Here is a 60,022-nt window from a genome sequence, read left to right on the forward strand (position 1 = left end):
TTTCTTAATTAGTTCAACAACATGTGGGGTGTAGATTCAAAACTCTGACTATTTAATCAGAAAGATATATTCTTTAACTAGTTAAGCTATGCTCGTGTTAGCTTTTTATATCAATCATTATTGTGGTGAGGAACGAATCAACTTACCTTTAGAATGGTAAAAGATATACCTGAAATCTTGATTAAATTTGGAGACCGAAATTTTTGTTTTAAAAACCTATGCTTTTTGTTTTTCTTAAACTGGCTAAAATTTTTAAAATAACTTTTCAGACAAAACATATAAAATTGCTAACCAATTGAGGTCTTAAATTTAAAAACATTCGATACATTACACGTGCAATGCTCGTAAAATTTTCTATGTATTTTTTTTATTAACAAAATTTTCAATGTATTGAAAGGGGAGAGAATGTTAGAAAAATATTTTGGGACTATTATGCCCTTACTTTAATTTCTGCATTAACTTGATGTTTTAAACACATCTATACATTGATAAAGCATACCATTAACCTTAATTATTAATAAAAACATATATATTTGCTAATATTTGAAATAATAAATTTTAAGATAAAATATAAACCGCTGTAAAGATTTCAAATATCAATGTCGATTGAAATGTCGCTTAATTGACGGAAATATCGATGAAAATGTGGATATCGATGGATATTTATGAAAAAATCATTAAAAATAAAAATTTATAAAAAAAATTTAAACTAACAAAGAAGCATCTCATCATTTTAAAATAAGTTAAAAATTAAAATTATTAATATTATATTCACTTTAGTGATATTTTTGTTGAATCCATTGACAAATAAAAAATATCGATAGGAATGTTAACATGTCGATGAAAATCTATTATCAAGATCGTTATCAAGTGAAGTCTTAGATTTTAAAAACACATGTTAAATACATAGTGTAGTATTTTAAAAGAGCAAAAAATGACACAAATAACTTACTACTTAATTTGACATTTTATTTGAAAGAATGAGAAACGAAAAACAACATCGTAATCAAAATGAGTCGTTGTATATTCCAAACAAAAAAACTTTTTTAGATGTCAAGAAATCTTTTCTTTCTTTTTGAAATATTGTGCACTTTTATCATCTCCAAGTATCATATGCTTTGCTAGTGGTGGATTGCTCCTTTTCCTCTTGAAAAGTCACAATTCTTATTTCTTTATGTGATTAAGACCCATTTGTTTTGATTCATAAAACTTCAAGCTCTCCAAAGGCAGCCTAAAGGGAAATTAATTGGTTATTTGGAGATGATGAATGGATACTTTCCATGGTTGGGCCATAGATAATGTTGACACAAATACATCAAAGAAAGTTATCCAATCATTTTAGGACCACTCTCTTCTTTCTATTTTTTTTTCTTTTTTCATCTCTGTTTTCTTATAATATTCATTTTTTAACTAAAGACTCGTTTAGTAAGCTTCCTATTTCTTGCTTATGTTTCATCATTTTTTAATAAAGAAAAATAGAATTGGATGGCTCCAACACCCATGGATTCAAGAATGATAAAACAATATATTTATTTATGTTTTAGAACAAATTAGAAATAGAAACAAGAATCTTGTTTTTATTATTTCCAAAATTTTTATACAATTTTGAGAATGTTTCTAAAAGAATATTTTTGAGAATATTTTTATTTATGTTTTGGAACAAATTGGAAACAAAAATAAGAAACTTGTTTTTATTATTTCCAAAATTTTTATACAATTTTGAGAATGTTTCTAAAAAAGAACAAGAAAAACAAATAGATGTCAATGTTTAAATTTCTAAAATAAAATTAGAAACGAGAAACAAAAAACGTAAATGTTATCAAACCGACCTTAAAATGCTTTGTTTTGATTTCTTAGTATTTTAGATAAAAAAATTATGTTGTTAAAGCCTGGTTTGATTACTTTATGTGTGTCTATACATATATATATATATTAAGCATTTTTTAGAAACCTAGCCAGAATTTGTAAATTAAAAAAAAAACTTGTTTATGTTAAAATTTAACCAAGAGTTCCCAAAAAATTTGAAGTAAACCATGAAACATAAGTATACATTGTTTGCATGAACTTAATTAAATTTTCATATGGGAATTGAATAAAAATCTTGTGTGATATTATGTGGACTTGAATTTGAAGCCACATGGATTGAGCATGATATTAAACTTGAGAATGAAAGACAGATATTTGTTATATATATGCAATATAGAAATTTAACAACAAAGATAAAAATAAACATTCATGAGCACATGATAAAAAGACCTCGTTAATTTATTCTAACATACTTCAACATCTAAGATATCGATTATATTCCCTAAAATTAAACGTTTGACCGACCATCTCTACATTTGTAGGTTCAAATTACTACTTCCATATTTGTGGTGTGATATTTTTTTAAAAAAAATGGGTTGAAGAATGAAAAATAACATTCGAGAATATAACATTTTCAAAATTTAAAGACTAGAATGAAATAAATGTAAAGGTTTCAAAATGAAACTACTATTTATTTATTTTTTTTGAATAATTGAAAATATCATCTGTCCCTAAAGGATAGTTTGAGTCGTTTGGAGCTTCAAGGAATATCCTTGAGGTTATAGGTTTAGGTTTAGGTTCAAACCACAAGCAATACAATTCCATCAAACAATGACGCTTTGCATATGTATATGAGTAAAATAGAGGGCAGTCGACTTCTGGGTAATAAAAAAAAATTGAAAATACCATTTATTATTGTTGTTGGTTGGATGTATGATATAATAAGAATTTTCTCACATTATTATTCGATTTTCCCTTTATCAAATTAAAGAAAACCTGGCTAGTTGGTTGGGCAACTTGGCTTGATGGGCCAAGCTTCCCTTTGGACATTTATGTGTCTTGTACTCAACAAGATCCCAATTTGATTTTCTAACTTTTGTGGGGAAAAAGTTGAATTCAATGGAATTTGGACCATTTGACTCATTCTCTTAATCAATCACCTTTTCTTTTCAAAATGGTTTCTTCTTTTTTCCTTACAAGGAATAAGAATTCAATGGAAAGATGATATATATTTGAATAATTATTTTCTTTTAGTTTGTCCTATGTGTTTTTTTCCCTAAATGCAACTTTTTACATATGAGTAATATATGAACTATAATGGGTTGGGATAAATTTAATCTTTCCTCCTACATTCTTAATAACATAAATTTGTTAACAGCAGATGTATGACATTATAATCTATAAAAAGTGTATACCATCGATATTGTTGTAAGAGAAAGTGAAACATGTGCTAGGTATGACCGGTTCTTTTCACTCATCATTCAATTTCTATCTTAAATTTTTGTGTAGGGTCACACATGATAAACATTGTAGGGGAAAATAACTTAAATTTGAAGGTGTGTACTATCGCAACGATATGAGACAAGATAATGAAAGATCACTTTGGCATTTGAAAGCTCTTTAACCTCTCTGCAACGAGGGCGTTAATTTTGAAGAAAACGATTGAAGCTTGCTTCTTTTCAAGAGTTCGGTGAATGGTGATTAATAATCTACTTGGTAATAGATAGAATCTTCACTCATATAATAGAGACATTAATTTATACATTAAAATAGGGATAGGCATGTGAGTTTTTTTTTTCTTTTAATTTTTTTTATTTGAGATAGGATTTAAATGAGGATATGGAAAATTAGTAGATATACATTTTTCAAAACATGTGTAAAACAGAATTCAACTTCCATTAAACGTTTCTCGCAAAAGTGAACATAGTTCATCGGTAATTGAAATATACAAAAACAAGAAGCTTCTCTCATATACAGGTCTTATGAGCTCTGGCATGATTTTAGTTTATTTCAGTATTGTTATGCATTATTATATTTGTAGTTCTAAAATTTTCAAAATATTAGTCTTTTATTAATATTTCTTTTTGTCCAAGTTATTTATTTTTAAGAACACTTTTTAAATCTTGGACAAATTTTTTTAAAAAATATTCATTTTCGTTTTATGCTATGATTTTAAAAATGTTTTTATAATAGAAGTTTATGAGAAAAGAAACAGCTTATACTAATTTTATGCATGGCTTCAAAAAGAAGAAAACTACCATAAAATTGCTATAAAGGGCACTTTATATCATATTTACAATTAGTTCATGTATAAACTGTTGGGAAAATAAAAATACTAGATAGAATAGGTTAGCAAAAAAAAAAAAAAAACGTGTTCCCACTATAAGAGCTTATTTATTTTCTTATATAATCATTTTGTATGGATTTGTTTAGGATTCTAAAAACAATATTACAAAAAAAAACCATTTTTAAAAATATTCTAAACACCACACTCATTTTGAAAATAACGACTGTGCGTTAATATTTCAAATTGACCGCATGATCAAACAGACCGGGTACAAAACTTCCTATTTTGACACCATCTTAAAACCCAGCTAAATTACTAATAAATTCAAAAGCTTAAATTGATGAATTATGATAAATTTAATTTAGATCGATATCTATCTGGACAAGCATAAATAATGTTAGGTCAACCAATTGGATCCACCTGGAAATTCGAGCCTCAAAATTTTGCAGTCAAGCAACCAAGTTCTCTGACACAACACTCATAAAAGAAACTGAGAAAAATCCTTTGTTGATAGGATTCCATTTCCATGGCTTCAAAGCGTGTAAATGGGCAAACATTATCCATAGCAAATATTAATTTCCTTGCGAGGATGAAGACAAAGGGCTCAACTCAACAATACAATGGTTGAAATTTCACTGTGACATTTCATCAAACAGTTCAAATCCATCTTCCATTAACAAATTAAGGTTCTCGATTTCCAAGAGCTACAAAACAACTTTGTTTTGGTTTGGTTTGAAAGCAACCCAACTTGGAGAAATGCTATAAAAATTGAAAAAGCCTTTTTCTTTCTCAATTCAACCATGAATTAATGCTGTAATTTTAAACTTTGGAGATAAGATTTGTTCAAAATGAAAAGTTGTTTATAATTGTGTGGTCATCAATCACATAGTTACTAGCTCCTAGATAGTAGTCATATGTCAACAATTTGACAGCTTCACGAGTCGTTTCTGCTTCTCTCGAACGAGTCCTAAAACTTTATCATTTAGCTCAAATAATTTCTAGAAACAAACTCCTAGGAGGTGTTTGGGGTGTCCAGGTTCGGGTTTAAGTTAGGATGAGTTTTGTTTAAGATTTTGAGAACTCATTTGTTTGCTAGGTGAATTTGCTAAACTTGAGTTTGTTGCTAGTTTCAATAGTAACCCAAATAACCAAATCTAATTTCCGAGATTCAAACCGTAAAAAATAAATAAACTATCCCCCACCCCAAAAGTTTTAGCTGATGGGGTTGACTGAATTTAATTCATATATATATGAATTCTCAACCCTCGCATATGTTCAAATACAGGACCTTCCCACTTTGATATCGAACCCCTGCTCCAAACGCCCCTTAAACAAAACTCATCTAATGTTTTGAAGAAAAATCAAACACCCTTTTCATCCTTTTTGATAATGATTCTTTTTATCTTCTCTCCACACTTGTGGCTCAAAAGCAAAACCAGTCACACTCGCCGACACAGATTCTTCCAACTGGCTTCAACCCACAGCCCCTCTCGAATATATATATAAATCTCTCTCGTTTCTCCATAATCTCCACAAAAAAAGAAACCCCATCTCCCATTTTTGTCCATATCAATGGCTTCGAGCTCTCTGAAGCAGCAGCGGCCGGAGGCAACTTGGACGGCGAAGCAAAACAAGCTGTTCGAGAAGGCATTGGCTTTGTACGACAAAGAAACGCCGGAGAGATGGCAGAATATTGCCAACGCCGTCGGCGGCAAGTCCGCCGACGAAGTCAAACGTCACTACCAGATTCTCTTGGAAGATCTCCGGCGGATCGAGTCCGGCCGCGTTCCCATCCCCAATTACAGAGCCTCCGCCGTCGCCGCCGGCAATGCCGATGAGGAGTTGAGGTTAGTGAAGAATATGATGGAAGATTCAAAGATATTTAGCTCCACGATATTTTTATAAGTTCTTTTTTCTTGAAGATATTTTTATGCATGTTTTTTAGTTTTTCCCCCAAATTATAGATATGGTAGAAGGAATTTTTAGCAACTTATTATTTTATTTTTTTCAAGTTTAAGTAGGTGGGACTTGGGAGGAGATATAAACTTTTGACTTATTCAATGCAAATTATCTTTAAAAAATAATTAGAATCTTGTCTTCCTCACCATTAAATATTTGATAATTAAGTGAGATAAATGTAGAAATCGAGAATTTTTTTTAAAATAATTTGTTCTCGATTTTTCAACACAGTGAAGATAAGATTTGGGTTCTCAAAGAATCTAAAGTATTTTCTTTTTATCTTAACTATATTGTTTATTTAGAAATAGTTTTGGAAGTATTTCTAATCATTGTAGTTTGATGATATTTTTTCCATTTTTTTTTGGTACTAGTTGTTTTTTGATATGTTAAATATTCTTGGTTGGATTTTTACATTTTATTACTTAGTTTCGGTAATTTTGTATGTGAATAAATTTTATGACTAGACTTGAGTATTTTATGGTTGAGTTTGGATATACTAGTGTGACCTGATTTTGAGTCTTTTTTTTTTTTTTTAGTTACCTTGGGAACTATTTTATTATTATTTTTGAGGAGGTATGAAATTATTTACCATTTGTTCAAGTTTAAGATTTAATTAGATGAAGTTAGGTTGAAGGTAAAATTGATCGTTGGGTTATGTATTATAAGATAAAATGATGAATCTTTCTTAAAGATTTTAATCCTATCAAATTGAACATCAGAACTGAAATGAGCCTTAATTATTGTTCTCAAATTTGAGTAACAAAAAAAAACTCCCAAAATAAAACCACAAAATACATAAACCTATAACTCAAATGTCACAAAAAAAAAAAAACACCTACACAAAAATGTAAGATTCATCCAAACAAAACAAATACACAACATTTTAAAAGAGTGCCAACTTTTTGCCACTAGTTTAAGTTTAAGAATTCATTTTAATAAAATTAAATTCGACTCTCTCCCTCTTCTTCTCGAGCAATGCTGTGAATGCTGTGGGATTGTTATTCTCGTTCATTTGGATGAAAAAGAAACAACAGACTTTTTTCGGACTCTCCAAAATCATGCGTTCATCTTTGTGAAGATATTGAGATTTTAGGTTTGACTACGATATCTCTATAATTTTCCTTAACTTGAGTGCTTTCTTCCGACTTTTTTTTTCTGTACTCTGTATATTTCTCACGTACCTTTTTGAAGGAAAGGGTTTCAAATATTTTTTTTTTCTTTAAAAAAGAATAAGCTAAATGGGGTAGTTGAATGCTTTTTATTTTTTTTCCCCTTAATGTTCATTTGCTAATTTTCGTAGGCTGCTGAAGTATCTTAAGCTGCGATAAAGTTGCCTACCATTGCACTGTCATCTTTCAACCTCTCATTCATATTCCAAAGTTTATAAATGGTTGAACAAAAATGGCTCACTTGGCTGGTTGGATTCTCACATATACATATTTTGATGTTTATCTTTTAAATCAGAATTCTCTCAATAAAGTGTACAACGATCCATTTGATTATCATTTCATTTTTTATTTGTTTTAGAAAAGAATAAAATCTTTGATCTACTCAATATAATCATGATTTCTGGACTCTGTAATCTACTTCTCAAAAAATGTTAATTAAAATGAACACACGGTAAACGGCTAGTTTCTAATAGAATTTGTTTATTTTTAAAATATGATTGAAAATTCAGAAAGCTAAGGGTCCTTGAAAATTTACAAATAATACAGAAAAGTTATTCTAGCGGAGTGCTTCATTGGTCTAAAACGATTAGAGTAAATTACGGGTTTAAAACCCACTAATGACCACCTACGTACCTTAGGAATTTGTTCTTATATGCAGGGCCGTGTATTAATCTTTTTCTTCGTATATTAATGATGTATATAAGTAAAGTATATGATTTACCCTTTATATGATAAAGTATATTACTTATATACCATTTTTTATAACTGATATTACACAACATAAATTACATCTTTGATATATGAATCCACCCCGTTGTGCTATTTTTAGAAAATATTTTATCATATTACGAATCTGCAATTAATTAGACTAAATATATCATTATAGCAAAAGATGGTTTGCGGGAATTGACCATGTATATTCAGGATACAATTGTTAAAATGTTTGGATACATATTCTAATAATAAAATGTGGACTACAAATGTTAAAAAAAAAAAAGAAAAAGTGGACTACATAGTAACATAATTATATTATTAAGCTATTTAATCAACCAACTAAAGTGATCTATAATTTAATAGACCTACGAAATTTTCATTGAGTGTAGAGTGGGTGGATTTCCAATAAGTCTTACTACATAATGAAGTTTTTTTTTTTTTTTGAGCGGAAAAGCAATAAAGGAAACTAAATAGATGAAATCCCCAAATTACAATCTATCCAAATGGCGTTCTCTTTTTTTTTTTTTAAAGATATCGGAACCATTTCATTAGGTATGTGAGAAACATACAAAATAGGGGAGGCTAAATGAAAGCACTCCAATTTAGAGAAATGAAAGATATATCATGATTAAAAAAAAAACTTGGATTTGGATGACCAAGAGGAAGCTAAAACAATAATATCATCCCAAAAGATGATTGAAAGTCTTAGAGACAGATATGTGAAGGTTCTATTGTTCATTTCCAACCAAATTGACCATAATATATATAGAACCCACAGCGTTGCACGAGATCACGTTTTCCTTCTTCTGCAATGCCCGCCTCGCCAAAAAATGAGCAACCCATTTCCTTCTCGTTTTGTAAAATTGTAAGTTTCATGGAGCTGATTTGCTATACATTTCTTTGCCTTTTGAATAATCAACCGAACCTTTGATAAATCATCTTCATTGTGCGCATCTCGACTTGGACTGGAGAAATTCCCAGTATCCAGTGCTAGCTTCAGACCCTCCTCCACTGTTAAGGCTTCGACAACATCCACCGAGAAGGCATAATCCAGGTATTCCAGTATCCAGTGCACTTAATGAAGTTCTACGGAAGAGTCTATATGAAATGGAATAGAAGGGTTATCATGGTCTCCAATGCGCTAAACGTATCAGTTTTCCGCCTTCCTATTTGTCAGATAGAAACTTGAATTCTAGTGTGCTTAGATATTGAGGTACTGCTGAATTCGATTATATAGTATATAATGTGATTGGATACAAATTTGATTGTTCTTCTCCTATGTTGTTGATTCTAATAATTCGATAAGCATGATTCTCGAGTTAGTTTTGCTTTCGTTATCAATCCAACAAAAATCCAATTCATCAAATATTTAACACATTAATTAAAAAATAGGATTGAAATAAAAAGAAAAAAGTCACCAAAAAACAATGTTGGACCTTGAGATAGCTTAACTTTGAGGGCATCTAGTACACATTTATTCGTGGTGTGCTTTATTCCAATTCCCCTTTGTTCTTACAATGTTAAAACAAAGAAATCGGTTGTTTGGTCATATTCTCGTGGCTCAAAGGAATATTTCTATACAAATGGGTGTAGTTCTTTAGAAAGTACTTTTGAAATAAGGTAATTTGATGTTCTGAAAAAAAAAATAATTTGAAACAATAATATGAAGTTAATTTTCTCTCGGAAATGGCATAGTAAAAAGAGTCTTAGACCTTGTACTATCACCTAGCATGAGAATTTGGTTCAAGTCGTCCTCAGCAGGGGTAGCATTGCCCAACTCACGCAATAGAGTCTTAATTATAGGGATCTAGTTAAGCCACACGCCATCGATTCCAAAAAATTAAAATAGAAAAAACAATAATAAATAAATAATTTGAAGTTAATTAAAAAATGTATATCATATATAGTCTAAAAGAAACTATTTTCATATTTAGGTGTAAGATGTAAATCATCATATTTTATATGGACCACTCAATTAACAAAGATGAACTGATTTAAAAAAAAATTACTTCTTTAAGTTTTTAGAAATTAAGATAATCAATGTTTATTATGAAATTAATTAGTAATTTATCATTTAAGATTTAACAAGTGATATATCGTATTATAGTTATATCAATATTATTTGATGTTATATTGAGGTCATTCAATTATTTTAGACTAACCCTTTATTTCTTTCCTTTTTTTTTTAACAATATAATTCCTATTTGAGAAATATAATGCTACGAGTGGTAGATATATATTAGCTATAAAAAAGACGATTTTGTCCGCCCAGAGAAAGTCTGTTTTAATACATGTCGTCTCAAAGCCGAACCTTGGATTTGTGAACTTCTACAAAGAGCGCTTATTTCAATCCGAGCAAATATCCCACACAACAGAATCAAAAACATTGCTTCATAATACATTTCTTCCATTTATCCAAACACTCCTTTATATGTGTAACATTCAAAAACATCTCGCTAGAAATTCGAATCTACGACCTTATTCGTGCCTAAGTTGGCCTAAAATAATTTAAATTTATACCTCCTTTTTGTCTAATAAATTGGAGAGAAACCCTAGAGATCAACAATTTTCTACAATGGGGTACCTTATGATACAATCTTCCCAAGGACTGTTTGGAGATGGCTTGACATCCATGAGAGCCACCCACACTGCACTGTTGCATTTGAAACCACTCCCTAAAGCAATCTGCCAAACGCGGTGTCCCTTCAAAACCCTACCTTTGCACTCTGTGTACGCCAATTCGTACCATATGGAGCTTGAAGATGTGTTCCCAAACCTATGCAGTGTCATCCTCGACGCCTCGATGTCCACTGCTGAAAGCCGAAGCTTCTTCCCGAGCTCGTCGATCACCGCCCTCCCTCCGGAATGGATGCAGAAATGCTCCAACGCAACCTTGAAATCTGGAATGTAACCCTTCATCTTAGGGTTCAAGAGCTTCTTAGCGACGAACGTGGTGGTGAAGTGAAGTAGCTCGCGGAATGGAAGAACCAAAGGCCCAAGAGTTCTGATGTTTGTCCTTAGAGCGTTGCCCGCTGTGGCCACGACATCTTTGGATAGCGAGACGCCAGTGATCCCAACATCGTCTTCCTCCTGATATCAATGATAATTAAAGATATGTTTATGTCAATAATGTCAATTAATAAATAAGTAGTTTGTGCTTCTTAAATTAGCTATAAGTAAGACTCTTTGGTTATTTTTGTTTTCACGTTTACACTACCAAATGTCTGAATCCGATTGAAAATTAGCTTACTACGTAACCTTTAAATAGAAACACAATGAATGAAATTGACATTTTGAAATTAACAATAGAGTCCTGTTAAAGTTTAGAAAACAATTAAACATAAATTAAATTAGTATATGGACTAAATTAATCTAATAACTCTGAATATTTAACTAACTCATATGAACTTAATATTTATAGGATTCTATCTTAAAATCAATTGGAAAGAATATCCTACTTATATTATAAACTCTTATCAGATTACTTATCATGCCTCTCGAGATGGTACTTCTTTTGAGTTCACCGATCTTAGTCAGATTCCATTTTTGGACCGGATGGTCGTTTGATCTTTTGGTTTTTGATACTATATAAACATTCATGGGTTCCATCTCAAAATTAATTGTCAATGAGAGGAGTAGCCCACTTATATTATAAATCCTTGTTAGGCCCTAGACAAACTTATAATTTAACATAAATCTTATTATTAGTATTAATAATCTTTTTTATTTTTTTGATATCAAACCTTATAATTTAGGGATATATATTGATGGATATATGAGCAACGATCTTGCCTGATATATGCATTTGAATGCAGTGTCATTCGCCCCTTTGTGTGTCCTCACCAGATGAACTAGCTTGTACTTTGCACGCCACCGGTCGGAGTTCCGGTTGGAGAGAAGAACCGCGGCGCCACCGACACGAAACAAGCACAAGGGTATCAACATTTCCTTCTTGTTCCCGGGGTACCAATTACGCGTGATGTTCTCTGTGGTAACAACAATGGCGTAGCTGTCTTTGTGAACTTGGAGCATGTTCTTGGCTAGATCAATGGCTATCACTCCAGAACTGCACCCCATTCCACCCAAGTTAAAGCTCCTGATGTTGCTTTTCATCTTGTATTTGTTCACAATCGTGGAGGAAAGTGAAGGCAAAGGGCTGAAGGTTCCGCTGCTGACGACAAGGATACCGATGTCTTCGGGTTTGACGTTGATATTATTGGCGAATAAATTGTCTAAGGCACCGAATATCACAGTCTCGGCTTCTTCTCTCGCCGTCTTGAGCGTCGACTGGGGTGGAATACACATCATAGCTTCAGGAGCGGTCGTCTCTTCACAGATGCCTGACCGCCTGAGTATCTTGCTTTGAAACTCAAGCGACGTATCATCAAAGAAACCGGTCTGCTTCATGTGCTCCATAAACGTATCAGATGTAAACTTTAAACAGCGTGGCGGTGTCGATCGGTAGCAGGAGAAGTCGATGAGGTAGACGACGGATCGTTGACGGGTCATGGTGAAGAGAGTGAGTCCCAAAATAGCAACAAGGATAAGGAGATTGGGGTGAAGATGGAGAATGTCATATGAGCTCATATGGAAAGCCTCAAGAGTGACAAAAGCCATTAGAGGGATCAAACAAAGCTTGAGAAAGTGGGTTATGAAGTAGTGATAACCCAAAATTGTCACCTTTTGTAAGAAATTTGGGAGCTTTTGAAAGCCATTCACCATGGTGTTTGTGGTTGACTTGGAGCTCATGAATTGTATTTGAGATTAAGCTTATCAGCTTTAGATGGAATGAAAGAGCAAATTGATGTGTTATATATAGAGAATGGATGCTGAGTTTAGAAAGGGTTGATAAGTTCAAATGGGTTCAAGATAATCTCGAGACATTACTTACCTCTCGAAAGGGTTAGAAGTTTTAATTCTAGCTACCAAATTACTTGACCTCTTGAAAGGGTTAGTGGTTTTAATTTTAGCTACCACACTACCTACCCCAAAGGGTTAGAAGTTTTAATTCTAGCTACTACTCCCTTGTTAAACTCAAGAAAATTGAAAAAAAAAAAAGCATGGGAAATTTGTTTTTCAAAAAATTATTGTCTTAATTTCAAACTTTTCTCTCTATTTTACCTCATTTTAAACTTCAAAATTTGAGAATTTTTTTTTTCATTTCTAAAATTTTGGTCGTTCTCTAACTTAATTTATCTTTAATTTGGTTTATTTACTATAATTTATAAAAATTTTATAATCTTTCTCTAAATTCTTATTTTTCTCTAAATTTTTATTTTCCATATTTTTTAAGTTTTTTTCTCTATCTAAAATTTTTGTCTCAAACCCTCTAAAATTTCTCCCTCATCTTTTCTCCCTCTAAAACTTTGTCAAATTCTCTCTTTAAATTTCAAATATATATTTTTTTAAACTTCAAATATTAATCATATTACAAATCAATTTTAATTATATAAAAATCACTTAGAAGAATGCGTAACCAAACCCTAAAATAATTATATAAAAATCAAATTATCATTAAATCTCTTTGATTAAAATCACTCATTCTAAAATTATTCCCGAACTGACTAGAATATTGCCTCAAAATCAAATGAGATTTGATGGTTGGGATCCCTAAAAAGGAAAAAAAAAAGTTCTAACTCTTTTGAAATATTTTTTTTTTTTGGAAAAAGAGTAACTCTTTTAAAATATAAGTATTGGATAACTATTTCTGTTTTTGTTTTTCATTTTCAAAAAGGTTTCTAAAATTGTGTAGAAACTTTTGAACAAGTACAAACTCAAGTTTCTTGTTCTTTTCTATTTTTTTTTTCCAAGACATAAATAATATATTATGTTATCATTCTTAATTTATAAAATGTATAAATGAATATTAAAAATTAAATATTTTCCTTTAAACTTTGGACCATATTTTCCTTCATTGCCCTTAATTGCCCTTTTACTGCAAGTTTATGGCATCGTCTCTTCTACATTTTTCAGGTCCAAAGTGCGATTTCTTGCCAAGTCGATTTATTCATCACAGAAAACCTTAGCATTCCTCTCTCTAACCAGAAGTTTGTATATTATGGAGCAATGCTATAAGTGCTATTTTTTGGCATACTTGGTTAGAAAGAAATCACCGAACATTTACAGGTTTTTGGAAGACTACAACCAACATTTGGGAGGACATCAAAGTCACTGCTTCTCTTTGGTCTACAAAATCTAATCTTTTTTGTACTTACGATACATCTACTATATCTCTTAATTGAAATGCTTTTATATAGGCCTCCTTTTTTTTGTGTATGTTTCTCACATACATCAATGAAGTCTCTTTTTCCAAAAAATATTAAAAATTAAATATACCATAAAACATTTTGAATATTTAATTTTAATTAAAAAAATTTAGAAAATAAAAAATAAGAAATAGTTATCCACCACGATTGTCTTTATTTATATAAAAAAGGAGAAACATTAAAAAAACAAAAACAAATAAAAAAACAAAAAAGAAATAAAAATATTAACAAATGGTATAATTAAATTCGCAAAAAACTTCCACTACTTGCTGTTTTGGTGTTTCCCAGCAATCTCTCTATCACACTATTTAATGCTATTGATATTGATTGAACAATTTTTCTTTTATTGTATTGAAAAAATTTTATTTTCTGTCAATATATTGATTGAACCATTTTTCTTTATGTATATAAATTATATTCAAATTAATTATACATCCATTTATCCGTTGTTGATAACTAACTTAACTATATTATCGCTAACTTAAAGAATAGTAAAATTCTACGCCAAAAAGATTATGGATTTAAATGTTCATATCTTCCAACAAAAAAATAGTAGATTCAAATCTTCACCTTCACATGTTATTTTAACAAAAAGAAAAAAAAAACTTAGGTAACTTATCACAATATGAATATTTTAACCAAAAAAAAAGCTGACGTAACTTATCACAATATTCATATTAATTATACATCCATTTTTTATGTACTTAACACAAATATTATATTAGAAGTAAATAAAAAAGAGACCGGAGGAAGGCACTTCAATCAAGAGAGGTGGTATAGATGTTATAATTATAGAAAATATGATATTTACAAGACCAGGATGAGGTTGAGATATTGACGTCTTCCCATATATTATCACTCGATCTGGAGACGTTTGTGAAGGTTCGATTGTTCCTTTCCAACCAAACATTTCAAAGAAGGGAGCTAATAGCATTTGCACCATAGAGTATTTCTTCTACTGTTTCGAGGTTTAACAAGACTCTCTTTAGTTGAAGTGCGAGGAGAGTTCTTGAAAGTAACTAAGTAAAAGGCGCCATAGAGAAGCAGTATAAGGACAATATATCTATTTGTTATGTATGGAGCAATATGGTAGAAGATTCGACTGCATTCGGAAGGACAACCGAGACCATCGACAGACAGTGCCGACCCAAGGCACGGAGGCCGGCCCACCAAAGGACCGACCCCACCTCAGCGCTGACCCCTCCTCAGCCTTTGGTCGAGAAGGCCCTCGACGCTCTCCTTTTTCCCTCTCGGTCCCTGTTTCAAGTGTATGGCGTTCGGACCCCAGAATCGAGCCCTGTCCCCATTCCTCTACCGATGCTTGAGGCATCCCGTCCCAAAGCCCACGAATATCAAATCTAGGGTTGGCATCCTAAAAAACCCTAGGGGGCAAATCGACTATAAATAGGGAGGGGGTCACCCCTTGAAAGTAAGCAAGAACTACGCTTTCAAGTGTCTTACTTGTTTAGTGATCTCTCATCTTCTTAGGCATCGGAGCCAGTGTGATTAAAGTCACATCGGATTAGGATTTTGTTCGATTTTGCAGGTATTTGGTCCCGAAGTATTCGAGTTGGTGCGTAGAGCGGAGAGAACTGGTCTACCAGAATCCCAACATGAACGCTATTAATGTTGATCTCAACAAACTAAAATAAAAATGGAAAAACTACCTAACATCCAAACAAATTTACCCCTTTCAACCAATCGACACAACCATTTGGTCTTTTCTTTTTTGTTTTTTTCACTCATTTGAATCAATATGAGATAAAATAGATTTTCCAAGATCAATAACTACTAAAACTTGCACAAATAATTTATATTCCACACCATATAAATGATAAGGTATTTTTTTCCATACCTACAAGTACATAATAATTCTTTAAAGAAAAAAGTTCTAAAAAAAATCTTTAAAGAAAAAAAAAAGTATATAATAATAATAATTATTATTAGGTAAAAAGTGCCACGAGTTAGAAATCCATCGAGCCACTTGGGCTGGGTTGAGGAAAAAACCTAGAATGATCGAGCACACAGGCAATGGAGTTGAGTGCTCCTGAATGCCTATAGATGACAGCCGATGAGAGGGTAATGACACCTTGTATCCATACTGCGATACATTCTCAGGGGGCATTTAGGATGCTATCACAATCACTATTAACGAGAATAGTGGGAAAAGTAGAAGATGTCGGTGGTCCCCATAGACCCCTAACGCGACATATTACTTTCTTGTGGATGCCTCAAATGGAGGAGACCCCTTCTCGATCTGTCTCTCCCTCACTCTCTCTCCGAAAAAGAGCAAATGTAAGCCCCATTTTCCCTACAAAAATCCTTATAATGATCCTGCACATACTCTCAAGCAGACCTCACTCCCACGTGATTATTTACTTCTTACTCTTTCTACTCCATACTCATTTGGTCCCCTACTTGAGTTCTAACTTAAGCATCCGAGTTGCATTCAGTAGAGTATCACACCGATGTAAGATTTATACGTAGAAGTAACCAAAACTCGGAGATGAAGATGTACAATGTGATATCTGCATGGCACCTACGTGGAGATCATCAAAAAGTCGACATCAATACTCATAATAAAATTCATAGCAATGCCAAATATTAAAATGAACAGAAAAATTACACACTTTTCTATAGCCATAACTCCTACCCTTTTCAACGAAAAGGAAATGGCGGCATATGAACCATACAGGGGAAATTTTGAATTTGTTGTTTTCCGAGTATAATTTCCTTTTTTCTATATATTTATATTTATTTTTATTTTTGAGTAGAACATGGGAAGATAGAGATCTAATTCACAACCTCTCCAAGTAGGAGATATATACCAACTAAATTATGTTCGCTTTGATTTTTTTCTTATATCTCGATTCTATTAGTCCAACCTGTAAAGTGATATTACTTCATTTCTCCAATATATATTTTCATTTTACTACAAGCCAACCCGATAAGGTGATTGCATTAATTGGCTGACATAGACATCTAAGAAACTGCCCGACTATTAACCAATATTGACAGCCAGAAAAAAATTCCCTTTTTCGGACCAAAAAAAAAGAACGCCCACAAAAGTAATTAAAAAATGTCGGACCTCGTCGGGCACGTTGGGATTTAATAAAAGCGCCGGGCTATTGCATTATTACCTGAAAATATATATTATATATATATATATATATGGCCTAACAATTATACCTTTTTTTTTTCCGTGGAAACTACAAAGCTATTTTATGTATTTCTATTTTTTAGATTTTCAAATATAACAAAAAATTTTAACTTATCAATAGTATATTAAATACTCATATCAATAATATATCATACATTTATATTAGATGTCTATCACATACATACTATATAGACACTCATATCAGTAGTATATCAGAGTTATATTATATACATATATTAGTAGCGAGATATATTACAAATGTATATCATTTGGTAAAGTTGTTATTTATTGGACCTCCGTTTTTCTGTAAAAAAAAAGTGCTATATTTGAAAAAACTAAATGTCGTTGCTATTTTGCTAACTTTTGTAAATGTTTTTGACATATTGACAACGGTCCCCCGGTTTTTTTTTTTTTTGGGTACTTTTAGAACCTAAATTTCATTATTGAAACCTAAATATTCATTTAACACAAAACAATATGCTAAAAAAAACTATCCATTAAACTACAAATATTCTTATACAAAATTCTATTACATTTTTTCTTGCACCGTAGAAAGTATCAAAATACATGTAAAACAAACAAGTAATCCATGAGGCTTCGATTTTCTTCTACGTCAGAAATTTTACAAAATTAGTCTTCAAGATTACACAACTACACACCCTGAAAGCATACATATATAGATCAATTATATACTTCCTTTCCTTATTGCTTAGAAGCTTGCAATTTTATGTTCATTACAAGAATTCATCAAATAATGAGCAACAAATCACTAAGTTTTACTACGAAATGTTAAAAAAAAAAAAAAGATTTCAACTATAAGATATACTATGTTTTAAGAAATTTCAACATTTAGGACTGCATCAGAGAGCGACACATCATTATGTATCTCTATATTTTAACAACACATCAATACAACATTTGACCTTCCCTGACTCCTAGGTTTATTTGTTATCTTTAGGACAAATACTATTCAAAATTTCACAAGATTCATCCTCAATGATCAAATTCCAGTGCTGAATTCTTAGTCTTATAATATAAGTAAGATATGATATTATCTTAACATGCTTTTACCCGACAAACTTTTTCATAATATAAGTAATAGTTTCATGGCTAGACATTTAATATTATGATAGTACTTGAAATATAATAATGTAAGAAATGCAACCATTAAATGACAAAAAAGAGTTGGGGAAAAATGATCAAGTCGACTTGACGGGCCTTCTTCATGCAAAGACTTCAATTAATTACAAATAACTTGTTCCTATCCAAGACATCAAGTAACCACTGGAACGGAGAGCATAAGCTCTTGGTAAAAGACACCAGAACCATATCATTCAATAAGTACGTGAGAAACGTGTAAAGAGAAACAAAAGCGAGGTTAAATAAAAGTACTCAAATTGAGAGAAATGATAGAGATATCGTAATTACGAAAGATGTTGGATTTTGAGGTCCACGACAGCCGTAATCTCTTTCCATTGCAAACTCTTACTTATTATTGATTTTCATGGAGTTCTATCTCAAAATTGATTGGCTATGAGAGGAGTAGCCCGGATGCTCGTTTGAGCTTTTGGGCTCTGATACCATATTAATATTCATAGGGTTCCATCTCAAAACCGATTGACAATGAGAGAAGTAGCCTATGTCTATTATAAACCATTGTAAGGTCTCTTTTCTTTTCAATGTGGGATCCTTACAATTTCATCTCAAAACCAATTAGCAATAAGAGAAGTAGAGCTCAAACCCTTGTTAGGTCTCTTATCTTTTCAATGTGTAATCCTTAAAACCTACTGCCATTAAAAAATTAGCAACTAAGAGGGATGAATGTGTGTTGATGTCAAATTCTAACCTCCTAGTTGAATGAGTAGACCTATAAGGGAACATGATCGACCTATAAGGAAATATGACCAACCTATGATTAGGTGAGGTATGCAAAGGAAGACTGCACAAAGAAAGTAGACCCTCTAATGCTCAAGTCAGTCTCAATATGAGGTATTCACTCTCAAGACGAGCTATCAGAATTACATATACCTGCATAAGGAGTAGACTTCAATACTTATACGCATTTTGAAGTGGGCCTCACTTGTTATCCACCTTACATGTCGCGTGACTCCCAACATGAATTTAACGGTAAGGATGAGTTTGGTAGTTAAATAGCGGTTATGGGGTTGGTGATGTGGTATAGCTCGGCTTGGATTAGAACATGACCAATCTATATTCTTGGTAGAGCTATATTATTGGTTTAGCTATATCTTTTGCTGAGCTGTATCTTTGACCGATATATATATATATATATTCGTGGCAGAGTTATTACTCTTCGAAAAATGGTTCTGAGGCTTCATATACCTCAGCCTAAGATCAGCTCTTCTTATTGGTTCGTCAATTTTTGTCTCCCTAACAGAATACATAATGGAAGAGAGGGAAAAGTATAATAAATACTATTAAATTTTAGATGGTGGTATACATGTATTTAGTATAACAACATGTAGGGTTAGAGATTCGAATCCGCGACCTTTGGAGATATTTGCTTTATCTAGTTGACCTATTCTTAGGTAACAGATACACTTACTTACTAGTAAGCACCTACATATATTATTCAGTAAAGATAGTATAATAAAGACTATGTATTATAAAAAATAATAACTAAAGCAAACTTGTAAAGCTTGATAGTCAATGTTATAGGGAGAAAATCCAACGAAGCGAGAGAAGACCGAAGAAGAGCCAAGAGAAGGTACGAACCAGAAATGGGGTCGGTGTTCGGCGACCTAAGCTAGCTCCTCAGCCGACTAGCGGTCGGCGCTAAGACCTTTTCGATATCGAGCCGTTCTTGGCCCTCGATTGAGAACTCCAGAAGAACCGACTCGGCTGTGATGCCTGTCGGCCCGAATCCATCGCGTCCCCACTCTTGATTCGACTATGGACCCATAACAAGATACGTTGACCTAGATGACTAGATTTCCTAGATGTATCAGGATTCGAATTCCACAATCCGTAGAGGGATCGGAATTAAACTTCTATAAATAGGAAAGTAAACCAAACCTTAAAGGTATACCTAAATATCCTACTCTCACTACTCGATACTTACTCAAGCATGGGAGCTCGTGTGGCAAAAGCCACATCAATCTTAGTGCTGTTATGTTTTGCAGATCACGTTGATCACTTTAATTCTAGAAAATTGGTGCAAATTTTGCAGAATTTCAGGAGGTCAAATTTCTGCATCAACGGTCAATAAATTGTTAGTAAATTTCCTTAATAAATTTTTACTTTACGGCGTTGTAATCAAATGATATAGAAACGTCTTAAATTCATGCTCCTTTCAAAGCTTGACATAAATAGTTAATAAATTCATAAAAGATAATACAACACGATTTCTCATAAAATTTAGATAATTTAATCTAAATATAAATAAAGTTTTTTTTAGTACAAATACAAATTTTTTTTTTTAGAAGTAATACAAATAAAGTTAAAGGTTGAGAAAGAGCAAGTAAAATCATTTAGCCAAAAAAAAATATATATATATATAATAGATATATAATCATTGCTTATTTCTAGTGTTTGAGTAAGACCGATAAAAATCGTGAAAGTAGAAGATATAAGAAAGAGAAGATGGGAGAGGGAACAATGAGAGAAAACTTGAATATGATATATGATTTATAAGACATCTTTTGAAATATGTGTTATAATACTTTTTTCATATTCTAAATAAAAAGCTTTTGAAAACTTTTTTCAACTCGGGAAAAAACTATGATTTAGAAACTATTTTAAAAGTAGATTACAAAGCAAAAAATATTTACTTAATAATTATAAATTTTAAGAGGAGAAAAATTGACAAATAAAAATGTTACCAAACTTAGTTTATAATTTTTAGATAGAAAAGAAAAACCACTTATAACATTTGAGATTAGAATACATTTACGTATGCACAAGAGTTTCATCTTATAAAATTAAGTTAATGCATATATTCAAAATTTCAAATCAAGTTAAATGAGAATGCATGACAATATATAAAATCTTAGAATAAAAAATTATATTTCAATGCACATCCGGGTTCAAAATATCGCTGGACATGTCGACATCGACATAGGGGAAAAAGTCGATTTTCCCCCATGTCGAAATGTCGACAAAATGTCGACATGTCTTTTTTTTTTCTCTCTTCTTCTTTAAAGTAATTTTATTTTCATCCTCTTATTACTATGTCACTGCAGTAATTTCTCACAACCTCGATAATTGTAATCTTAGTATGTTTAAAGAAATATTCGAATTTTAATACGGTATAAAGTATAACTAATAAGATTTGAAATTTACTTTATTGATAATTTCTAATCCAATCTAGTCCTTACTTACACAATTGAACAATATATGTGAAATATTGACATATATAAAGATTGAAATAATCTTAGAATTTTTAAAAAATAAAATATTATTATGTACAAATAGTGGTGAAACATGAAGTAGAATAGGTAATTTAATTAATACCAAAAAGATGATCTCAGAGGATCTAATGCACTATCTTGATAACTTGGATATAAATTACAATAGTTCTCCCCAGTCATCCTAGACTGAAAGTTTTGAAGGTAGTTACTCAAATGAATAGAATATGAAGCACATATGGATCCCATTGGTAGATAATTTGGATAATGACACAATCACGAGGTTGAGGTGTTTGAAAATTGTGTAAATTTGATTGGAAAGTTGGATTGATGATTGGTTTGAAAATTGTGTAAATTTGGTTGGAAATTTGGATTGATGATTGATTTGAAAAATGTGTAAATTCAAATTTGAAAAGAGGAGTAGGTAAAAAGTAAATATGTACGATTTAATTAGAATTTAGAAATGTGTTTGGAAACAAAGTCGGTAATTATCTCATTTCTAAATGAATCCTATTATGAAAATCACTAAAGAAGTAGTCAAAAGTTTACGATTAAAGTTTACTTTACATATTCAATAATTTTCATCAATATTCATTAAAGGAAAAAATCTTTTTTCGATATTTCCATCGGCATGGACATTTTCATAAGTAAAATGATCATATTTTTACATTTAATGGTTAAAGGTAATCAATTATAGGCTAATTAGGTTACAATTCAAGTTTTATTTGTTAATTCAAAAATTTCCATCAATTTCCACAATTTTCATTATTTTTTCGAAATATCCATCGACATCGACATGTCCATATATCGATATGTCCGTAAAATCGGGACCTCGATATTTTCATCGATATCGACATCTTGAACATTGATGCACGTACATTTTAATTAATTATTTTATAATTTTAATAACTCTGGTCCCTTTATGCTCTGGCTTGTCTGGGTTTATGTGTATTGCATATTTTTAACTCATATTTCAAATAAATTAAATATTCAAATCATATTGTTGCTATTTGAAAGTGAAAAGACATCTGACACGAGTTGTTTGGGATAAAAATAATCTTATCAAGACCTCCTTAAAAAAACTCGGAAGATCGAAAAGTCCGACCTTCGAAAAAAACCTTATTTCTTGTAGTGATAACAAGTCAAAATTAATTGATTGAGTATCGAAGTGTTTTATAACTTGTGTAGAGTCTTCCTTACCAAATGGCATTCAAGTTCAGCCTCGTATGGTGGAAGTTGCGTCCCATACCTTCCATCTGGTCAAAAATAGGTGCCTTAACCGTTTAAGCTTTGACGGTTAAGGTACAAATTTAATTTATCATAAATTTGTAATTCATACATATTTTAATACCCACTTATTATGTAATAAATGTATTTCTCACACCCATTACTTAATTGAACCTACCTAATTAATTATAATTAAATATAGGGATAGTTTTGACAAAAATATTTAGTAAAATAAGCAAAATAACAACCACATTTAGTTTTTTTAAATATAACATTTTTTCAATAAAAACAGAGGTTCAATTTTAAAATTACAACTTACCCTGTAAAATATATCTGATATACATCTGTAATATATCTGTAATATATTTGACTTCTCATATATGCCTACGATATACTACTGATATAATAATGATATACAATTGATTTACTTTTGATATAATTATGATATCTACTGAACTTCTAATATGACTTACCACCGATATACGTATGATAATCATTGATTTACCATGTCGATACAACATTTATATATTTGTGATCTATACTTGATATGTCTCTAATTTACCATTGATATAAAATGATGTAGTATTGATATAATTTCTTATATATGATTATATGATTTACCACTAATATAACTTTTTTTTTTAAGAAAAAGATACCACTAATATAACTTTGATATATACTTAATATATGCTTCTAATTTACCATTGATATACCTTTGATATAACCATGATATGTACTAATATAATTATGATACTTGTGTGTTGATATAATACTATTATATCCATTTTTTTTCATATGAAGTAAAATATAAAATTATTGTATAAAAGATTTATGTGAATGCACGTCCAAGAAAAAAAAAGTTAGAAATCTAATATACTTTATAAATTTAAACAATTGATATTCCTTATATTTAGTATCTAATTAATATTAATATAAAATAAATAGTAGTGATATAGTAATCAACGTTGTTGATAATATTAGTATAGCAATCAACAAATTGCAATGATGAACTAGAATTTAAACAAATGATATACCACTAAAAAGTAAACATTTGATATACCTTATATTTAGTATATGAGTTGCAAATATATTTAGTATATCGTAAATTAGAGGTACATTAGATATATATATTAGAGGTATAATACATACATCTGATAATGTAAATCATGAGTACATCTGGTCATGTATATCAGGAGTACATCGGATGTATATCAGAAGTATATCAAAAGTACATCGAATGTATATCAGATATAGATTGGATGTACATAAGATACATATATACATTGAATTTATTTCAGATACAGATATACATTGAATATATATCAAATATCATAAGGGTAAAATTGGAATAATAAAAATTTCGAAAATAAATTCAAATATTTTTCTATATTTGAAATTTTGAAAAACCAATGACATTTTTGAAATATATGAATTATTTTTGCTACCCACTACAATTACCTCTGAATATATACTTCTAAATGAGGATTAATTCTATTTTAAATTTTAGAGAAGGTAATATACACATGAGCTTTATTTGAATTTGTCTATTTTTCCATAAAAATTAACTAATTAAGATTCTAAGAATGACAAATTCAAAAGTGACGTTTGTTGTGGAATAGATTCAAGCGCCCGATCGGACATTACATGATTACTTTATTTATCCAAATATATATCTCTAAAGTCATATAGACTCCAATAATATTGACAGCAATCTTCTTAAAAGTATTAGATATATATCTTACATGTTTCCGAACCCAAAAGTTAGAGAATCCAAATAATTATTTAATTAGATTAGATGATAGAGATGTGTATAAATGAGTTGAACCAAAAAGAGAAGAAAAAGAAAGAAAAAAAGGTACTATCTGACATGAATTAGACCATTTTTTTTAGTTTAATAGCATAACTCAACTGGTTTAAATATTTATCTCTAATTTTTAACTTTTTTGACGAAATATATGGTTTAAATATTTATCTCTAATTTTTAACTTTTTTGACGAAATATATATTTTAATCAGCCAAACTATGTTAACATTGGTACAAAGTAGATAAGTTTATTGGTCGGAAAAAGTAAAAATTTGAATAAGGTAGTCCAAGAGGTCACATAAATCATCAATTTACTAGCATTACATTTTATTATAAAAGACATTGATCAACAAAGTTGAGATGGTCGAGTTGGTCTAAGGTGCCAGATTAAGGTTCTGGTTGGAAAGGGTGTGGGATTTCTCAACATTTTAAAAAACATAATTAATGTTCATTAACCCCACAGGAAGTGAAATTGATTTCTTCAAATATTTTTCCTCCCAAAATCGGAAGTTAAATTAAAAGTTGAATACAATCAATAATATTAGATAACATGACAACAACACAGAATGATAAAATAAAAATATATATTATTCTTCCAAATTAGCAAATGGTTGTCTCTCTCCTCCTTTTATTTTTGAGCGAGCTCGATCAATTTAGCTTCATGTTTCTCATCCTGAGAAGATAAAAACAAAAAAAAAGGAACATTGCGGGTTAAAATATAAATTCAATAATATAAGCCTAAATGTGTATTTAAGTCCTTAACGGATAATTTTTCAATTTATTCTTTATTGATTAAAATTTTTAAGTTTGTTGTACCTTTTTCTATTAAAAAAAAAAAGAAATCAATTTGTTCCCCTCGTGTTAGATAATTTTTCAATTTAAACCATCAAGATAAGAAACAAAGAAGAAAAAAGGCAATCGAGAGGATAGAACCCAAAATTTCTATCAATTTTATAGAAAATGGGAGAAATATCTAAACTCCACCCATTCACCAAGTATTATAATTATACCATGTAGGTCTTTTTTTTTTTTTTCCCTCTGAAATCAATGCTGTATGACTTATTCTAATGCATCCCTATAATTGGGGTTCATTGCCTAGCCTTAAGAACATCATGTGACCGGTGTTAAGGATGCCACATTGATAAAAGAACAATCCTTACATAGGTTTATATAGACATGGGTTACTCCTCTCAATTGGTTTTGAGATGGAACCCATGAATATTAATATAGTATCAGAGCTTAAAACACCCAAACGAGCAACCGGTTCAAAAATGAGATCCCCAAGAAATATGTCAGGTAAGTTTATCATCAATCAAATTTAACATTTACCAACACTGAGAGAATAAATTAAAAAATGTTAATTGAAAAAATATCCGAACATTCCCATAATATAATGAGAAAGATGCTTTATATATATATATATATTTATTTATTTATTTATTTATTTATTTTGGGTGTGAAGGGCCAATGGTGAGGCATTAGGGGCAGCTTTAGTTTCAAAGAACAAGGAAATGAAAAGGGGTTGCCTTTGAAAAAGCTTACAAGAAGATGAGTTATTGTTTTTTTATGGAAACACGTAGCCATTGGTTTACAGAAGAATCCATGCCAAATGGGGGGCCTCTATTCACTGATAATGACATTCCTCTGCTCATATACATACAAACTGTATAAAGACATCACTTTGCTGCCTAGCTAGAGATCATCATCAAACCAATGGTTACAGCCTAGGGTTTCACTCCATACAAAAATTACTTTCATTGAGCACCCATTTGAACATTCAACTAAAACACTACAAAATATTTCTAACTATAGGACACAAATATGGTCAATTTCTAAGCATTTCTTTCATATCACTATCAACTTAATTATAGTCGCTACATCTACGAAAAGCTCAAACTTTAATGGAAATTAAGTTTGACTAAAAATATTAATATGAAGACTGGTTTTCCATGAATAAAACTTTAGATGGATGAATGAAGGATACGAGAATGCGTTAAATAATTAATAGCAACCGTTCTTTTTGTATATTTTTTTCATCATCAATCATTATATTACTATAGTTGTTACCTTCTGAAAGATCTGATAAGGTAATGAAGTCTTGCTTAACTTGAAATAAACTTAAAAATTATAGTAATTATAATAATTTAATATAATTATAAATTAAAGCTATTTAACGAGAGATAGAAATATGAGTTAGAAAGTTGACACCGTGTCATATAGAATGTTCAAGTAAAAATATCTTAATATGAAGGCTTATTTTTTTACTAGTAAAACTTAGAAGTATGAATGGGAGTATAGGAGAATGTATTAACTATATTGCAACCATTCTTTTTGTATATACCTCTTTTCGTCATCAGTCGTCATGTTACCATGGCTACCACCTCCCGAGGTCCGATAGGGGAAGGAAACTTGGCCCGACTCGATAAACTTAACATCCTCCACAAGAAGTTCATAATGCCTCTTAACTTCCTCTGCAGTTTTTCCACCGACAGCCTTTGCAACATTCAGCCATCGTTCGGGTGTATCTTGATCGTACACCGCCAAAGCCTTCTCAAAGGCCTTGTTTTGCTTTGCAGTCCATGCACTAGACCCATGAGACGACATTGAAGCCATTTATAAAAACTAGAAAAGTTAGGGCAAGATAAAACTAAAGGAAACTCCAATTGCTTTGAAGAAGTGAATAGAGAAGAGAAATGGACTAAAAAATTTGCAAGGGAAAAAGAATGATGTGTGTGCCAAAGAGTGGGCAGTGGGTGCTCTTTTATAAGCAAAAAAACCAGAGGGTTGGATTGGTGGGGCAATTTTCCAATAGGGCAAATATTGGGAAATCTTTTGCCTTTCAAAGAGCATTTCAATGATTTGTCTCCTTAGAAGCCATAAGATGTAGTGAGGACAAAAGATGCAACAACAATTGGAGAGGGAGAATCAGTATCTGCTATTCTAGAAGCACTAATATTCACACTTTAAAATCCTTTTTAAAGTATTTTTAATCTTTTTAGTATGGTATTTACTTAAATCCAGTTTTTGGTTCATTGATCTTGACCGAATTCCATTCGTATTAGGGTTTCATCTCAAAACCAATCGACAATAACAGAGGTAGTCCATATCTATTATAAACCATTGTTAGATCCCGTCTGTTTTCAAATGTGGGATCCTTAACAAGAAGTTGCACATATCTAGATCTATTATAAACCGTAATTAAGTCTCTTATCTTTTCAACGTGGAATCCTTAACAATATAAAACAATATGTTCTTGAGTGAAATTTATCTTTAAAAATTAAAATTAAAAATAATTTATGCATGAAAGATAAATAGGTTAAGTATCCCACATAAGAGAGAGAACCTAACATAGGTTTATAATAGACATGAGCTATTCTTCTCGTTTCCAATTGATTTTGAGATGGAACTCCATGAATATTAATAATTTAACTAAATGAAACCGATAAAATCTTTTTTAGGTGTTAAAAATCCAACATTGAAAATATAAGGTACCTAACAAAAGTTTACAATATACGTCCACATATCCAAGTTGGTTTTAAGATTCTTTTCTTAGAAAGAAAAAAAAAAGATAGAAATTGATCTTTTATTATTTTTTTTGAAGTAGAAATCGAATTAAGGATGCAATAGTGGGAATGTCACACAGCTACCACTATATTATACTTATGGGCCCATTTTATGATTGATTGAAGAATGCATTTTTGAAAGGTTGAATACAAAGAAAATAAATTAATGTTTGAGAAACTTTATAAAAGAACACGTTTGGTTGTAGTTTCCCATAATGTGTGTATATATATTTTTTTGAAATACCCCATAATGTATATTATTTTTTAATGTGAACTTTATAATCAGATTACTTTATATAATGACTAATGTGACATATGAAACTTCACTTCTTATACTTAATTTGAATTTTCTACCTTTCAACTTATAAGCCAATGTCCAAAATGACAAAGTTTATATAGAACTCTTTTTTTTTTTTTTTTTTGGACATTTTGTAAAAATCTCACTATAATATATGATATTGCAAAATTCGTCAAGGTTACATTCAAATTTTGATATGATTAAATTGAAGTTGTTATACCGATCTTTTAATATGATCTCTATAATGGTATTATATTTTCCACTCCTTAACTTAACGGATCTTTTAATATGATCTCTATAATGGTATTATATTTTGACTCATTAACTTGCGATAAGACTTTAATGGCTCCCTCTATTTTCGAAAAAAATTAATATAACATAACTAATTCAGAAGTAGTTAAGGATTCCACTGTAAAAAGATAAGAAAGCTAACAAAGGTTTATAATATGCATACACTACTCCTCAGTATGAATTTGTATTTATATAGAACTCCATGAATGTTAATATTGTATTAGAGCGCAACAAAACTCAAATGAGCATTCGGTCTAAAATTGGGATCCATAGATGAGCTACTCCTCTAGTTTTGATCTTAATAAGAGAGATTTTAACATTAAACTTCCAGAAAAAGTTAATATATATTACAATGTCTTAATTAACAATTAAACGTTAAGCTTTATGTTGTAACTTTGCAATTACTTACCAAATGAGAAAGGCTCATATAAAATAAAATTCGCCCAAGTGTGAGGAGGAAGCTTATGTCGGCCTCGTCCATGGGGGCTGGTTTTGGACCAAAAAGCACAAACCAAGAATCAATCCCCATTGATCGTACAATGCCTTTCACTAGTGCACTAATGTCCCTTTCTCTCTTTTTCCTTTCCTTTCATTTTTTCCTTTGTCAAGGTTATTAAAACCTAAGCCATTCTTTTAAAACATAATATATAATCTTAATATTTGATGTTCTTCTGTAACTTTCAAGGAAGTATGTATATAATGATCCAAAAATTTTAATAACTTCAACCCAAATCATATATGGGATTGGTTGATTCAAGTAAATTGAAAATATATGCATTGTTTCAATTGATTTCTTTGAAATTTTCTTAAAATTAAGGTTTCAAGAATCAAATCAGCTCAAATTTATGTCTCTAAGGGATTGTTTGGGTGGCTTAGGGCCTGAAGGAATAACTTTGAGATCTTGAGTTCAAACCACATGGGCCGGAGACAATGTGCATATCCTCCAAGTATAGGGGCATGAAGACCAAAGAGCCGCCATTTCCTAGGCACTACAAAAAATCAACTCAAATTTATTATCAATCAAGAGAATGTCTCTTTTTGCTCATATATCTAGCTATTCCATTCGATAATTAACTCTTAGAAAATATTTTATTGAGTATAATTCTTCCAAATATACAAATAGACACTAAGTTAAACTTACGTAATTTGAAAATAAGTAGACGATAGATGTTTAAGAGCTAATGACTTGTTACCATTTTGTTAGAACAAAATTTTGAATAAATGATTTGACAACAAAATATAGTAGATTTAAACGGTTGTCTCGTGAGATTAATCTAGATACCTACATGTTAGACCTAGACACTCACAGATATAAAAAAAAAATGAATAAATAGCTTAATAATTGGAACTAAAAACTAACTCAAATATTTATGAGTTGAGTTTGATCTATCCTTAGCTAGGACTATGTGGATTAAGATAAATTTTCAGAGTTGGATTCCATAAAAAACATTCCAAGCTTATAGGCCAACCCATGATTTCCCCCATGAACAAGATGACTCTCAAGTGGCTCACATATTTCCAACTTTTATGAGGGTTCATATCTTTTTATCCCGTTGGGTAACTAAGACATAATATCATTTCATTACAATACCATGATATATTGTAGATTTTAAAAAATAGCTTTTGTTATAGTGAGATAAAACTATACAATTAAAAGAAACAAACCAATTAAAGAAACGAGTTGCAGCCAACAATCCGAACTGAGGATGAGTTTTTCGAGTGACTAACCCTCGCAAGATCACGACCCTTTGTCCCAGCCATTGTAGCATATGTGTTGTCCAAGACATAAGGGGTGTATGATGACTTGACATCATCCTCGCCTTCCTCTGACTTATCACCAATATTTTGCTTAGAGTTCCCTTCTTTTATCAATGTGAGATCCTTAACAAAGAAACTCACCCCAAAAAGTTATTTGTAACTCCATTAATTCAAAATATGTTTAGTTGTCATTATATTAAACTTCACACATTTAAACTTTGTTACTTTGTTTACTTACAAATACCCAAACAATCCCAAATAATGTACACAAATAATACAAAAATGGCCATAGAGCCTCTAAATATATATCTTAGCCCTCTCCAAGTTTTTAGCCCATTTGGGGCAGACATTTAAGCCATTCATTAGAGTTTAAGATAAAGAATTGTACAATAAGACCTTAAACATTTTAGGCAAACAGAAAACCGAAATGAAATCATCATCATATACCAAGAATCTCTCTCTCTTTTTTCTTCTTCTTCTTCTTTTTTGGTATGAAGATGGAAAGAGAATCGAGATTGCCCACTTCGAATTTTTGTTGGGTTTGTAAGGAGTGCAAACAAAGTCCCATATTAGCTAAGGAAGTGAATGATCATAGGTATAGAAAAGAGAACAATTATCTCCATTGAAGTGAGGCCTTTTTGGTGAAATGAAAAGCAAAGTCGTGAGGGCTATGTCCAAAACGAACAATATCATACCATTGTGGAGATACTTCAGGTACCGTTTCCCATTATTACTATCGACATGTATTACAAAGTAACTTTTCATGTGATTTCAGTGCCTTTTTCATGAGATAAAATTGTAGATATTTGAAGTACTCGGAAAAAAAAATGTAGATATTTGAAGGATATGATTTAATAATGAAAAAACATTTTAGTTTTTCATTTTTTGCAAAAAGGAAATTGGAAAGTAAAAACTAGAACTTAGAGTTAAATTCATATCAAAATTATCAGGATAGTAATTTAATTATCTCTTACCTTATAATATTATGTAAAAGACAACCAAAAATAGGCAAAGCACGGAAAAAAAAAAGAAATTCAGGAGTAAAAAGACAGATATTCATACCTACCACAACAAAAGTTAATATGAATTAAAAAAAAAACAAGATATTTTAAACGAAACACGAATCCTTAAACCTGCCAACATGAGTTTGTAATTGACACATGCCTCTAATTAAGAGATCATCAGTTTGAATCTCCCACCCTCACTTATTATACTTGAAAAAAAAAACACGAATCCCAAATCATAAAATTAATTAATAAGTTTGAATTCAGAATATGGGAAGTCTTCAACTCAAAAGGCTAGTAAATAAAATATTCAAAAAAATAAATTTTTATCTTCTACTTGTTTTATAATATTATAGTTCTAAAGGGTTGTATTTTTTTATTCAATCTAAGAATTTTATAATTGATTATATTGACTAGGAACTTTTTGCATCATATATAAGATTGAGAGAATTCACCACATTTTCACATTATATTCTGTAAAGAAAACGACACAATTTCATAAGGTATAGGCTACACTAAATATCTGTTGGAATATATTATAGGCAAGCTAGGAGAAACAAAAGGCATCAGGATCATAAAAGTTGAGAGTTTATCCTGCCATGGCTTTAAGCTGCAACTTGCTCTTGGCCTGTCCCAAAGCCCATGGGCAATATGTACCTTTTTTAGTTCCTATTTGTTCGAGTATTTTTCAATTTAGTCTCTATAGTTTGAAAAGTTTTAATTTGGTTCCTTATGTTTTACATATATACCAATAGTCGAGTAAATTAAAAAAATGTTAAAACATAAGAGTCTAAATTATATCAATATTCATGGGGTTGCATCTCAAATCCATAAATGTTAATAAATTGAAACTTTTCCATCTCAAGGTTGTCCCTTGATATTTTTTATGTGAGGTCCTTAATATACCTCATCAAGATGGTGACTCTTTCGGGTTCACTAATCTCGATTGGATCTTATTTTTGGATCGGATGCTGATTAGAATTTATTGGAATCTGATACAATATCAATATTCGCATGAAGTTCAATCTCAAAACTAATTAGCAATAAGAGTAGCCCATGTTATCTTATAAATCTTGTTAGGTCCGATCCATTTGATATTTTTGATGTGGAATTCTTAACAATAGGGACCAACTAGATTGAAACAATTCTCCAGTATAATATTAGAGACTAAAATGTATATTTAGCCTTTACTTTTAACATAGAGCTCACATAATAACTTTTTGGGTCAAATTTAAGTCAACAATCAAACAAATTGGGATTGTAAAGATGGTTTTAGGTTTTATCATCGCTTCATGTTTCTTGTTTGCTCGTTTCTAATCTACCTATTAAGTGTAAACCATTACTTAAGTTAAAACATAAAATTAGTTAAAAAGAAGCTAGCTAAGTAGACTTTACTAAATTTAAGTTAAATAATAATCAAATGTTTGTGAAATCTTACTACTTTATAAGGTTTCTCAAACTCATCCTTAGCCAACTCTTATTAATTAAAATGTTTTTTTTTTCTAAAAAAAGAAAAACACTTTCCATTTGTCAAGTTGCACCAAAATTTGTCTAAGTTCATAGGATAACCACATGTCATGGCAATGGGATTCCCTAGTGATGATTAGCTGAAAATTACATATGGAAAATAAAGTTTTTGTAAGAATCTCTTTCAAAGGGAAGTTGATTGGGCTAAGGGTTTAGATTCTTTATGATTCCAATTCCACTCTCTATTTGAAGGTAACATATGTATCTTCAGAATCCTCCCTCCTACTTTAGGGACTATTCCTTCTTAGTGTGGTCCTCCAAAATTTTCTTCAAGTTGGAAGAAGAATGCTTATCTTTGACTTTCATTTTCTTAGTAGGTATGCTTTAAATCCTACTTAAAACTTTTCATGTACTTTGGTTGATAAACTATTTCAAAGATTTTGCCTCAATCCTTGAACTTTATTGCAAAAGAATAAAACATTTGTTTTTTCTTGATATATATGTTGTAAGATTTAACAGAAATTTAACATATGGATATATAGATATTTGAAATCATGTAAGACTAAATAAAATTAGGATATTTAGGTCCCATTTAATATTATAAACTTTTGTTACGTCCTTTATCTTTTTAACGTGAGATCTTTAACAAAACTACCTACACTTGCATTAATTTATTTAGTTTATCAAATTTTCAAAACAAAAATTTGAAAAATGTTGAACTGGCTCCGACGAACATTGGACACACAAGAGATCTACACACTGACATGGTGTTAAGGCCAACACACTTTGTGTCTAAGTCAGATAAAATGTAATTTATGTTAAGGATCCTATATTGAAAAGAGAAGGGTCCTTACAATGATTTATAATAAACATGGGCTACTCTTTTCATTACCAATTGGTTTTGAGACTGAACCCATGAATATTAATAACTTAGTAGAGAGTAGTAAAGTAGGGTTGCAGTACCTCTTACAACCCATCAGCTTTATTAACTTAGAACGTAAATAATAATTATTATCTTTTAAAAAGAAAAATGCATTTTCCAACCTCTCAAACAATTAAAGAACTAAAATATGATATTAAAAAGCTAAGAATGATAGGTAAAATAAGATTTAAACTTCAAACAATGTATGGAGATATTGGTAAAGAAAACGCCAAACCGACCAAGGTAGGCAGTCCAGGCCGCCGATGTCTTTATCTGGTCCTTCAATGGCTACAAAAAGAATAAAAAAGTTTCATACAAAACAGGATCTTTGAATAAGTAAAGCTTGAGAATTCAGAGAGCCAACTGTGGAAAAATATCCCTCTATATATTCTTCTTCTCAATTTGAGATGCAATATTCAGACACAAAATGCATGCCCAAACCCCTCTGTATGCAATATATTTATTGTGTCACAGAGAAGCTTTGCAGAGAATCCAAAGGCAAAGCCAATCTTATTTCTTTTTTTGTCTTTCTTACGTCGCGTGTTTGTATTTACATAGGTGTCGTTCGATAATCATTTCGTTTTCAGTTTTATATTTTTTTAAATAACTATGCTTGTTTCTATATAGTTTCTTTTTCATCTTTTTTTGAAATATATTTGAATTTTTAGCTAAATTTAAAAAACTAATACAAGTTTTTGGAAACTATATATATATTTTTTGTTTTCAAAATTTAGTCTAGATTTAGAAAATGGTAAGAGGAAAGTATATAACAAAACAAAGGAATAGGTGAAAGTAATGTTCAACTTGATCTCTTAATTAAAAACGAAATGGTTATCAAATGGGATTGTAATGTTTTGATTTTTCTTTTACAATTTAAAATTTTAATCTAAACATAATTCAACAAGTAAAATACTTAATGCATTCTCTTAAGTTGAAAGTTTGATCCTCACCTTGTTAAGGATAACGATACTCCAAGTACCTCACGTATCTTTACAATTATATGATATTGTTTGTTTTAGACATAATTCACGACTTTGTTTTTTGTTCTACCAAAAGACCTTTGAGATAATTGTCCTATTTTATATATCCATGATCATTTTCTTCTCTAATGACTTTTCTTTGTACTGGTTAACACACCCAAAAAAAATCCATTGCGTTGTTTTTTAATGCCATAGGGAGGAGAAGATGGCTTCTTGTATTATTATTTTGTGTCTGTTCTTATCCCCTGAACGAGGCATTTCTGAGATGATAAATACGTTTACTATTTCTGGATATCCTGGGATATATATATTGGACAAATGATACAGAGAATATAATCTTAGGGAAACAATTGAAGGAAAAGGGAAAAGAAGTACCACCCATTCAATATTTGAGGGTGGAGATTTAAAATCATATGATATTTTAATTAAAAATAGATATTTGAATTAGTTGAGTAATTAAGTCACGATATTTATGGATTGAAACAAAAAAATAAAAGGTTGTAAATTTAATCTCAACATAGTTTAGCTGATTAAAACAGTATATAAGTAATAAGTTTAAATCTTCAACTCTACAAGTTGGTTGGACTAAAGAATTTTTTTTTTTGAACTTTTCTCCAAAAGCAAGAGCTCGTTTGGTAACATTATTTTTGTTTCTGGTTTCTCGTTTCTCGTTTCTCGTTTCCAATTTCTTAATAAATTTAAGCGTTTTACAACTGACTATGTTTGTTGTTTCTCATTTTTTTTAGAACATTTTCAAAATTGTATAGAAATTTTGGAAACAACCAAAACAAGTTTCTTCTTTTCTGTTTCCATTTTCAATTTGTTCCAAAACCTAAATAAAAAGATTATTTTATCATACTTGAATTTATGGATGTCATGTAATTCGTTTTTCTTTATTAAAAATGAAAAAACAGAAACAAGAAACGAAAACGATACCAAATGCACGTTCTAACTTCTTACCTTGTTGGTTCTAATTATGTTGCTCAATTTTTTTTATTGAGTGTAATTCTCTCCTTTTCCTTTTTTTTTTTGTTTTGAAAACTTATTTTTTTCAATTGCTAAATGCTAACATAGATATCAAACTTCAAAATTACAGTAAAAAGAAACTTCAAACCAAATTAGGCAGAAAAGAAAATTAGCTCATTATTGGAAAGTTTGAGAAATCTAAATTCAGATGTATTTTTCTAATTGAGATAATGGTGGGCCAGCTTATTTCTAAGATAATTTGTTCATTCTTCAAGTGAAAGGAGCTTTTGCAAGTTAATTAATAGCTCTTCTCTTCAATAACTTTAGTAAACCTCTCCACATGATCAACTTTTGATACTAAATTTTAAGGGCATATTTGGGTCACTTTTACCATTTTCTAAAGTTACTTTATATTATTGTCAAACATTGAGAGCTTGTTTGAAAGTAATTTTGATAATGTCAAAATTACTTTTTGTCATTGAAAAAATGTCTACCTTTTTTTAAAAAAATAATGTTGACAATTATATCTATGAGCATATGGTATTAAATTTTTATCGACATGTTGATATTTCCATGTGTCCACGAGTTTGACATGTGGAGTAAATCAAAATTTCTATAGTATCACACAAAAAATCGACAAAATATGAAAATATCAACCAAAATATCACTATTATAGACATAAAATTAATATTATTAATTTTTAACTCATTTAGAAATGATGAAATGATTATTCGCTAATTTAAATAATTTTTATGAATTTTTATTTTTATAATCTTTTCAGAAATATCTATCAACCGGAACGATGTTTTATTGACATTTAAAACTTGGGATATGAGTAATTTTAGAAAATAGCAAATGTGATAATAATACTCGTCTTCCATATAACTTAAAAGGACACCTAACTCCTAGTTTTAGTCCCTAAAATTTTGAACAAATATTTAAGGCAAAGACTAGCTAAAAATATCTGAGTTGAGTTTTGCTTTGTTTTTTTTTTGTTTTTTTGTTTTTAATATTTTTTGTAATTCAAAGCTTGTGTTAAATTACTGAATCTTCTGTTATTTTCTTCTGACTTTTCCCCTTTATGTATAGAAAAGGGTTAGAATGTAGAATTTTGCTTCCCTCTTCAGAACTTTTCTTTACCTCTGTTCCGAAAAGATAAAAAAATCATATGAGAGCACTCCTATGTTGGTTGATAATACTGGAAGAGTTTGATGTAAATACCTCTAACAATGACGAGGGTAAGTCGAGTCGTGGTTGTCCTGGCTTATATTTCTTTTGTTAACTTAATCCAATACTACGTTGGTTGTGACTAACATGACTATAGTTCAGTTGTTAAAATATCTTTTTTCGTTTTTTTTAGCTTTTAGTTTAAACATATTTTTCTATAAAATATGTTTAATTAATTATGCATTTAGTTACCATTAAAGCTTTGAATAACAAATTTGTTTTGGTTGCACTCTGTTAAAGGTGATTATCATAATCCCAATTATATATTTTTTTTCTTACTGCCGATTCTTCGATTAATCACTTTGAAGTCACATTTTAGATAATCATCTTTCAATGTTTCTTAAACCAAAGAAAAAAAAACTTTAAGCCATCTGAAATTTTAATTAATTATTATTATCTTTTTACTTATTGTAGATTTTGTAGAGCACTTTTAGTGTCTAAAAAAAATTGAATAACTTTTACTTAAAAGACGTTCTGGTGAGTGGAGTAGACGTATGCTTGCAAAGCTATATCTATATTATCAAGTGAGGTGCAGTGTTAAAATATCTTTAAAATATTAAATTTATCGTATAATACTTTAGGTTCATTGGTAATTTAGTAGTAAGATTTCATAGCTATTAATTCCAATAATTTTTTTTTTGGATATTGACATTAATAGGTGTTATTTTTTGAATAAGATGTTGATCAAAGATTGGGAGGAAGGATATGTTTTCTTTGATGCCCTTAGATATAAATGACCCTCTCTCATGCCTCTATATTTCTCCCCTTAACTAAAAATACTTGATTTTTTTTTTAATCTAATGAATGGTTTTTGAGCTTCTAAAGTTAGAACAAAAATATTGTACGATTGATGGGTAGCTTTGGGGAGCATAGTAAATTCAAAAGATTCATAAATATGTTCTTACTTCATCTTCTTGCTAGACGAAATGTTTTTTATTTATTTTTAGTTTTTTGTTTTTATTAGTTGCTGTAGTGCAGTAGTTAACGAGCATCCAATCTAAAAAATGAGCATATGGGTTACTCATCTCATTACTAATTGGTTTTGTGATGAAACTCCATAAATATTAATATATTATTATAGACCAAAACACTCAAACGAGATTAATCAGTCAAAAAAGCTACGAAACACCCGTGAATATTAATATAAGATGCTGATGTGATATAATATTCTCTTAAAAGATATAAAAATGTAGATTTTGTTTGGTCTTAGACTCTGAAGAGCCAAATTCTGAGGCTTTTAACTGCAGCTTTAGTACACAAAGAACAAGAAGAAAATAGTACTTTTCAGAAAGCTTACCACAGGAGATGAGAAATTTTTGGATTTTTTCTTGGACATGTAGCCCTTAATTAGCTGACAGAATCCATGCCAAATGGGGGGCTATTCAGTGATAATGACACCCCTCCATGCTAGTATGCATACCAAGCTGAATAAAGGAAAAACTTATCTAGTAATCTTGGATACATATATATTACTCGCTAGGTTACAAAAAATATTCGTGAACTTTGCTAGTTGTTTATAAAAATATTCTTACTGTTTTAAAATTTTCAATACTAGATTGACCTTTTATATAAATGTTTTATAAATATCTTTTGAAAAAAACATCTTTTAGTATTTTAAATGGAAAGTCGACGAAACAGAATCTATAATTACGTAACCAATTGATGTGACAATTAATCTCTTAATTTTACCTTGAAAGTTTGTCAAGAGAATTTGTTCTTGTATCGTCTATGCAATTTTATCCTAATCCTCGACTCCTTTTTAAAACGATAGTTTCTTTCTGATTTTCTCTCTTTTCAAATTTAATCTAGGCAAGCTTCAACGTTAATTCTCACGTCATTCTAGATTCTGCCATATTAGCTTTGTGTTCAAAATATTAACGAATATTTGATCAAAAGGTATTTCTAAAATATTTATGAAAATTTATGGTAATAATTGAAAGATATTTTTTTAAACAAATAGTTATATGAGTATTTTTTGTAATTTAACTTTTATTATATTGTCAATCAGGTCAACATTATTTAATAATGATATGGGATCGGACCACAATTAAAGACATAATTAAAGACATTATTTATGAATGAAAATTTGTATGGTAAAAAAGGAAGTACTGCAACTTTCTAAAAGAAACGGATTCGTTTTTTATTACAATACTAAATATTAAAGTATTATAAATGTTTCCATATAATGGCATCAGCTTAAGATGAGGAGCCAATAGCATTGGTGAACGTAGATCAAACACGTGATCTTGAGATGTTCAGTTTTTCTCCCAAGTGAGATATCCCTGCCAGTACTAGCCTAATAGCACTAAGACAGAATTTGAATTAAAAATCAATCTCATACGACTCTGGTCCGATAGAATCATTAACTCTAATGTTTGTCATAAGTTTAAATAATTAAGTTTTAACAAAGGTAATTTTTCAAAATTGAAAAATTAAAGAAAAAACTTTTCAAAGAAGCCAAGATCCAAGGAAAATAAAAGTCTTGGATGGACTTGGATGGAAGAGTTAGAGTATCGTTTGTAAAAAACTTTTCAAAGAAGCCAACATCCAAGTCCATACTCTTTTGTAAAAATATATCATTATCAGTGCCTCTACTGGGTTATCCAAGCCTAAAAACTTTTTTTTTAACCAAATATTCGTTTGAGCGTTTTGGGCTCTAATACCATATTAATATTCACTGTTCAATCTCAAAATCAATTGGCAATTAGAGAAGTAGCACATTTATATCATAGACTTTCTTAAGGTTTCTTATCTTTTGAACGTGAGATTCTTAATATATACAAAATTAGACTCTTATTCAAAAGACCCATTTCTTTTTTAATTAATTTGAACTAAAACATACTTGAAGAAGTAGGAGATCCTCCCTATACTCTAGTAAAGCAAAAATTATTACCTCTTTTCATCATCAGTTATTGGCTTCTGGAGGGGAAAGAAACTTCACCAGACTCAATATTCTTAACATCCTCCACAAGAAGCTGGTAGTGCCTATTGACTTCCTCTTCAGTTTTGCCACCAATGGCATTTGCAACATTCAGCCATCGCTGAGGTGTGTCTTCATCATACACTGCCAAAGCCCTTTCAAACGCCTTGTTTTGCATTGCACTCCATGCACCATCCGACCCATGAGCAGACATTGAAGCCATTATTGATTAATGCTATATTTTGCCCATTCAAACCCTCGTGTTACGAACACACTGTCAAAATTTCACCTCAATCGGACTACGGATCGACCTCCGATCGTGCAAAAAACGTCACTGTACGGAATTGAATTTCTTTTCCTTTTTCTTTTCTATTTTTCTCTCCTCGATCTGCATAGATTTTCCCTCTATATATATATATAACCCTAAAACATTAATGGCCCATGGGCCTTAAAGTTGGGTTTTTCACTGAAAAATACCCAACATAACTCACTTATATTATAAATCCTTATTAGGTTTTTTATCTTTCAACGTAGGATCTTTAACCGTGAGATAGATGAGTTAGAGTGATTAGCAAGAAAGTTCAACTTTCTATATTTAGATCAACACCAGTGAGATTATTAAAAAAAAAAACCCCCTTATTTTACTTCTGTTATAAAATAATAGTAATAATATAGTCGTTCTATAGTATAGGGTTGTTTAATTTCATTCAATATCAGAAGAATATATATTGATGTATTGGAAGGAAACTTCTGCATTAGATATAATGATTGGAAGAATTCATCTCATTCACATTATATATATATTCTCTCTATACCAAGCTGGAAAATAAAACAACACACAACACAACTTGATGAGATCATATAAGCTACTCCAAATATCCATTGGAATATATGGTGTTGGGACAAAGCTAGAAAACAATGGCATCGGGATCAAAAAAGCGAGCTGGTCGGTTCTCCTGCATGGCTTTATGCTGCAACTTGAACTAGGGCAATCCCCAAAGTCTATGGGAATATTGTTGCATTCATTTCACTTAGAATAAAAAATAAAATAAAATACTTATTGGGAGCATACATATTCAGTACTTGGAGCGATAATAAGGTTACAAGACCCCGTGTCTTGTGGTATCATCTACCATGAAGTCTGTATTCAAATTTCTGTTTTGGGTGAGTTTAATACCAAAAACTCAAGTTTATAATATAAGTGGGTTATTTCTCCCGTAAAAAAAAAAAAAAAAATCTAGGCCTTAGACGGGCACAGATGCCTTATATCATAGGAGTAAAAAGCTGAAGAATTATATTCTAGATTTAAAAAGAAGTTAATAATAGGGGTTACAAACTTTAAAGACGTGTATAATTTCGATTGTTTAAATCAAGCTGAAAAGTCTCATAAAATATATGATTCTAGTGAAAATGAAGCTACTTTGTAAAAGAGAATTATTATTCCAACAACTACACTAAGCGTTCATTTGTTAATGTTTTTCATTTCTTGATTTTTTTCCTTTCATTTTTAAAAAAGAAAAGTATAATTGCATGGCCTCATAACAACCATGGATTTAAAAATGATAAAACAAAATTTTTATTATGTTGTAATAAATTGGAAATAAGAAAAAAAAACTTGTTTTTTTGTTATTTCCAAAATTTCTAAACAATACTTTTGTGAATATTTGTAAAAATGAGAAACAAGAATCATAAATGGCTGTCAAATACTTATATTTCTTTCTCTTTTTTGAAGAAAATATATATATCATTTCGTTAAAAATATGTCAGAAACATACCTATACAAATAATAAACCTATATAACCGCAATCCAGTTGAGATAAATGGTAAATATAGAATAATTACAAAAGAGTATGGACTTGGATGACCCAGTAGAGGCACTGATAATGATATCCCAGAGAGATACGCGGTACCTAGAAGCCTCAAAAAGTGACGATTGTTGCGTTCCAGCCAAATGTTCCATAGAAGCGATTTAAGTGCATTGCTCCAGAGGATATGGCGTTTGGTGTTGAGAGGCCAAGTGAGATACTCCTTAATAAAGGGATCTATAAATCTGGGAAAGGAGGTTTGTATTTCAAAGGTATGGAAGAGATGGTACCGGAGAGAATATGTAAATGGGGAATGAAGAAAAAGTTGGTCTACAGATTCTCCACTTTGATAGTAAAGGTCATATCTGTGTGGGCAAAGAGCCATGTTTAGGCTTTTCTGCTATGTTGAGGCCACGGTGAAGGAGACACCAGATAAAAAATTTACAGTTCTTCGAGAAAAGAAAGTGCCAAAAGTTCTAAAAAAAACGGAGGAAGCAAAAGGAGACCGATCAAGAAGGAGAATTTTCATGTCTTGTACAGAGAAAGCCCCACTTGGTGAATTGGCCCAACCACGTTGCAGTCCAATTTGTGATACCAAAAATAAAGATCCTTCCCGTTTCCAATCTTTCGGTTTCGTATGCCGAAAAAGTTGACCCAAAAATTTGATTATATGAAGCCAAGGGGCGTTGGAACTTTCATATTTGTAAATGTTTATGTTTTTTAATAAAACTGGAAACGAAAAATAAAAAAGCAGAACATTACCAAATGAGCTCTAATTAACCAAAATAAAATCGTTTTCTTGTGAAGTGATACCAAATGGTCACCGACCGAGATTGTTTCTTAATTTTTTTTTAATATCCACGTCTTTTTTTCCTTGACCATCATTGTTTCTTACTCTTTTTTATAGCGTCATTAATAGTCAAATTTGTTCTACTACATATTACATATACCACCCTTGTATTGAAATTTTCCTTCTATTTTGAAGGAGAAAATGAGCTTTCGTGTTAATTAATGATAGAAGGTTTAGAAATGAATCATGTTATGTGTTTTAATCTTCCCGTATGAAAAAAGAAAAGAAAAATTAGAATTTAATATCTTGAAGAAGATGGCTAAAAAGGAAGAAGAATATGAATACTGATACGATATGTTAGTAATAAGATTCATTAAAGATGAATGAATTAGATAGTCAATTTTAGGATGAATTGAGTGGGGAATTATAATTAAGTTGAAAAATCACTAAAATCAACTTTTGTAAGGAGTGTCCTTTCAAGACTTTGAACATTTACTTTCATTTGCTCATATTCTGTTCACATGTATGGTTATTTTTTAAAGAATTAATAACAACAACCAAAAAAAAAGGCCAACTTTGAGAGTCGAAATGGTTAAACATCACCAAATCAATAAATTTAATAATTTATCAATACGAATTTGAACAATGGTTATAGGACCTCGTACATCTTAAATAAATAAATAAAAAATCCTGGTTAAGGAGCATATCACAAAACATACCCAAAAGGAAGAAAACTAAATGAAATCACTCCAGTTTAGCGAGATGGTAGATACATAAGCATAAGATTTAGAAGACCCAGAGGAGATTGAGACTTTAATATATCTCCCCGAAGATGAGTAAAGATCTGGATCTATCCATAATGGAGCAATTAATCCTCTCATGTCAAATATTTCAAAGAATAGCACCAACTGCATTGTGCCAATGTTTCTGCTATGGGACCTAGCAGTAGTGACAAAGACCAATATTATGTCGCTATACTTGTTATTTTATTTTTTACTTTTTTGAAAGAGATCATCCATTAAGACGGGTACGTAAGGAACATACAAAAAGGAGGCTCAAACGAAAGCACTCCAGTTGAGAGAAATGGTAGAAATGGTAGCAATATCATAATTACAAAAAGAGAGATGATTTTGATACCGTAATTACAAAAAGAGGCTCAAACGGAAGCACTCCAGTTGTCATACTTATTAAAACCGTAATTCATGGATAGGAATTATTATAGCGAGATTTCTCAATGATATAAAATTTACATAAAGACTTCTCCAATCTCAAAAATTATAAGATTGATAGTTTTATTCAATAGGTTAAATATTCAAAGGACAAAACTGTAGATGGGTGATATTTTTTAAAAAAGTATTGCAATAATAGCATTTAAATGGGAAACAACAGCAAGAAAATGGCTCTTTCTTCTTTTATTCCTCCACTACTGCACGAGCTGGCAAATATTAATGGAGCTTCATACTTTTCATCCTGGGAAAACCAAAAGAACAAGAAATATTGGGTTAAATTCAAACTCAATTAATGCTTATGAGTTAGTATTTTTCTTAAAACATGTTAAATACAAGCTGGCTATATATTTTTTTTTGTTTTTTTTTATTTTTTAGAATCGATGTCGTGTGGTTTTCGCCGGTAGATAGATCTAGGGCTCGTTGCGTAGATTGAGCAATAATGTGACTAACGTGTGGCTTGAACTTGAGGTCTTAAGGTTCCAAGCACTTCCTACTACGTCATTTACCAGAGAACAAGCTCGGTAGAGATTATGAACCGATGATTAGGTAGGGTTTCTCCCATAGAATAAGACTGCATTGTTCAATTGTTTCCCCAAGGACCATATTTTCTTTCTTAATATACGTGATTAATTAATTAATACCCATCATCATTTAATTCTAAATCACCTAATCAGTTGAAAATAGGGCCAAGTAGGAGGTAAAGTACGGATGTTCTTGAATATAAGCTACAACTTTAATTTGTACCACATCAAATGGTTTGTTTTTTTAAGAGATATCGGAACCATTTCATTAAAGTATGCAAGAAACATATCAAAAGAGGCCATGTAAAAAGTACTTCAATTAAGCGAAATGAAAGAGATATCATAACGTCCAAATTAAGATGGTTGCAAAAATAAAAGGGTTAACTAATTTAAGTATTTCAAATCTTCTTTAGCTAAATGAGAGTTATTATTGTGAGAGACATAAAAATAGACCTTTCTTTTTTAGTTCAACAATAGGTCATAGGACTCGAACCTCCAATATTATTAAAGAAATATGAGAAGTTGAACTATAATTATGTTCGCTACAAAAATTAAATATTATTAAAGAAATATGAGAAGTTGAACTATAATTATGTTCGCTACATAAATTAATTAAACTTGACTCGCACTATAAAGGTGTGTTCTTTTATAAATTTTTATTCTTGATTGAGTGAAATAAGTTACACAAGTTCATACTTTACTTTATTACCGCCAAAAACCATATAAAAAAAAAGGAAAAACTATAAAGTCTCACATTGGTTAGGGAAGAGAATGATCCATGATATATAAAAGAAGACAATTATTATGAGACGTTTTGAATGAAACCAAAAACAAAGTAGTGAGAGATATATCCAAAACGGACAATATCATACAATTATGAAGATACTCGAGGTACTTGAGGTACCGTTATCCTTAACATATATATTACCTCTTTTTCATCATTCGTCAAGTGTCACGAGCACCTCGAGAAGTTCGATAGGGGAAAGGAACATCACCAGATTCAATATGCTTGACATCCTCCACAAGACGCTGATAGTGCCTCTTCACTTCCTCTTCAGTTTTATCACCAATGGCCTTTGCAACATTCACCCATCGATTAGGCGTGTCTTGATCATATACTGCCAAAGCCTTTTCAAACGCCTTGTTTTGCTTTGCAGTCCATGTACCAGACTCATAAGCAGACATTGAAGCCATTGGTAATGATAAAATTTGACAATGAAATTAGCTCAGAGAAAACACAAAAGAAAGCTTCAATGGGTTTGAAGTGGAGAGAAAAGAAATGGGTTAATAAAGAGAACTCATGAAAGGTATTTATAGGGAGGAGCTCAGAGGGGATATTGCCAATTGGCAAAGGGAATTCTTTGGCATTTGGAAGGGAATTTTAATGATTTTGTGTTTTTAAACCACAAGTTGTAGTATATATAGGGACAAAAGACAACACAATTGGAGATGGGAATTAGTATCTTCGAAGCGTTTTCCTTTTTCTTCCTAAAAATAATAGGAAAATTTTGACCAAATGACCTTGGGTCTTGTAGTTGTATTATAATATAATGATGTTTTGAAGAAAAATATATGATTAGAAATTAGAAGGGTTAAGGACAACGGTTCTCCAAATATCTCTACAATGGTATATATGATATTGTCCGTTTTAGAATCTTCACGGGTTTGCTTTTGATTTCACCCAAAACGTCTCATACCAATGGAGATAATTGTCTTTATTTATATACCATATGGATCATGTTCTTCCCTAGCCACTCACAAATCCAACAAGAACATTTAGCAAATTCATCCCAAGTTTCAGTTATCCATGAAATGAAGATTTAGTTTTTTTTATTTAATAAATGTAGAATAGAGAATTGAAAAAGATGAAGCATACAAAAGATAGAGGTCCATTGGAATGGCATATCTATAGTTATTGAGAATTTCAACTAGAATGAGATGCTTGAAAGATAAGAATTTCTATGCTTCTCTCCCACCACAAAGATCAAATAAATATTTTTGAAAATGGGATACTCGTGGTAATACTACTACTCCAAACATTCTTAAAATAATTACATTTGAGAATATTGAGCCAAAAATGCTACGAGCTTGAAACCTCGAGCCTAAAGGGCCTTCGAGCTGTTATTGAAGGTCATGACATTGGTTTGAGGTGTAACTCAAAGTTTGGAGCGCCATAGCACTGACTTGGAAGGGTACAGTGATATAACAATTTAAAAAGACGAAGGAAAGACCCTTTCAATGAAATAGTTTTTCCTTTAAAAAAGAACACGAAGGAATGAAAGACAAATTTTGTTCATAGCGCCAGGGTACTATCGCCATAATTTCGAAGACCTTTCTTGACCGTGTTTATTAAGTAAGCGACACTGATATTAAAGGAAAAGGTTGGCAATTCTTTTTAAGTGGGTGTGGTGTAGCGAGGGCTTCGTTTGTGCAGCAAAAAGGAGAGAATGTGTGAACATTCACTGTTAAGAGTTTTGTGAGCTCTGTGGAGTGATTCGTGAGCTTTGAGTGGAGAGAAAAGTAAGAGAAATCATTCTTGAGCGGTTACAAACTCTTGTACTATTTTTTCTTGACATGTTAGATCTACAATGGTAGAGCAGAGAAAACTGAACGTAGCTCACTTTGGGTAAATCCGTATAAACTTGTTTTTTATCTCTCTTCACTATCTTGAGTTATCATCGCTCTTATTGCTCAGAAATTTTAGGTTTAGTTTTATCTATTTTGTTAAGTTGCAAGTTTCGATTAATTTAATTTCACTGTTATTGGAACCAAAACTTGATATGAGATTGGACCCTTGTGTTTGATAAATATAGTTATATCCCTGACAATTAAAACATTAATAGATTCTGGAGAGAGACTAGCTAATGATTAAAATAGATGGTATTTTGCTTCCTTGGTAATGTTAATAGTCGCTCACCAACATGAGCTTAGCTCAGTAGTAATTGACATCCGTTTCTGGTTATGAGTTTGAATCTTTCATACCCTCATTTGTTGTACTAAAAAAAACATTAATAGTTCATCCGAAAGGTGGTATACTTTACTCCATTTGAGTAGAAATTAATTGATTTATATACGAGAGAACTTTTTTGCATCATATATGATTGGGAGAATTAAGTCACATTCACATTATATTCTCTACCTATAAAAGATAGGGGCACAACTTCATAAAGTATAAGGGTTAGACTAAATATCTGTTGGAATATTGTATAGGCCTAGCTTGGGGAAACAAAGGCATCGGGATCCTTAAAAGTTAGGGTTATTGTCCTGCCATTGCTTTAATTTACTGCTGCGACTTGCCTTAGGGCAGTCCCCAAATCCAATGGGGAATATCTTTGTCCTCACACTTTAGTCTATTTATTTCAACATATGGAATCCAAAATATTTATTGGGTATATTGTTAAAGATCTCACATTGAAGAGAAAGTGGACTTTATAAAGGTTTATAATAAACATAGATAACCTCTCTCATTGTCAATTGATTTTGAGATGAAATCCTAGGAATATTAATATGGTATCAATGAGGATCCGGTTAAGATCGAGAGTCAATTTCATCAAAATCCTTCCTTTTTTGACGTTACTAGTCAGAAACACGTGTGATTCACGAAAAATTTCATAGTTTTATTTTAGAGTTTAAAAGTATACAAATTAATTAAACAATTAAAAATTTTACTCAATTTGGCTTTTTTCTCTCATTGTTTTTATCTCACCAACATATTATTCTCCACTTATGACGTTGTAGTAAATCTCACCACCCAAATTTATTGACTAAAAAAATTGAGAAACATTGTTACTTAAAAATTTTTCATGAGTGAAATACACCAACAAAGAATAAATAATTTAACACATTTCTTAAATTTTCACCATTTTTTTCATAAAAATAACAATTTCTAAAAGAAATAAAACTTTATGTTGATTTCTTATTTGAGTCATTGAAAAGAAAGTAAATATGTCATTTTTGAGTTTTTTCTAATAAATTACTTATTGTATGTAATAAGTCTTCTATAAAAAGTAACAATTATTCACGTTGCATTATAATTAAAAGAAAAATTAAAAATTGAAGGTTCAAACAATCTAACTAAAATATGAAAAAAAAAATCAAGACATAAGGAAACATTCGAATGAAAAAAACAGAAAGAGTTACCAAACTTTTCAACTTTTCAACTTATTAAATATAATTATAAATAAGCCATAACTTTTTTTAATGTTTTTTTTTTCCGAAACATCAACTTTTTTTTAAATTAATTTATAGAAATAAAACTTTACACATTTTAATTATGTGAAATTTTATTATTAATTATAATTAAAAACAACTATAATTTTTTCAATTAATATTATAGAAACAAAGAGACAAAACTTGACCTACCCTACCTTAATTTTTAATATTATCTTAACTCTTTATTTTTACTCAATAATTAATAGTTCTTTTGATGATTCAATAATTAATGAAAAAATTAATTTGAGAAAAAAAATAATTGACAAAATAATATAGAGGGTGTGTATTAATTGGAGGAACCTGGATGAGAGAGACACATCTATAGACAATAGATTAGAGAGAGATTTGTATTTAGAAATCAAAATTGCCCTAATAATAGTGAAAATTTTTGAAATAGAAAGGATAAAATTAACGTAAAAGTTTTATTTTGTGCATTTTTCTTTTTTCTCGAAAGCTCTTGATCACATTTTATATTACCAACCTATGTTCTTAATTTGCTATTTCTTTTCCTTAATTATTATCATTGTATTACATTTTAAGTTTGTTAATTTTTTAACGCTAAGTTCCTAAATTTGTTTATTCGTCCGTGAAAAATAAAGGCAATAATGAGAAGGAAACCCTAAAAAAAACTCTCTCTAGTTCAATTTGATAAAGTTGGTGGGGATAACAAATTTATTTTTTTGCTATAATTTTGTACAAATATTTCTGAGCATAACACATAAATCAAAAGTTTTACTTTCTAAAAATAAATAAATAAAAATAAAACTCATAATTATCCCAATTATCCAACCATGAGAACAATTTTTTCTATCGTATTGACATCTCAACACAATGCAATCTACAATTTGTTTCAATTTGAACAATGATAAATTCTGAAAAAGCTAACTGTTACCATCGACTCAGCCACTGATCCCACCTTGATGTGATTGAGGATTAATTTCTTTAGTACATCTCTTTTCACTATCAATTCTTCTCTCAGTCATCCATACGTACATTGTAGTTGTCATTGCTAAAGAAGGAAAATAATCGTCATACTTTCACACGAACTGGAAATATTTTCCTTCTGTTTCATCTACAACCTCTTGATTCTTTTGTTGTCATGAGAAAGGAGAGGACAAATATTTATATAGAAGAAGTATAGAACCAAAGGGAAGTATAGAGGAAGATGAAAGGATTCGGGAATGACAATATGTCATATGTTTAAATTTATAATTATGTACAATTAATTTACCCTTTCAACTTCCACACATCCATTTGTAACGCCGCAATCAGCTATTATTAGCATATTAAACACGATCTTACTTGGAGTTAAAAAAAACATTAACTTCTTACCAAAAGTATCAAAGAAAATCAAAAAAAGGCAAAATGGGGCATATCAAATAAACATTTATTCATAATAATTATAAGAAATTCAATAGTTTCATGTAAAATGACCAATTTGTCTCCAACTTAATATTCAAAAGTATAAGAAATGAAGGATAAAAACGACAAAAAAAAAAAAAAAGTTTCTCCAGATCTTGTCTTTTATATATACTATAGATTAACATTTCCTTAAATTGGAGTGCATTTCTCTAAACCACCCTTAATTGAAATTTACATCATAAATAATAAACTTTTGCAAGGAATCTCCTTCCAAATGACATTGATGGCTAAGGCCTTAGACACACCCCCTCCTATTAATGCTTAGAATCTTTAAGATCCCCAATTCCACCCTCCATTTTAAAGTAAACTTATAGAAGTGTTGCCGTCGGAATATTAACTTTAAGTTGGAAGATGATGGCTCATCTTTGACTTTCATCTCTCATATTATGTTCACATACGTGGTAATTCTTTTAGATTAGTTGAAGTCAAAAAAAAAAAAGAAATCTTTTAGATTAGTTTAAAATTTAAAAAAACAATGATTACAAATGTAGCCAACTATGGGAGCTCCCAAAAAAGATGATTCATTTTACGAATTGAGTAACTTTATTTGACGTAAAATGGTACGAGGTTAATAGACCATGTTTGCATAACTTAAGGTTAAGAATTAAGAAGTTGATTCTATATTTGATGTCTAAGGGACCGTTTGATAACCACCTAGGAATTTATTCCAAAGGCAAATATAATCTCAAGCTTGTGAATATTTCCCTTTAACATAATGACTTCCATTTCAAATCATAAACTATTATCGACCAAGACACAAAGGTTATCTAAAGAATTAGAAACCCATTTTCCTTAAATTCAGTTTTCTCTTGTATATAAAGTGGTTAAATTCTCTAACACTAGTCTGGAGTGTTGGGAATCATTGTAAAATAATTCTTTAGCCATAAGTTGTCCCACGTGGAAAAAGATTATCATCTCTTGAGAAGAGATTTTATAAGCTAAAGCCTTTTGGAGTGAACTTATAAACATGATTTGGGTTAATCCTAAATCATGGGTCTGTTCTGATAAGTGCAATTCTAGCAATACAACGATATATCACCGCGGTTGATTAAGCCATCTTCATTTTCAGCATCTAGAATGATTTGTTGATCAATTAGCCTTTAAAGTTAAGACCATCTGATTTTCCGAGTCAAGAGATCAGTCGTATTGGAAGTTTTGTTCCTTTGTTTGAAGAATATTTGTGACAAAATGAGAGTTCTTTTTCCGGATGAAGAGACTATTGTTGAAGAGTACGTGAGAAACATATTCAAGAGAGACTTTTAAACATCAACGAGATCGACGTAATGTCATAAAGATGACTCAAATGTCCAATAGGAATCGGTAATTCTAATATCATCTCAAAGAAGATTGACGGATTTGCAGCTGTCTTCTTTTTTTAAAAAAAAAGAGATATACCATTCATTAAGACAAGTATATAAAGAACATACAAAAAGGAGGTTCAAACGGAAACACTCCAATTGAGAGAAATGGTAGCTATATCGTAATTACAAAAGAGAGATGATTTTGATGACCAAGATAAGACTAGAATCTTGGAATCATCTCAAAGGTGTGCACAAGATCTTGATGAATCTGAGAAGATGCGATTGTTGCGCTCCATCCAAATGTTCCAAAGATACTCCAAAGAATATCTCTTCGATCTTTTAGGGTTTGCAGCCGTCTTTAAAAATGTGGTTGTTTTGTTCTTTCCATTCAAATACACATAGGATATAACTGAGCGTTTATCTTTAAGATGGCGATTATATTTTGAATTAAAAGCAATATCTCCCTAACCAAATAGAGAGTTCTTGGGTGACATATAACATTACAGTTAGTGCAACGTTTAAACAAATTAAAATACATGCAACATGGCTTTGTTAGTATATTAGACTAAGGACAAAACAAAAATTTTCAAAGGGGGAGGTAAAATTTACCTTTAAATTTTGTATATGTGTGATCTTTTAAATTTTGAAAGGAAGAACTTTAAAATTTTTAATATTTTTATATAGTTTTTTAAAACTAACGATGAACAAATAGAGGCAACTTCTTTCTTCTTTATTCCGCCCTTGAGTTACGTTAGACTTGTAAGAGTGTGACCTCGATTCCCATTTGATTAAATATACATGGAATACAAGACAAATCTCTCAATATATAGACCATGCATAATTCATAAATTGACCAACCAATTACTATATTAAGACATTTTAAAATATTAAGGTTAGAATTTAAAACCTATAACTTAAAAAAACAAAAATAAAAATGTCTCAACCCTTTGAATAATATTCATGTTGGAAGAGGACGGTAACCCAATAGTAAGCCTAATTAGGACACACAAATATATTAGGCACTTAATGAAAGGAAAGTGCAAGCAATCTGGGGATTTTGACCTTTTTTTATTTATTTAATAGATAATTGAATGTATTTAATGCATTATTCATTGGCAAACTTTTAAAAGGAACAAAATTGAAGATGGGTGCTACTAATTTTGGAAAATAAAACAGCAAGAAATCTTTTATTCCTTTTGATATTACAATTAAATTTAAATGGACACACAAAAGCAAGCAAAATGGTTGTTTTCTTCTTTTATTCTTCCAATACTGCATGAGCAGCTCAATGGATATTTCATGTTTTTCATCCTGAGAAAAACAAAAAGGAAGAAGAAAATATTGGGTTATGATATAATATTGCTGAGTAAAAATAAAAGGAATGTTTAATAAGAATAAGAGACAAATTTTTAAAGATATAATATTTTGGTTCAGGTAAGCTTTGATTCATTTTGGTTATTTTACTTTTAACTTTAGTTCATTTTTGTCCGTGCACTTTCAAAATGTTTATTTTGGTTCTTGTATTTTAAAAATTTTGATCTCTTAATTTTATTTTTAATCTCATTTTTTTTTATTATAATTTCAACCCAACACTACACTCAATATATTTATTGAAATGTAATTATAACTTTATATTAAAGGGCTTCTGTTAGGTATAGAATTTGTGTTCAAATTGTGAAAAAATAGGGATCAGAATGGTCGTTTTTTAAAAGTATGCAAAGACCAAAATAAACATTTTAAAAGTATTTATACTAAAATCAACCAAAGATAAAATTATAGGAACAAAAAGTATTTTAACCCGTAAAAAAATATGTACTTTTGTTGGATCGGAAGAGCCAAATTCTAAGGCAACACTTACCGTTTTTGTTTTTTACTTGAACCATGTAGCCATCAAGAATCCAACCCCAAGGGTTCGCTATATGAACATTTCTCTCTGTTCATATAAATACACAAGTTGTATATAAAGATATTTTTTTTTATTACTCACAAGTCGGCGGCCCTTTAGTTTTTTGTCCCTCTACCTAGGGTATGCGCCAATGGTGGCTAGAGAATTAAGTTGTGTATAAAGTCATTGGCTAGGGTTTCTCCATATAATAAGACTCCATTTCTTCTTTCGCAATATCAACTTTTCTTTATTTATAGATTGTCTAAATACTCATCATTGCTTCTTTTGATACCTCATACTTCAAGTAGAGAGAGCTTCAAAAAAAAGGAAAAAAAAATGACATTTTACATATCCCAGAGACTAAAACCATCATTTTCTTTTTAATTTCAATGATCAAATAGAAACTACTACATATATTACCTCTTTTTCGTCATCGGTCATTATCATAGCATCCACCGGAGCTCCGGTACGGGAAAGGAACTTCACCAGATTCAATATGCTTGACATCCTCTACAAGAAGCTGGTAGTGCCTCTTGACTTCCTCTTCAGTTTTGCCACCAATGGCGTTTGCAACATTCAGCCATCGTTGAGGTGTGTCTTCATCATACACTGCCAAAGCCCTTTCAAATGCCTTGTTTTGCATTGCACTCCATGCACCATCCGACCCATGAGCAGACATTGAAGCCATTGATAATGCTAAAGTTTGACAAGGAGATTAGCTCAAAGACAATACAAAAGAAAGCTTCAATGGGTTTGAAGTGGAGAGAAAAGAAATGGGTTAATAAAAAGATCTCAAATTTTGCAAGGAAAAGAATGATATGTGCCAAAGAACAGGCAGTGAATGCCCTTTATAAGGAGGAGGCTAGAGGTATTGCCAATTGGGCAAAGGGAATTCTTTTGCATGTGGAGGGGAATTTTAATGATTTGTGTCCTTACAAACCACAAGATTTTTAGTATATAAGGACAAAGACAACAATTGGAGATGGGGAATCAGTATCTTCCAAAGAGCTTTCCTTTTTCTTCCTTAAAAAGAAAATGGAATTTTTGAACAAATGGGTTTTGGTCTTGTAATTGTACTATAATGATCTTTTGAAGAAAAAAATATGATTAGAAATTATAACATAGTCAAATTCATCTTAAAGTTATCATGAAATATATTTTGTTTTGTTTTGCTTTTATTTGATAAATATAGGAAATAGAATTGAAAAAGTGAAGCGTACAAAAGATAGAGGTCCACCAGTAGGGTATCTGTGTCGTCATTAAGAATTTCAGCCAGAATGAGATGCTTAAAGATAAGAGTCTCTATCATTCTCTAAATGGTAGATGTTCAACCCTATAACTACAAAATCTATGTAGAAAGATGTGAGAAACATATACGAGGAGACTATAAAAAAGCTCTCCAGTTCAGAAAAATGGTAGAGATATCATAATTACATAAGAAGCGGGATTTTGAAAACCGATAAGAGAAGCAGTGCAGTTTTGATATGATATATTTGAGAATGGGATACTCATGGCAATGCTAGTATATTTTCCTTTCTTTTACAACATTAATATAGTCCTTCATAAAGGTTTGTATACTTTTGCTTCATTTGAAAACAACTTATTAATTTATATTCAAGGAAACTTTTTGCATTATATAATGATTGGGAGAATTAAATCATATTCACATTATATTCTCTACCCTTTTGGAAAAGAAAAGGACAACTTCCTTCATGAAGCATAGGCTTAGACTAAATATCTATTGGAATATATATAGACCTAGCTAGCCTTGGGCAAACAAAGGCATCAGGTTCACAAAAGTTCTGCCATTGCTTTACTGCTGCAACTTGGCCCTTAGAGCAGTCCCCAAGCCAATGGGGAATATCTTTGTCACACTTTAATTAGTCTAATTACTTCACCATATAGATTTTAAAATATTTGTTGGGCATATATGGTATTATTTTTATTTTATTTTTTCATATCTATGAGTGTCTGGATCAGCTTACAGACATCTCGACTAATCTTACGGAACAACTGTTTGACCTTACTACATTTGGTTATCAAGAAAGCTCATAGGATATTAAATCCTTAAGTAGGTAGCCACCATAGTTATTGTTTAAGTAGTTAAAACGATTAGAGCATGTGTTGATCGATTCAAGTCGGAGAGTCTTACAACTATGACTTGTTGAATCGAAATATATATATAGATATTATTAAAATGAATTGCTTCAAATTAAAGTATACAAAAAGTTGAATGAAAAGCTACTTGAAAAAAAAATCATTCCAACAACTACACTAATTAAGTCAAATGAAATCACAGATTACTTGTGAATTGGCCTTTTTTGGGACATAATAATTAACCCACTTTTTGGTTCAAAATTTTCACTCCTACCTTCTATTGAGAGAAAATATAGGGTTTAAATTACCAATTTTATTTAGTTTCAATTTTGTTCAATTTTACCGGATTCAATTTGATTCTTATGGTTTGGTCAAATCTCACATATTGTTTGTGTCGTTACTGTGTTGACTGCATGATACACTTTCTATTTACATGGCAACAGTTTAATATTTTGTTATTTGGTTTGTGTGTTAGGTGACTTTAAATGAAGTTTAAGAAGGCTGAGATAGAAAATATGGAAAAATGAGTGAATTTTTAGTAGGTAAAAAACAGTTGAAAAGGACCATTCGGGAGGTTTAACCAAGACCAAATTAGTTATTTACGACTTTACTTTGAAACTATTTTTTTTTTTTTGGGGAAAAAAGGCACCAATTCATTGAACAAGGAATATGAGAAACATACCTCAAAGGAGGAGAAAACTCTCCAATTAAGAGAAATGGTAAAGATGTCATAATTTATATTAAAAAAAAAAGGAGATGTTTTTGGATCAAGAAGAAGCTGCTATTTTAATTTAATGTCGTCCCGAAGCTAATTTATAGGTCTACTTATATCCATGAAGTATCGATTATTCGCTTTGAACTTTCTTTATGACTTAAAAAATATTCCTTATCAAGATGAACATCATCAAAGAAGAACAAGAAGACTATCAAATTAGAAGACAACGACAACTAACGTCATGTTATGATAATGAAATTTGCTTGGAGAATGAATGAGAGTCATTTTTATAAGGATGGATTGGGAAGCCACAGCCTTGGTTGAAAATTATATCAAATAAACTTTTGCAAGGAATCTCCTTCAAATGGCATTGAATCTTTGAGATCCTCAATTTTTCACCCTCCATTTCAAAGTAGTATATAGAGTGTGGTCCTCGAATATAATATTTACTTCAACTTGGAAGATGGTGGCTTATCTTTGACTTTTCATTTTCTCGTATTGTGCTCACATACGTGTGTTGTGTTTGTAAAGTGAATGCAAACAAAGTCTCACATTAACTATGGAAGGGAATGAGCATGGATAATATATAAGAAAGGACAATTATCTTCATTGGTATGAGGTCTTTTGGATGAAACTAAAAGTAAAGTCGTGAGGATTATGCCCAAAGCGAACAACATCATACCATTGTGGAGATACTTGGGGTACCTTTGTCATGAGTCCAGATCGGTACCTCGAGTTGGTAGTCGGGCTCCGAACATTACTACCACGACGAATATCGACCCGAGCCCAAAGAAGATCACATCATAAAATTAAATACTAGGCAAGGATTTTAACTTACCATTCTTAAATAAAATGTCTTAACTACTCGTAGAAAAGGAAGAGTAACAAAATCGAAGGGGGCTTTTCAAAAAAAACAAAAAACAAAAAACAAAATTGAAGGGAGAAAAAGAGAAAAATTAGCCTGGTTAAAGAGATATAAAATATTAGGCATTGAATGGAAGGAAATTGCTAGCAATCTTGGAGGGGGTTTTTTTTTTTTTTTTTGAGTAAGAAGGATTTCAACCTTCCAAAAATAAAGTGTCGTAGCTCAAGGAGAGTACAGCGTATTAAATCTGCTACTGAAATATTTTACTGATTATAATCTCATAGTTACAATTTGTTTTTATGCCTTGTACATAATTATTAACCTTTTGCAACACAACAAAGGCTAGCATGTGGGGATTTGAAATTCCAATTTCAATGAAAAGAGTAATATTATTACCACTAAGATGTGTTCGTGTTGGAATTTAATCTTATTCATGGATAGGAGTTAATATACAAAACACATCTCCAATTCCAAAAATTCGTAACGTTAATGATTTTGATTTAATAGACAATTGAATGTATTTAATGCACTATTCATTGGCAAACTTTTCTAAGTAACAAAATTGAAGATGGGGCTAAAAGAGTATAGTTCAACGGTACCTCACATGTTGTAAATCTGAAGATGATGCTGCTTATGGAAAATAACATAGCAATAATTTTTTTTATTTCTTTTATTACAATTACATTTAAAACTTAAAGGGGCACACAAAAGCAAGCAAAATGGTTATTTTCTTCTTTTTATTATTCCAATACTGCATGAGCTGAGCTCGCTCAGTGGATCTTCATGTTTCTCATCCTGAGAAAAACAAAGGAAGAAGAGGAAAATATTGGGTGATGATATATATAATATTGCTGAATAAAAATGAAAGTAATGTTTACTAACATGAACAATAAGAGCCAGAGCCAAATTCTGAGGCAATTCATGCAGCTTTTGTTTTTCCTTTTTCCTTTTTAAGCCCCTAGTAGGCATAGGGTCCATACCGTACATATACAAATAGTCATTGTTTGATTGAAGTTACGTTCCATGTGGTTTGAATCCAAGACTTTAAAAATATTTTTTGAAGCCCTAAGTCCACCCAAATTGTCCTTTGGAGACTACCGCTTTTGTTTTTTCTTGAAACATATAGTCATAAGTTTACAGATTCCATTCCCAAAAGGGTCTTTATTCATTTTTTTTTTAAGATACCAGATAATTAATTAAGAAGTACGTGAGGAACATACAAAAGGGAGGCTACATGAAAGCACTGTAGAAATATCGTAATTTGAAAGAGGAGTGTGGAGGAACAATTAGAAACTTTGATATCCTAAGGGGTCTCTATTCATTGATAATGACACTCCTCTGCTCATATAAATACAAGTTGTATATAAAGTCGTCAGCTTGTTGGCTAGAGAATTAAGAGCCAATGGTTGGCTAGGTTTTATCTCCACAGAACAAGATCCCATTTCTTGTTTCCCAAGTCCAACTTTTCTCATATAATAGATTGTCTAAATACTCATCATTTCTTCTCTTGAAGCCTCATGGACCCAAGGATCAGATAGGTAACTTTTAAAATTTCAGGACTAAACTAAAAGTTATACTCAAACTTTGACGGGTCTTGATTTTAGAACTTAAAAATCAAATAGAAACTAAATTTTAAGTAATACAGAGAGTCTGTTTAGTAACGTTTCTATTTTTTATTTTTCGTTTCCAAATTTATTAAGAATCCTAAATTCTTTTTTTTTTCCAAAAAGATACCGACCATTTCAAGAAATATAATCGTTTGACAACTATTTGTATTTCTTGTGTTTCTCATTTTTTTAGAAATAGTCTCAAAATTGTATAGAAATTTTATGAACAACAAAAACAAAATTCTTGTTCTTATTCCCACTTCAAACTTGTTCCAAAACATGAATGAAAACATTGTTTTGTCATTCTTGAATCTATGGTGGTTGCATGCAATTCAATTTTTCTTCGTTAAAAATATAAACTGGAGCCAACCAGAACATAGCTCAGCGAGTTAAAACACATGTATCCAAAAAAAATTTAAATTAACCAGAATAACGGAAACGTTGCAAAATGGGCCCATAGCATTCTCCTGAGTATATTACCTGTTTTTGTCATTGGCCATTGTCACATACGCCTGTAGGGGAAAGAAACTTCACCAAACTCAATATGCTTGACATCCTCCACAAGAAGTTGGTAGTGCCTCTTGACTTCCTCTTCAGTTTTTTCACCAATTGCCTTTGCAACATTCAACCATCGCTGAGGTGTATCTTCATCATACACTGCCAAAGCCCTTTCAAACGCTTTGTTTTGCATTGCAGTCCATGAACCTGACCCATGAGCAGACATTGAAGCCATATATTGATAATATTGTCAAAAATAAAGACAAATACAAAGGAAAGCCTTCAAAGAACTCAGAGTTTGCAAGGAAAATATTTAGTGATATGTGCCAAAGAGCAGGCTGTGGGTGCTCTTTATAAGGAGGAGGCCCGAGGGTAGCATTGCCAATTGGGCAATGGGAAATCTTTTGCATTTGAAAGGGAATGTTGATGATTTGAATCTTTAGAAACCACAAGATGTGGTAAAGAACAAAAGACACATGACAATTGGAGAGGGAGAATCAAGATCCAATTCCAAAGAGTTTTTCTTTTACCTTCCTCGAAAGTGATGGCAAATTTTGAACAAATAAGTTTCGGTATTGTAATTGGTCGAGTATAGAAGCAATAGTTTTTCTTTTTTAACCAGATACTAGATACTATCTATGAAAAATATACAAAGTGGATGAAACTGTTAAGTATCCTACATTAAAAAGAAAAAGGACCTTACGTAGGTTTATAATAGATCTAGGCTACTTCTCTCATAGTCAACTGATTTTGAGATGGAACTCCATGAATATTAATATAAAACACTCTAATTAAGAGAAATAGCAAATATATCATATAGTTAGAAAAGAAAGTCGAGAAGTAAGAGTATGGCGATGTTTTGAAGAAAAATATAAAACTAGGAAATTGAAACATGATTATATTATAATGCATATCAAAGTT

At 30.8% G+C, this 60,022-nt stretch overlaps 6 protein-coding genes and 1 pseudogene across 7 annotated transcripts; 1 reads left to right on the forward strand and 6 right to left on the reverse strand.

The window, feature by feature from the left end:
- The first annotated feature begins 5,599 nt into the window (after positions 1-5,599).
- On the forward strand, positions 5,600-7,557 carry LOC111007854 (protein RADIALIS-like 3). Its single transcript, XM_022280379.2, has 2 exons — positions 5,600-5,940; positions 7,353-7,557. Exons 1-2 carry the CDS (start codon positions 5,666-5,668, stop codon positions 7,378-7,380), a joined length of 303 nt encoding a protein of 100 aa, XP_022136071.2. The 5' UTR covers positions 5,600-5,665; the 3' UTR covers positions 7,381-7,557.
- A 2,680-nt stretch (positions 7,558-10,237) lies between these two features.
- On the reverse strand, positions 10,238-12,729 carry LOC111007764 (3-ketoacyl-CoA synthase 4-like). The gene is made up of 2 exons (XM_022280240.2): positions 11,728-12,729; positions 10,238-11,025 (listed from the first exon to the last, which is right to left on the reverse strand). Exons 1-2 carry the CDS (start codon positions 12,682-12,684, stop codon positions 10,495-10,497), a joined length of 1,488 nt encoding a protein of 495 aa, XP_022135932.2. The 5' UTR covers positions 12,685-12,729; the 3' UTR covers positions 10,238-10,494.
- A 12,470-nt stretch (positions 12,730-25,199) lies between these two features.
- LOC111007847 (protein RADIALIS-like 1) lies at positions 25,200-27,497 on the reverse strand. The gene is made up of 2 exons (XM_022280372.2): positions 27,100-27,497; positions 25,200-25,431 (listed from the first exon to the last, which is right to left on the reverse strand). The coding sequence occupies exons 1-2, from the start codon at positions 27,369-27,371 to the stop codon at positions 25,407-25,409; spliced, it is 297 nt and encodes a 98-aa protein (XP_022136064.1). The 5' UTR covers positions 27,372-27,497; the 3' UTR covers positions 25,200-25,406.
- A 12,636-nt stretch (positions 27,498-40,133) lies between these two features.
- LOC111007765 (transcription factor RADIALIS pseudogene) lies at positions 40,134-40,384 on the reverse strand (annotated as a pseudogene).
- A 3,633-nt stretch (positions 40,385-44,017) lies between these two features.
- On the reverse strand, positions 44,018-45,856 carry LOC111007619 (protein RADIALIS-like 1). Its single transcript, XM_022280036.2, has 2 exons — positions 45,428-45,856; positions 44,018-44,219 (listed from the first exon to the last, which is right to left on the reverse strand). Exon 1 carries the CDS (start codon positions 45,691-45,693, stop codon positions 45,445-45,447), a length of 249 nt encoding a protein of 82 aa, XP_022135728.1. The 5' UTR covers positions 45,694-45,856; the 3' UTR covers positions 44,018-44,219; positions 45,428-45,444.
- A 6,665-nt stretch (positions 45,857-52,521) lies between these two features.
- LOC111007855 (protein RADIALIS-like 1) lies at positions 52,522-54,158 on the reverse strand. Of its 2 annotated transcripts, XR_002601046.2 has the most exons (3): positions 53,740-54,158; positions 53,293-53,633; positions 52,522-52,745 (listed from the first exon to the last, which is right to left on the reverse strand). XR_002601046.2 is itself a non-coding variant. In XM_022280380.2 (2 exons), exon 1 carries the CDS (start codon positions 54,005-54,007, stop codon positions 53,750-53,752), a length of 258 nt encoding a protein of 85 aa, XP_022136072.1. In that variant the 5' UTR covers positions 54,008-54,152; the 3' UTR covers positions 52,522-52,745; positions 53,740-53,749. The 2 variants fall into 2 exon arrangements, 1 of the variants encoding a protein (XP_022136072.1); XM_022280380.2 differs by lacking the exon at positions 53,293-53,633 and having other exon boundaries at positions 53,740-54,152.
- A 3,454-nt stretch (positions 54,159-57,612) lies between these two features.
- LOC111007851 (protein RADIALIS-like 1) lies at positions 57,613-59,431 on the reverse strand. Its single transcript, XM_022280375.2, has 2 exons — positions 59,084-59,431; positions 57,613-57,791 (listed from the first exon to the last, which is right to left on the reverse strand). The coding sequence occupies exon 1, from the start codon at positions 59,334-59,336 to the stop codon at positions 59,106-59,108; it is 231 nt and encodes a 76-aa protein (XP_022136067.1). The 5' UTR covers positions 59,337-59,431; the 3' UTR covers positions 57,613-57,791; positions 59,084-59,105.
- Between the last annotated feature and the right edge of the window lie 591 nt (positions 59,432-60,022).

Source organism: Momordica charantia (genome assembly GCF_013281855.1).
Source record: "Momordica charantia cultivar OHB3-1 chromosome 4 unlocalized genomic scaffold, Mcharantia_2.0 BLBB01000004.1, whole genome shotgun sequence".
Taxonomy (NCBI): domain Eukaryota; kingdom Viridiplantae; phylum Streptophyta; class Magnoliopsida; order Cucurbitales; family Cucurbitaceae; genus Momordica; species Momordica charantia.

What these genes read in the sequence shown, in the direction of transcription:
- LOC111007847 (XM_022280372.2), bottom strand. Translation starts at nt 27,371, where the DNA reads ATGGCTTCAATGTCGTCTCATGGGTCTAGTGCATGGACTGCAAAGCAA. An exon ending in ACGACTGATGACGAAAAGAG is followed by an intron (nt 25,432 to 27,099) that starts GTATATACAAAA and finishes TTATCTTCTCAG; the next exon opens with GATGAGAAACATGAAGCTAA.
- LOC111007619 (XM_022280036.2), bottom strand. Translation starts at nt 45,693, where the DNA reads ATGGCTTCAATGTCTGCTTATGAGTCTGGTACATGGACTGCAAAGCAA.
- LOC111007854 (XM_022280379.2), top strand. Translation starts at nt 5,666, where the DNA reads ATGGCTTCGAGCTCTCTGAAGCAGCAGCGGCCGGAGGCAACTTGGACG. An exon ending in AATGCCGATGAGGAGTTGAG is followed by an intron (nt 5,941 to 7,352) that starts GTTAGTGAAGAA and finishes TAATTTTCGTAG; the next exon opens with GCTGCTGAAGTATCTTAAGC.
- LOC111007764 (XM_022280240.2), bottom strand. Translation starts at nt 12,684, where the DNA reads ATGAGCTCCAAGTCAACCACAAACACCATGGTGAATGGCTTTCAAAAG. An exon ending in CATTCAAATGCATATATCAG is followed by an intron (nt 11,026 to 11,727) that starts GCAAGATCGTTG and finishes CATTGATATCAG; the next exon opens with GAGGAAGACGATGTTGGGAT.
- LOC111007855 (XM_022280380.2), bottom strand. Translation starts at nt 54,007, where the DNA reads ATGGCTTCAATGTCTGCTCATGGGTCGGATGGTGCATGGAGTGCAATG.
- LOC111007851 (XM_022280375.2), bottom strand. Translation starts at nt 59,336, where the DNA reads ATGGCTTCAATGTCTGCTCATGGGTCAGGTTCATGGACTGCAATGCAA.